This window comes from Zingiber officinale, chromosome 5B (genome assembly GCF_018446385.1).
Source record: "Zingiber officinale cultivar Zhangliang chromosome 5B, Zo_v1.1, whole genome shotgun sequence".
Lineage (NCBI taxonomy): Eukaryota > Viridiplantae > Streptophyta > Magnoliopsida > Zingiberales > Zingiberaceae > Zingiber > Zingiber officinale.
Window position 1 is genome coordinate 118400144 of NC_055995.1, and position 69705 is coordinate 118469848.

Below are 69705 nucleotides of genomic sequence, written 5' to 3' on the forward strand. Positions count from 1 at the left end.
AGAGAAGTTTTAAATTTGAAATATTCTAATTTTGTAACAGTTAAAAAAAGGAAATTTTAAAAGAGAAGTTTTAAATTTTAAAACTTGGTTTTAATTATTAAAACTTTTCTTTTTTAACAATCACTTTAGGAAATTAAACAAGAGCTTGTAAAATTTTATAAGTATTTTTTTCCTTATAAAATCTTTACAAGGTTATTTATTTCCTTTTATTGTGGTCGGCCACCCTTTCTTGGTGCCCAAGTAAGGGGTCGGCCAATCAATAAATCATCCAATCAATGATTTGATGATTGAATCAATCAAGAGGAAGGAAAAGGAAAAATAAAAGGGGAAAAGGAAAAACAAGAGGAAGATTTTATTTTTTGTAAAAAGTCTTTCCTTATTTGCCTTGAGCAAGTAATATAAAAGAAGGGGAGGAGAGACCTCATGGTACATCAATTCTTATTCTCTTGGTGGAGACTCCTCATTGTGGTCGGTCCTCTCTCCCTCTCTTTTCCCCTTGCTCTCTTTTGCTCCTTTGTGGTAGTGGTGGCCGAATACTAGAAGGAGGAAGAAGGCTTTTGGGTGGTGTTCATCTTGGAGGATCGTCGCCCACACGACGTCCAAGAGGAGGCGAGGAATATGACAGAAGATCTCGAGGTTATTAGCATACAAGGAAAAGGTATAACTAGTAATTGTTTTCCGCATCATGCTAGTTGTTTTTCTTTGTATGAATTCCAAACACAAGAGACATTAGATTCTAGTTTTTCGAATTTGTAATTCGAGTTTGTGTTTTTATTTTTCGAATTTGTGATTCGATTGTTCTTTTTTGTTAAACCTAGAGTTATATAAGGAAATTAAATATTAGCTTTCCTTAAAAGGCTTTGTCTAGGCGGTGGTGGATGATCTCATACCCAAGAAGGACTAGTGCCTCGCCATGCAATCCTGGAAGCCAATTTTGGAAATTAATATTTAATTAAATTTATAACGTAGGTGGATTTGGATCAATAGTGTTAAGTTCCGCTTGCGATCCGAGTCTAAACTATTAAGAACAAATAAGTTAAATTTGGAATCAATAATGTTAAGTTCCGTTTGCGATTCCTAATTTAACTTCTAAATAACACAATAGGTTGTTTAGGAAAGGTTCGACACTTGTACAAAATTTTTGTATAGTGGAACCGGTACGATCTTCCTAGGACCAACCAACAACCCTGTTGCATGCTTTTATCTATTCTGCATTTATATTTTATACCCTCTTGGTTATCACCATGATTAATTTTACTCATAGTGGTAGTGACATACCATGCCTTAGGATACATCGGACTAGACATTTACCATATCTGACCTGTGTACCTAGATCTGTTTGATTTGATCAATTTATTTTTGGTACATATTTTATGGAGGTAGATATTGTCAGGATTTTTATGCTTCATTTCATGCACCATCTCGCATGATTGCATGCTGAGCGATTGTCGTCTCCATTATTATTGAGCACATCGTCAGTTACATGGATCTGCACACACAACCACTCATGGGTTAGTGGTTTTTATTCAGGCAGGGTGTGTTGTAGCAGATTGCTCTGTCAATGCTCCGCTGGTCCGCTCATGGGTAGTGTAACTGCAGCGTGGTAGCACGTCAAGGATCCCTCCTCTGGACTGGCTCAGGGAGATGAGAGCATTGAGCTCCCCCACTTATGATTTGGGGTAGGAGGATAGGTGTACTCCGACAGCATCATGTCCACTCGGTCACTCATCAGGAGCAGTGATGGCAGAGTGCACAGTTATCATAGCCCTACCCACTCGGTCTCACCATCGTGTGTGAGATGGGTGACTGGCGTCAGGGGTGACCAGGACATGTCATTGACATCATATGTATAATTGCATTATTGCTTGTGTTTGCTGTACTTTATTTGTTGCATATTGGATGGATGCATATGTTTGACATGTATACAGGGACTTGTTACTTTTGGTCTGATGACCTTATTATTCTAATAGAAGGTCCTGGTGAGTACAACTTCTCCTTTCCTTACAGTTTTGCATTTTTCACTACTCCAGGAGACTATACACATATTTATTACTATTGGTTATTTCGTATTATGCATGTCAACTTGATATCCGCTGAATGTTGGACTGACTCCGTTGATATTATCTATTTCAGGTTGAGACCGTCAGGAGGTTCCAGTTACTAGTCCCCACTTCGCGTCGCGTCGATTTTCTACTCTTTAGTCTTTTGGTTCCTTGTTACATTTTATATATATGTGATGTGTATGATTTGTACTCAAGGAATTTTCATCGAGTTTTGGTCTACTACACTTATTTTTCGCTGCAATGGTTTCTCTGTTGTGTTTTGCCTTTTTCATTGTAGTAGTGGAGTAGGTGGTTTTCAAATAAACTGTGTGGTTGTGTAGTCAACCGGAGGCTGATTTATTATTAACTGCGTGGATTGTTTAGTTATGTTTATTATTATTGTTCCGACCGTGTTGGTCGAGATTTGTGTGGCCCAGAGGGTCTTGTAGTAAAGTTTTATATTGTCACCAGTACATGGGAGTTGCTTTCGAAATTTCTTCTGACAGGGACTATCTGAGGCGTGACAGTTACAATAGACCTTAGTCTATTCCTAGTGAGTACAGAATACCCAGGTGGTTGCCTCAACCTCTCCTTGCATGCGCTATTATTGTTAGCGATGCCCTCAGTAATTTACCTCTCTTCTAGACATTGGGTGGTCATCTTGGATGGGCCACCAAAGTGACAATTTCACCTTTTGCTGCTAATAGTAGTCATCTTCATTTCCTAATGTATGTGAAATGTATCACGGATCACTTGACCCTAATGCAAATGCCCATTAGTGAAACTCCTCGTGATTTACTTCCCTCTCAAATTGTATGAGGCAGTGCTGCAATAGTAGTCAGTTTCATAATCCTTGCTCCCAAAAACCCTTCGGCACTAGAAATGCAACAAAAACATCATAGCCACCACCCACCCCTACTACAATGTCCCGCCCTAGTGTGAAGATGTGACTGTCAACCAACCCCACCCACCGTAGAATTGTGCACTATAGTCAATACTCGCCAAAATGTGGTGTGAATTGGGGGATTGACATAGATATATGTTTGTCATGCACACAAGGGCGAAGCCACGTTGCAACTTACCTGAGTTTTAGCCCGAGGGGCCGGATGACAGTGAGAACGATCTGTTCATAGATTTGCTGTAGGAGAAAGGAAGCCAATTCGAGGCCTTTTATTTTTGATCAGGATCATCTCGAGTAGATCAACCATTCGGGTTCCATCAATGCCTATACAACATCATGGTCAGAATCATTTTGGATCCTTGAGTTGAAGTATCATTTTGTTAGTAACAAAGATGATGTTCATTCTACAACAAAATTAGTGTCGATATTCATATCAACAGGCTGAGGGACATAAAGTAACATCTATGGACATAGAAAAAATGTATACTTACAGAAATGATAGTGGAACTTATTGCTAAGGAAAGAATACAGATCTAATATCTAAGTCTGAAATGAGTAAATGAATTCTTAGTTACTGATAACGAGGAAACAATGATCTTTGCCAAATGGTATGCAAACAATGGACAACAGGCAATCAAAAAAAAATAATTAGAATTAGACAAAGTTTTTTAACAGTAAGAGTAAGTTCTTGACTCAAAACTTCTGTTCCAGATACTTTTCAGCCAAAAAATTCAACCAACTTTCAATAGGCAATCAAAAAATTAAAAAAAAAAACCATGGATCTACATAAGGCAGCAAATACTAGTGCCAAGAAAGAATGGAGGTCTAATGGCTTCTTTGCTAGGGTAGATCTTGCATCTAAGAACTTCCGTTAGTAATAACACATCTAAAATTGTGTTTGTCTTTTAAAGATTTCTTATGACATATTCCACTTTCACTCCAAATCCCTTAACCAACATCCAGAGAGCAGACTCCAAAACAAGGACTACTGTTTGACCACATTATTCAAAAATGATGCTTTTCTATTAAGCAGCAATGGTAGTTTCAAGTAGGAATGCTCTGTCGAGTCAGAGACGACGAGAATGATGACAAAAGTGCTTAATTGGTTGTGATTGATATTATATTGCGCAGTATACTCTTCAAGAATAGGCAAATCTACTTACAGCAGAAATCTTTGAACCGCCGAACCTCAAACATTATCAGTTTCATAAAAGAAGAAGAAGACTAGGATTAGCTTCAAACTGGAAGGAAACTTTGAAATCTTACAGCAGCAATGGTAGTTCAAGTCAGAAATGCTCTGAAAAGTCAGAGACAACGAAAAAGATGACAAAAGTGCCTATGTGGCTCCGATTGATATGATTTGCACAGTATGCTCTTCAATAGGCAAATCTACTTACAGCAGAAATCTGGAAATGAAAATCTTACACCAACCCACGAACCTCAAACATTATCAGTTTACGAGGATTAGCTTCAAACTGGAAGTAAACTTTGAAGGTCATTACTATTACTGATTCCTCCACTCAAATGATTATCAGGCACGTCTGAAACATACAAGCCAGTGAAAGGATTCGGCGGTGTCTCGATCTCAATCTCTCCCTCCAGCATCTGCAGCACCTTGCTCATCGACGGCCTCGCCTCCGCGCTGTACTGGACGCACCACAGCGCCACCTTGCAAATCCTCACCGCTCTCTCCCTCTCCGCCTTCTGCTCAATCCCACAAGCCGCCATGACCTCCCCCAGCATTCCACTGTCCCATTGCTTGTACACCAGCTTGGGAAACCATTTCTTCTCGCTCTCCGCCGCGCGACAATCGAAGTTCTTCCTCCTCCCCACCATCTCAAACAGTAGCATCCCGAAGCTGTAGACGTCGCACTTGTAGGTGACCGGAGAATAAGGCAACCACATCTCCGGCGCCGCGTACCCCGGCGTGCCCCTCATTCCGGTCATGCTCATGTGGGTGTACTCCCTGCCCATCAGCTTGGCCAACCCGAAGTCCGCCACTTTCGGGTTGAAGTTGGCGTCGAGGAGGATGTTACCCGGCTTGATGTCGTAGTGGATGATCCGCCGCTGGCACTCCTCGTGCAGGTACCGGATTCCTTTCGCCGCGCCGATGGCGATCTCATTCAGCCTTCCGAACTCTATCACCTTGCGATCACTGCAATATCATAAAAGGGAAAATGGTTGATAAAATTATTAATAGTAATTATACATTTAATGATAAAATTTTACCATTAAAACTCACTTTTCTTGTAACGTGTCGACGTCATCCTCGTTGAACAAGAACTTGTCGAGGGAGCCGTTCTCCATGAACTCATACACCTGCGCGATCAGGGTGTCGTCGTAGCAGAAGCCGTATAGACGGACAAGGTTAATGTGTTGGGTGCCGGCGATGGTGCCCACTTCCGCCATGAACTGCTCCTCCATTCTCTTGTCCATGATTCCGACGAGGACTTTGACGGCGATGGGTTTCTGGTCGGGGAGTTCGCCTTTATAGACTGATCCGAACGCGCCAGAACCCAATTTGACTGTGAAATTTTGCGTGAACTCTGCGAGCTGCTGAGGCAAAAACCGGATGGGACTTTCTTCGGCTAACTTGTTAAGAAAATTCTCTATCGTCGTCGTACTAATCGGCTCATCGGGGAGTGCTCTTCTAGCAACTGTTCGTGGTATTATGTTCGTCCTCGTCGGCTTGTTGAGGAGTGCTCTTCTAGCAACTGATCGTGGTATTTTGCCCAAATTGGTTGGATACTGAAACTTTCTTATGGGGAACCACCTGAGGACGGCAGTACCCACAGTAAACACCACGAACAGAACCACTGCTACTGCAGAATAATCAACCCAGGCATAGACGTGAGATAATTAGAATCGATTTAGTCTGCTTAAACATTTTTATTAATTAGTAGGATCGTGATAATAGAATTCTTTTATCGTATTGATACAAATAAAATATTTTGCGTTTAACAAGCAAATATTAAGGGGTGGATTGATATTGTTTACCGACAGTGGGGATGGCGAGAGGGATCCTCCATATTACCACGCTAAGGATTAGCCCAGAGAAAATTACAGCCACTGCAAGAACAAGCACAATATAATTTGATTCGTCAGTATTGCTTTTATATATATAAAGCAAACAGCACAATTCTTACTGGCGATGATTACGGCAGTCATGTGGGGCCGAAGTTGTTTGCTCGACTGTCTGTAGAGCCATATTAATTTAACGAATAACACACAGAGAACTATGGCAACTGCAGGTAACAAACGTGAGTATTAGCATGGAAGGAGTGAGAGATTAAAGGAAGGAGAGGCACTGTTTCTTACAGGTGGTTATGTTAAAGGCTGGGACCTGATACGTCGTGAGTGCGATGATTGGCAAGCAGATGGCTGTAGCTCCTGGGCAAGATCAAGCGTGGGATTCTATCAGCGGAACAAGTGAACTAAGTGAAGAGAAGGCCCGAGATCGATGTTTCTTACCGGTGACGATTGCTACAAAGATTTGGAAGGGCGTAGGCGGTTTCATGACTCTGATCGAACTGATCTGCCAGGGATGAGAAGACAAATGGAGAGGCTACGAGTATCGGGATCAAAACGGAAACGCAAGTCAAAGTAAACGATAGATAAATATTCAACACGGAAACGTAAGTCAAAGTAAAGGATAGCACAGAAGTCCGTGTTGTTGGGCTTGATCTGAGTAAATCAGGTCCCACGTGGCCTGATACTTTGATGATAACCAATGTTTCCACGTCATATATATATGCTTTTCTCTCACTCAATCATTAGATGGGTGTAAATTTTCAAAAATCTAAATAATGTCGGTCCTATGGATTTATGAGATTACAAAAAATTTTAAAATATTCTCTATTACTTATTTCAGGTTTTACATGTGTATCCCGGATTAAACTTTCATAGGATATGTAAAGGAGAAAAGAATAAAAAATTTAATGGGAGGAAAGAAAATAGAGAGAAAAGTTATATGTAAATGAGAGAGGAAAGAGAGTAACAAGTAAGATTTGGCAGAAAGCATATGATATGAGTGAGTGAGTGTGTCCTTTGATAATTATCAAAGTACGATGTATCTTTTAATTAATTCCTAACTCTGTGTGTTTTTTGGGTAATTCCTGTTAAAATAAAGATTATACTACAAGATTTATCAGGTTTATCGACGAAATATTATTCTGTCAGTGTATTTTTTGATATTATAGATAAAATTTAACTTCCATCAATAATTATATTAATTTACAGAAAAAATGAGCTACCTTCCGTCGGGAATTCCGAAATTATTAGGACATGCGTGCCCTTCCTTTCTCGCGCACACGTTTCTTCTTTTTGTCAGCGATTTTCTCTAGCTAATCTCCTTCCCTAATTGTTTTTCCTCTTTTCCTTGATCTCCGGTGGTTGGTGATGTATTCGCCCGCCAGCAAGTGGCTGGCAGTGTTTCCGGCCACTAGCACGTGGCTGGAAGCATTTCCAGTCGCCAATCGTGCGCTGATAACTTTGCCGGCCGCTAGCATGAGGCCGGCGGCTACTGGCAGCGTGGTCACCTGTCAGCTCACCCTGTCGCAAGCTCACGACTACAAGCTCGATTCGCCGCATATATACTCTGGCAACTGCAAGTAATAAACGTGAGTATTAGTATGGAAGGAGTGAGAGATTAAAGGAAGGAGAGGCACTGTTTCTTACAGGCGGTTATGTTAAAGGCTAGGACCTGTTCCGTCGTGAGTGCGATAATTGACAAGCAGCCAACTGTTGTTGCTGGGCAAGATCAAACGTGGGATTCTGTCGGAGAATTAAGTCAACTAAGGGAAGAGAAGGCCAGAGATCGATGCTTCTTACGGGAGACGATTCCCATACAGATTTGGAAGGGCGGAAGTGGTTTCATGACTGATCGAACTGATCTGCCAGACCAGGGATGAGAAAAGCAAAATGGAAACGTAAGTCAAGGTAAACGATAATTATTCAAACAAGTGGACCACGGAAGTCGGTGTTATTGAAATACTTGCAATGGGATGGAACGGATTTATCATCTCATCTCTCTCCTCAAATTATATCCCCATCTTAATTTTCAGAACTATAGAGCATCTATATCAATTTTCTTATCAATATCTCTAAAATTTAAAGTAAATCATCGAACATAAACTTTCTTTGTATATGACAGAAAAATTTATCCATGAAGACTTATATAATTATTGGGTTTCTACGAATGAGCAAAAAAAAAGTACTTAATAAGTAGAATAGAAATTATAGAAAAAGAAAAAGTATCTTTTACTCTAGATATATTAGAAAAAAGGATCCGATTATGCAATGATGAGAATAAACAAGAATACTTGTAACTTTATTAAATTTAAAAAATCTTTTTTCTTTTCAATGCATGGTGTTATTGAAATACTTGCAATGGGATGGAATGGATTTATCATCTCATCTCTCTCAAATTATATCCCCATCTTAATTTTCAAAACTATAGAACATCTATATCAATTTTCCTATCAATATCTCTAAAATTTAAAGTAAATCATCAACTTTATTAAATTTAAAAAATCTTTTTTCTTTTCAATGCATGTACACCACCTACTCTATAATTTACCATATCTTTATTTATTTATTATTATTTCTCTCTTCTCTATACTTTTTTATTATTCATTTAACATTTAAGGTAGTATTTTCATTCCCTAAATTTAGGGAATTACTGTTCATAGAATCTAAAATTAGAGGACTAGTAGGGTATCTGATACAAGAAATTTTTTTAGGTAAAATGTAAAATTTAAAGTAAAATGTATATTTAGAGTATCTGATGTGGATGCTCTATCACGATAAGATATCTATATTATCGTTTAGATATTCATAATTTAATCTCAAATATGACGTATTTATAAAAAAAATTCTCCAAATAAAACGCGCAATCGAAAGATGTTGGACGTCTGGACTGCCCACCGTGCGCCCTTTTCAATTTACTCAAGTGTCCGATAAATTTTTTTTATAAAACCGAACCAATCACCCTAGAGAACCTCAATCCGAATCCTTAAAAAAATACCCCAATTCGAATTAAAAAAAAAATCCCCGCACCGTCCCCTTTCAACTTTTCCCATAGAAATCCGAACTTGGGAAATTTATCATCGCTAGGAAAAATGAGTAAAAATAAGAAGAAACGACAAAGACAAAAACAAGTTCGAAAAAAAAAAATCAATCCCTTGTGTTTCAAAGGGATGACAAAAATTGAGAAAGTAAATTTTCAAAATCATTTGTTGTAGAATTCCCGTGCATATCAATATAAAGATTGCATGGGCTTATTGCTTACATCACAAGAAGTTACTCAATATAAAGATCTGCTATACAACAATTACATTCCCCAAAATTATGGCACCATTAAAGCAATTTTTTTTCCTTGCATATATTTACTAACACCAGTTGGAAGATACATCAATAGTCATCATCTTCATAATCCTTGCTCCCAAAAACCCTTCGGATCACAGTTGCAATGGCACCAAGCACTAGAAATGTAACAAAAACATCAAAGCCACCACCCACGCCTACTGCGATGCCCGGCCCTGGCGCGAAGAATGTGAATGGTGACCAACCCCATCCACCGTAGAACGGTGCACCATAGCCATACCCGCCAAAAAGTGGCGGGGCGATTGGGGGATTGACGTAGATGTTTGTCCTGCACGACATCATCATGGTCAGAATCATTTCGGATCCTTGAATTGAAATATCATTTTGTTGGTACCAAAGATGATGTCCATTCTACAACAAAATTTGTGCCGACATTTGTATCAACAGACTGAGGCACATGCTACTTAGAGAAATGATCGCGTATTAAAACTTTTTGATAGGAAAAGAATACAGATCTGCTATCTAACTAAGTTTGAAACGAGCAAATGAATTCTTATTGATAATGAGGAAATAATGATCTTGCCAAATGGTATGCAAACAATGGACAACCTACGGGGACATTTGTCTTTGTTTCCACTCTAATTCTCAAAAAAAAAAAACATCAATTTCTGATCTGAACCACTTGACCAGGAAATAACGAGCATGGATCCCCCTAGTTATTGTCGTTGTGATTGTTCTGGAGTGGCAAGGAGAAAATTCAAGCAGTTGCCAATTCATCGAATAAAGCTTATCTACAGGGCTTGTCAGAATCAGTGGAGAATCTCAGGATCTTTGATGCTACTTAACATCCTACCTCTTCTAGATAGCTCTTCATGAACCACATCTAGTTGCTCTTCTAAAACTAGCTTTAGCAGTCACTTTCACCGGGTCTTTTATAATTCTCCTTTTTCACTCATTTCATATGTAAACAAGTTCATCTCCCTAGCTCCATGCAAACGCAGTTCGCTGTAAACCAATTTAGTATAGAAATAAAATTGTTGGAAGCCCTCAATCTGCCTTCAAAAAGGAGCTAATTACACATTGATCATTGATGTTAGAACAGCCGAACATGAACTGGAGATGCAAGTAGTTCATGGCCTAAATTTAGCAAACTGGAACATAGAGAACACACCCAATCGACCACCCAAAACTACAATTCCAGACACTTTTCAGCCAAACAATTCAAACAACTTTCAATAGGCGATATAAAAAAAATAGCCATGGATCTACTTAAGGCAGCAAATACTAGTGCCAAGAAAGAATGGAGGTCTAATGGCTTCTTTGCTAGGGTACAGATTGCAATTTCGTCAAAGCAAATAAACAATTAAACCGAGGGGTCCCCAATGAGAAAGCAATTATTTATTTGATTTACTAATCAGTTGCTTCGATTACCTTGAGTTGTTAATCCGAGGGCCGGAAACCCTAGGAGCCGCAGATCGGAAGGCCTGGCCGCCAACTCTGCCGCCGGACTTCGCAGCCGCCGCCGGATCCACACTACCAAGAGCCAGCATCCCAGCTGCCAATGTGACCATCGCCAGTTTGGCCAATCTCGCCTCACTTTTCCCACTGCCCAATAAGTAGAAAAAGGTAGAGTAACATTCACAACCAATCTGGAAAACAACGACGAGGACGAACCATAAAATCTGTCACTAAAAACGAACCTTGATGAGACATCGTCGACGGAGCACCTGCAGGCCACCAGAGGCGCCCTGTGTAGCGCCTTCTTGTGCTTGGGGAAGGGCGAAAGAGGGCTTCCGGTGAGGAAAGAACGCGTCGAGGAGATCAAAGCCATGCTGCTTATTATCGCTTGCTTCGCTTGGGGGCTCTGTATGCTACACTGATAACGCAAGAGGCTTTGTTATCATTGTAAAGATGGAGAAGCAGCCACTTGGCACAAGCGCAGTGGCTACTAGAAGTTTCATGAGGCAGGATTCTCCATTATTCTAACCCTTCATATTTTTTGTGAGCACAAATAATACTTCCTTGGAAATATCTAAAATTTTAGCTGAATACAACAAAATTCTCCTCCTCTTTTGTTGTTAGGAACAAAAGATTGACTTGCTTTTTCTTCACTGTTGGATCATTTTAAAAGTGATTGTCATTGCTTCTTGAGATGGGTTTGTTTATTACAGGGAAAGAGAGCTGCTTCATATGAAATGTTCCACACAAGCTTAACAATTCCAGTGCACATTTAAGAATATAAGAGCCACTAAAGAGGAAATCTGGATTTATTACAGGGAAAAGTCTGTTTTCACGAAAGATTGGCAAATGATTTCAGCCAGTTTTATGTTCTGGAAAGGCAGATGATTTGCAGACAGGGCACCAGTTCTTCTGCCGAAGCCATTGCTCGATGCATGCAGCATGGTAGCGGTGGTCGCATGGCAACTCGCCTACTTCATCTTCGCCGACATACTCTTCCTGAATGGAAAATAACAAATCGTCATCAATGGAAACAAAACAAGTACTGATGCAAATGAGTTTGGTGTAGAGAATTGTGAATGGACTTTGACTCGCAACATAGAAAATATTAACTCTAACAACAGTCATTTCAAGTTGCAAGTATCAGGGATGACTGAAACACTGGTCCATAGAATCACTGACTTTCCAATGACTTATCGATAATGCATCAAGAACATGCAAGGTTATTATTACAACTGAACAAACTAAATTGATAATTGTACCCGTAGATGGTACATCTTCCCCACGTCGTCCTTTGCACTTTAAAATGTATGAGGGGGCAATAAAACATTTAAAACTTATCCCATGAGAAGCATAATCTATTGACAATAAGTTACCAGACTACATTATTTCCTGGAGAGAGTTCACCAGCAGAGTACCTGGCATATGCTGCATCTCATATCTTCATTCCCACAGAAGGTGATTCCACAGGCCACATGGTTGGTTGTGTATATGCTTCTCTTGAGGCATCTTAACAATTGCTCTTCCGATAGGGCGGTGCTTACCGTGCCCATTCTTTCCTCCAGCGCCAGCAATTCCTGATTTTTTTTTTTAAAAAAAAAAGAAGGAAAATGAAGCCTCTGAGCTAAATAAACAAGAGAACTCAGATTGGAAATCGTTTTGAAATTTTCACAATCAAAATGATCAATTTCTTTGTTTGACAAGTACAATATAGAGAGCAGTTTTTCCTTTTTACTATCAACCCATCTCAAACAGCTGCCTTGCTTTGACCTCATAAAAAAATATATTGTCCTTTCAAACATGTAGGAGAACATTGACTGGCATATCGAAGTACTGAAGGTCAACTATGTGGCATAATTTCTATCCCAAACCAAAAGGGAAAAAAATCCCTAGAAATCAACAACCTAAAGAACATCATGGAAAGGTGATACCTCATAGGACATATTATCAATATCCATCCTCATGTCTCTATGCCTATCACTGAAGTTAAGCCCACTAAAGAGCAAGCTCGTCTCCAACAACAATAATTGCTGCAGAGACACAGAGAACCTCATTCAGATAGTGAAATTAGAATGCAAGGTTATGAGAACACAGATTTGCAACCTCATATGTCAATGCATCATCTTGTTCAGCTCGTTCGAGTGCCAAAAGAACCTGAAGAGAAAAATTATCCTTTAGTTTGAGTGCTTAGTTCAAATGTCCAGTCATGAACAATTGAATGAAATAGTAAGACTTAAAGTAATCCAATTGTCTGTTTATGTTTAAATAAATTATGGAGACTACTATTATGCAATTAGTATGACAACTTTTAGGTTTTTAGTCAAATGGTATGAAGAGAACCTCAGCAACAGCACCCATGCCTAAGCGTCTGTAGTCATCTCTATCCCCCAAACTCAAAGAACTGACGAGCATTCCACCAGTGTTATCTTCTAGATGAGGCATGAATCTAATTTGAGAAGCCTGATTGCTTAAATCTGGCCGCCTATAAGGACTATGCAAAGAGCGTGATGATCTTGATGAACTTTCAGGTTGTACTTCAGGTACTGAAAATTGAGACCACGTGTAATGGGGGTAGACAAAGGACTCACGCAATGGGAAAGCACTTTCATCACCATGCACAGGTAACCTCATTTGACTTTCTTCGCTATAACCCCTCTGAATTCTAACTGGAAATGAATCATCCCTGGCTGTCGGTATGTTTCTAGCAATTCTTGATGTTCGGTTATGTGTTAAATGATCCCGTCGATATGAACTTGAGCCAGCACCATTATCATTGGAAACTACATATGTTCCACTGGAAGATGCGGTTGTGCCCTTGCTTCTTGCAGCTGAAATTTCTGCATCAGATGGTCTCTTTCTTACTGTATCAACCCTCCTATTTTGTGGGACATGAGAGGAGGTACAAGCTGAAGGAAGAACATCAGATATCGATGTGCAACTTATACCTTTAAGGCCCCATCTCTCTGTCCCAGAGCCCAATCTTTCAGAATTGTTTCTAGTTGCCGGGTTAAAGTTCCTATATTCAGTAGCTGTATCTTTGATGCTGGAACTTGAAGAAGAATCTCGATTTATGAAGTAAAATTGATTATGTGGTTGAACTGATGTGTCAATTCTTGACTCATTTATATCTGTATAAATATTCTGTAAGATTGAAGGTTCAGTGTGCTCTGTGATTGTGAGAGTGTCTTCTGAATTGTCCATCCTCCTTTCTGTTCTAGAATCTAGATTCTCCAGAGAAACCTGCCTGTCAACCTTGATCAAATCTTCAATCTTCCCCTGCCTGCCATTTTGTTCAACAGTTGATCCCCTTGGAATTGTTTGATTCTGCTGTTCCAGGAAGAACTTAGAGCATCTAGTAGATGTAGAAGATGAACTGGAAGAGCTTCCAGCAATTGCTTTACTCCCACCATAATTCGCAGGAGCTCTTGCATATGTATATCTTCCTTGGAAGCCGACTTGAGAACCTCTATTGCTGTTATATCTGACATTGCAACTATGATTAATATTTTGATCATCATTTTGATCCCCATTTGAAAAGATCTGTTCTCTGGCAGCTTTCTTGCCAAAATTCTCGCCCATTTGAAATCAAAATTGTAGCGATCAACAAATATGAAGACCTGTTCTACATATATTTCAAACGTGTTAGAATGACTACGTCCAAATCCAATATAATTTAAGAGAGGAAGTGCATTTTGTTTGACAAAAAAAAAAAGAAACGAAAAGCATGCCGACTCCTAAAGGAACCTAAGATCAGCAACTAAATGCTTCTGCTAGAAGTTAGAAAAATCCCTCACTCTGCAATATGAATTGCAAGGAACCAATGTCGATACAGTATGCATCTGAAATACAATTGTATGGTATAGGGAAATAAAAATTGGATAGGGCACATGATAAACAAGAAAAACACAAGTCCCAATGCAACATCTTTAATCTGCAATCAAAAATTGAACACCGAAACCTAAGAGTCAAAGTTCATACAGTGGAAGATCTAAGCATTTAGGGAAAAGCCGAACTGTTCGGCAAAGGCCAAAAGATCAAAGGAACAAAAATTTTCAACTTTTTTTTTTTCTAATCTGCAATCAAACTTTGACATGAATATGCGCAAAGAATGGATCTTTCAGCCCCCCAAAAAAAAGGAAAATGAAATTATGAAGCCAAACAGATCCCAAGCCCCATTGGTATCAACAAAAACATTGAAGCTCTTCCCTTTCTCCCATTCCATACCTTAGCCGCGAAGCCCGCGCTAAAATTCCGCAGTGGAATGAAGAGAGAGAGAGAGAGAGAGAGAGAGAGAGAACAAGGATTGAAGATAGAGGCGATGAAAGAGGCGCCTTCTGAATGGTACCAGAGCCGCGCGGATTTAATGCCCCATCACTCCATCAGCGAAGGTCCATGGAGGAGAAGGACGAGGCGACAACAGCGAAAGCGGAGCGGACGACGAAGGTGAGATGGCAGTGGTTGGATCACGCAACCGAGGAGCGGCTAAAGAAGGAAAGGCGTCCGCAGACAAAACCACAGCCCAGAATGATCCGCTACATTTAATACCATCTCACCCAATTCATCGCTCACGAATCACGAGGAAAGATTGCATTGTTTTAGTAACATTTCCAAGAACAAATGCCAATAAAAATAAATATAAATAATTTTTCCTATTTTTTATACAAATTTTAAAGAACATGCATTCTAAAATTTCATTTTTCATTTTTAAACCAATTGCAGTTTTTTTTGAACCTTATCTTCCCTCTGGCCCCAACCACCACCTCCACGGTCGACCTAATCTCTTGATTATGCCGCACATTGCTGCAACGTGTAGACTTGAAGGAAATCCTTATCGCATAAGAGTACAAAAAAAAATGCTCCTGAGGACCATTTTGCATTTATTTGCATTGTTTTTTAACTTTTAAAGCCACGCCAAACATCCAACAACATTATTTCAGTGCACAAATTTGGGTGGATCATTATCAAATTTCTAATGGGGATCATTAAAAGATAAGGATGGTTGAATATTGAGTTAGAGTTTTCAATCATTGAAGGAAAGAAGATGATTATAGGCATATTTGTTTCAGAAAGATCGAGTTCTCTGTACACGATTAATCAGGATTTACACGAACTAATTATTCTCACATAATGAGATCTTATTCTTGTTTAACTGGGAATTGGATATACAATTACAGTACTGCGATCGCCACCGGTTTGATCTCTCGATCGGTTTACGCCCGCCGGCGATGCCCGGCGCAACCACCAACCACGGCACGACGACGATGCGGAGCACCGGGTGCTCCTCGGAGCTCCGGCCGCGAGCTCCGCCTCCGACCGCTGCAGTATCTCCCACATCACTTTCACGTCATCGTACCCGCAGGTCCGCACCTCGTCGTTGAGCTTGATCAGCATGTCTCTTCCTGCATGCTTTCGGGGTTTGATTCGGGCGGCGACGGCGACGAGCGCTCTCTTGACGGGCGCCACCACGCGGCGGCGCCACCACGCCATGCGCGAGGCGGGCGATGGAGCAGTGACGAGCCCGACGAGGAAGGTGCTTAAGGGGAGGAAACGGCGCGCTGGTGGCAGCCCGAGAAGGCAACACGTCGCCTCGCGCCGCGCGTCCCAGTGGGCATAAGTGCATTTTATACCGCGGTTTCGGAGAGGGCAAATGCGATGTCACAGGCGCTGCGTGCCTGGCGCTCTCGCGCGTCTTTCCGATCTGTGTTTTTTTAATGATGACGTGCCGGTCGCGGATGTCTTGGGCTCCCGGAGTCATGGATGGCCACATCGAGGGGTTCGTGACCACCGGCGCGGACGCGTGGGAGGAGATTTATTTTATGCTTTCCCACGTCTTTTGCGCTTGTCTTCTCGCCTGCGCCGCGAGATGCTGAGCAGGTGACGCTATGGATGGAGTCAGCGAGAATCGTTCGAATCGCTACGAAAACAGATTCCCGGATGAGCTAAGGCTGGGCCAGGCGGCTGGCCGGCAGGCCGGCCGGCCATTCTGTCCGTGCTCAACGCCTAGAAGCATATCTCAAGCCACACACTACGCACATTTATAGTCCAATCGGCAAACAAACTCCATCGATTGTGCAGCACACGAAACTGCTCGTCAATCACATTTTAAAAAGTGAAGAAGGAAGGAAGGAGGAAGAAAAAACAAGGAAATACGCACGGAAAAGATGAAAAGCTCAATCCCTGACCTCTAAGTCAACTCGGTTGATTCTTTGCTGGAGTTGGTCGCCTGGTTTTTAGTTTTTACCAGGTTGACTCTCGTCCTGCAACGATATGACCGTCTCGAATGCTCCCACCAAAGCCCTCACCTTGCTCTTCTTCTTCTCCAACAGCTTGCTCCTCGTCTCCTCGATCACGTCGTTGCTCACTTTCTCCTCCTTCTTCGCCAACAACAGAGTCGGCTTCTTAAACACCCTCACCATCGGCGACGTCTCCCCTCCGTTCTCAACTAACGTCGCCGTCCAAGGTTCAGCCGGCGCCGGTGCTGGAGCTTTACTCTCCCGAGCTTCCCTGACGCAAATCTTCTCCACCGTTGACTCTGCCGCCGGAGACTTGTCGATACTATTCTCCTGATCTGCATCATCTTCTCTGTTCTCTGGCATGGCATCGCCTGCACATGGGTCAGGCATCACTAAATTCGCGCCCTCTGTTTCAGCTTCTACCTTTGCAACCTCGCATGGTTCTTCACGAGGTGATTCGATGATCCCAACAGACGGCGGCTCCTCAGAGAGGTGCCCGTTGGCAATCTCAGGCAGTCTGTTTCCATCGTGATCGATATTCCCATCGAGCTCGTGCTCTGGTGAATCGTGCTGATCTTCTGGTTGAGATTCTAGGTTAGTATCGTCTTCCTCGGCGGCTTTATTAGTCTCAGCGAGTGTTTCTTCCTTGGCTTCAATTGATTCCGCTTCCGTTCCTGCGATGTGATTGTTCTCGCCGGAAACATGGCCTTCCAGGGAAGTAACAACAAAATAATCTTTGTCAGTTGTAACTGATGGATCCTCACTTAATGCCCTTCGGTCGGCGTCGACCTCCGAAGTACTGAGCTTCTTTTTGTTGGAGACGACGCTACCCGCCGGATTCCGAGCCTTGGCAGATGATAGAGCCCCTCCGACGCCGGCTTTTAGAGCTCTCGTTGTTTTCTCCGATACGCTCGCCGGCTTTGAAGACGCTGCAATCCGCGAAACACTGGAGGAAGAAGGCCTCGGCGTCTTTTCTCTGGCAGTAGCGCTCGCCGTCGAAGATGATTTCAAAGGAGAGCTGGACGGCGATGAAGGTTTCTCCGCCGACTTTCTTGCGATTCCTGGCGAACGCGATTTATTGGCGGTGGCGCTGTGTGTTTGCAGTGGCGTGGATCCGCTAACTTTTGCGGCGCTGTCGCTGGTGGATCGAACTATAGGCTTGTGCTGCAACGGATTAGTCTCCCGCTGAGGCGAACCCGAGACCGAGGTTTTGGCGGCCCTCCGCCGGCGAAGCTCATCGGAACTGGTATAGGATGAAGAGATTGACGTGGTCTTGTCGTTCAGGAGAGTGCTTGATCTGGAGGAAGCCATGCCAGCCAACTTAACTGCTAAAGGATCGGAAATCAATTACAAACTTAGTTGGATTTGCAAGGAAGGATTAGATAATCCAAAACTTTCCGTAAGAAATAAGTCACTTAAAATAATTTTAAAAACGACTAAAAAGCAACGAAAACGACGACAATTAAAAAAAAAAAAAAAACTCTCTCCAACCTGACGAAGTTAGGATCCATGACTTCAATCTACTGATTTGCCTCTGCAACTAAATCTCCTTTTTTTTTGTCACAAAATCCATTAACCTAACGTTGTTCATAACACAAAGGAATATGCAATAAAGAGAAGTATGATTGGAACCATCAGAGGAAATAAAGATCTAGCGAATAAATCTTCGGTAAGAAACGTTGCACCTGGAGAAAAGCAATCAATGCATGATCCTCGAAGCAAAAGTGAGCGTGACGCCTACTCTCGCTGAGGCGAGAATTGAAGCGGAAGGTAGGAAGACGAAGGCCAGCAGTCGTTGCCCATTTTAAATTGAGGGAGGCAGAGAGAAAGTCGGGTGTCCAACGATCGACGAGCTCAGACCAGGTCAACTTTAGAGTTATTAATTTGATGAGTTTGTCAACTACGAAATCTTGATCAAGGTGTAATTTTGCTCACGATGCATACGCTTCAACTCATTAAAACAAAAATAAACTAATCGTTCCTTTCTGTTCCTTTGAACAACAAAGAAACTCAACTTGATGCATTATCACCTTGTCAGTTAATAATGGCGTGGACCCAACACTTCAATGAGTTCATGAGTGAGAAGCGAGCCAGAGCTGAACCAAGCCACTTCCTTTGTCGGTGTCGAAAGCAGAGTGATGATGATGCATGCATCGATCTGTTATAAGCAAAGCCATCATTGACAGCTCTCGAGATGAAAGTGTGGCGGAGCAGATGATTCTTTGATTCCTTTTGTTAGAGCTGCAGAATAATTTTCTTGGTCGATGTTTGTCAATGAATTGTATTCCGTCTCATCCTCTTCCCATAAGCTATTACATAATTGAATAATAGTTGTGATTATTTCAAGGAGAGTTGCAGGTTTGCAGCGCCGCCCAACTCTGATCCAAAGTCAGAAATTTATAATCTCTGTACAGGTTAACTTCAATCGATGAGAACAAGCTGTTTTTAGCTCGATACTCATACACAGTTGATGTCAGAAAGTGGGAAAGATGACCCGCTAGTTAGATAACCTCAAGGTTGACCGCAAGAACAGTATGCGCAGAATTAAGAAACCTGGTGTCGCTGCATGTCAAAAAGAATTAGAAGAGAAAAACGTCAATAACCGAGTTATGAAGGGATCAGACAACGGACGGAGGAAGAAATGAACAACGAGAATGACAAACAGTGAACTCTGATAGTAGATTAGGTGGAGACCCAAAAAGAAATTAGAATTTTCTTTTAACCATATGAATTTTAAGAACGGATAACAAAGAAAAACATCTAGAAAATGATCTAGTTTCATCCGTAAACTTTGCATAATAATTAAATATGAAATATTATAATTACGAAGAACTTGAATGCAGCATAATTATCATTGTTCTTTGTATAGAGCTCGTTGATCCGACTATCTTGTGGAAGAAGAAGTAGAAGGAGAAGAAAGTTGACTTTCCAGAGGAATTAGGGTTGACAACGTCGAATCCTCTTCGTCAATAGGAAACGAAGAAACATCTCAAAAGATGTCCTAATCCTTTGGGAACAAACATATTATATAATGTGCATTATATATTAGCCTATAAACGATAATAGATACAAGTAATGGGTTATGCACATATGAGATTCATATCCAATAATCCGAAAATCCAATAACTTTAAGATAGATCACTTAGAGAGTGTTTGGTAAAACTTCTACTAAGCGTTTCATAGATTCTAGCTACATAAAAGCACTTTTGAGTATTTGTAAATGTCAAATTATGCTTCAGCGTTAACTTTTACTTAAAAACTGGAAATAAGAATTTGATGTTATGGTCTAAAATTAAAAATTAATATTTATATCCTTATTAAATTTATTATTTTATATAATTATCGCCATATTTTTTACAATAATAAATTTATTATATTTATAGTTTTTAAATAATATTTTATATTTTTATATAATTTGTATTTTTAGAATTTTGTATACATAGTATGTATTTATATAAAGTTTGTCATTTTTTGTTTATATTCTTATTCATTTTATATAACTTTTGATTATAAAAAATAATTTTAATATGAAATTTAAAATATAATAATTATTATATAAATAAATAGTATATCAAAATTATATTTGTTAGGACCCTCGGAGGTCGGTTAGAGGAGGGGTGAATAACTCCTACACAAATCAAGCAAAACAAATCTTCCTCGGACTTATAACTTAATTAAACTAAACACCTGCATAAATAAAATAAGAGATAAACTAAAAAGACGAGGCTCACAGATTTACTTGGTTACAATCAGGGAGGTTGTTAATCTAAGTAAGTTAAAGTGTACTAAAATTCTCTTTCAGGAGAAGAAGCCTCTTTACAATAATGGAAGCGCGGAAATATAAAGTTAAAATAGAACAGTGGATATGTACAAGTGTTGTTTCACAATTTCTTATTCTTCTTTAGCTTTGAGATCAGGGCTGCTTATATAGCCCTGCTCGGGGTGGCTAGAAGGGTTCCAGGCACCTGGAGGGGATAAAACTTTATCCCCTTCGTAATGAATTACGGTCAAACGTGATCCAGATAAAATCCTGTTCCGAGCGCCCGGACTAGGAAAGTCAACCAAGATGACTTTTTCTAGTCCAGACCTTCCGCTCCAGTTTCGCTCGCCTCGTTCTGGGTCTTCTGCTCCAATTCCTCTTGCTTGGGTGATCTTGGCCATTCGGAATAGGCCTCACCCGAACCCAACTTCCGGCATTCTCGAGCAAGCTTCCGCTCTTGGCTTCTCGTCCCTCGGAAACGTCGCACGCCGCCTTCTCGTCCGCTCGCGTACTCTTCTGCAGCACCTCATCCCTTAGACGCACCAAGCCCGTCGGCTCTCTCCCATGCGGTCTTTCTCGCTAGCTGTGTCTTTTGCTCGACATCGTGTGTTCCTAAGTTCCTGCACACTTAGACATAGGATTAAACACAACAGGACCTAACCTAACTGTAGGACCGTTGGGCCGGCTAGAAGGGAGTTGAATAGCCCTAAAAAAAATAAACAAAAATCCTTCCCGACTTCTCAAACTAACACTTGTAAAATAATCAAAGAAGTAAATTAAAAGCAGAAAAGAAAGAGGCACAATTGTTTATTTGGTTACAACCGGGGAGGTTGTTAATCCAAGGAAAGGATGAAGCTAATCTAAACAGTGGAAAGCGCACAAGCGTTGTTACAATTTCTGAACTGATTTTAAGATTCTGGACCAAGGCTATATTTATAGCCTTGGTCGGGGTGCCTGGAAGGGTTCCGGGCACCCTGGGGGGATAAATTTTATCCCCCAATGTTCAGATCGAGATTTGACTCGATCTGGTCAAAATTCAATCTCCGGGCGCCCGGAAGGGTTCATGGCGCCCCGGACCCTAAGTCAACTTCGGTTGACTTTTTCGCCTTGGTCCGAGTCTTCAACTCCGGTTCCGCTCGCTTGGGTGATCTCTGCCATCCGGAAAAGAGCTCACCCGAACCCAACTTCCGGTCTTCTCGAGCGGGTTTCCCTCCAGCTTCTCGTCCCTCAGAATCGCCGCGTGTTTCCTTCTCGCCCGCCGGCGTACCTATCCACAGTCTTCGTACCTCGGACGCATTGCGTGCCGTTCTTCTCGCTAGCTGCGTCTCTTGCTCCCCGAGCAATCTTCCGCTCCGGCTTTCGTCCCTCGGAACCACCGCACGCTTCCTTCTCGTCCACCGGTGTACTCTTCCGCAGCATCTCGTCCCTCGGAATGTCGTCCTTCTCGCTAGCTGCGTCTTCCGCTCGACTACCTATGCTCCTAACCTCCTGCACACTTAGACACAAAGTTAGAAACAAACAGGACCTAACAAACTTGTTGATCACACCAAAACAACCTTGGGGTTCCAACAATCTCCTCATTTTGGTGTGAGCAACCCAAGTTAAGCAAGGGTAAAAATAGACATGAAATAAACTTAACTAAATTAGCATTTAAGTGCAAAAAATAAAACAAGTTAAATTTTGGTCTACCTCCCCCTAGACTTATACTAATCCTTCTCCCCCTTTAATCACAAAAAAAATGGGGTTTCAAGAAAAAAATCTAAGGTTTAAAGACTTAGAAAATTTTAAGATCCTTAAAAATTTTCAATAATTTTCACATAAACAGTCTAAAAAAAAATAATAAATTTTCTTAAATCTTTGAAAATTTTTCTAAATAATTAAATTTCTAAGTCAATTTCAAAAATATTTTTCTAAGTATAAAAATATTTTGAGAGAGAAAAATGTTTGAAAAACTTTGAAAGCATTAATTAATTTTAATTTTAATACTTTGACAGAAAGTTAATTAAACATTTATTTCAATATTTTGGTTTTCAGGTCGTGGCGAGGCACTAGGCCTTCTTGGTTATTAGAGCAACAACCACTTCCTTAGACAAAGTCTCATAGAGAAATTCATTGTTTAATTTTTCTCACTGGAAAGCGCTAATTTTAATTTTAAAATTTAGACTAAGCAAGATTTAGGAACCCAATAAAAGTTCCAGCCTACTGGATTAACTAACAAATTTTTAGGGACATACTTTCTTGAAATGTTCCTAATTTATCCTGGGTGATATCTAGAGTACCAATTTAAATTATTGGATCTTCTAAAATTGGTTTTAGATGAACATGCATAATTTTTTAAGTTATCTATTTGAAGTTTCAAATTTTGATTTTCTAATTTCAATTTCTCACTTTCCAATTTTGATTTGTCTAATTCTTCTAAGGGGCAAGATTTAGCAAAAATTATTTTTAAATTTTGATTTCCTTTTCTAATTTACAGCAGTCTTTAGTTAATAACTTAACGAACTTAAAAAGTTTATCGGGAGGAAGAGAACGTACCTGACTTACATTGTCGAGTTCGTTGTCTGTGTCTCCCCTTGAACTGCTGCTTTCTTCTGATGAAGCTCCCCCTTCAACGATGCTCTCGATGCTCATCTCGGAAGAGCTTGAATCACAGTCGTCGTCTTGATGACTCGCCATCAGTGCGAGTCCGGAGAATGCTTCGACTTCCGATTCGGACGACGTATCGTCCCACGTCGCCTTTAGGGACTTTCACTTTTGGATAGACTTCTTACCCTTCTCCTTGTCCTTGATCTTCAGCTTAGGTTAGTTGTCCTTGACGTGTCCTTCTTCGTCGCAGTAGTAGTAGCGGATTGTCCTTTTCTTCTTCCCCTACGGATGGTTAGTAGATCTAGATTTACAAAGTTTCTTGAATCTTCTTACCATCATTACCATTTCCTCGTCGTCGAGAGAAGATTCCGACTCTGGTTTGTCTCTCGAAGCTTTGAGGGCGACGTTGTTCTTGGGCTGCTTCATTCCCGCACATCTTGACTCATGCACTTCAAATGTTGAAAAAAAATCTTCTAACGAAATTTTTTCTAAATCCTTAGAAATGTAAAAAGCATCTAATAATGATGCCCATTTGATATTTCTAGGAAATAAATTCAATGCGTACCTGAGTGAATCTCGGTTACTTACCTTTTCTCCGAGATTCGAAAGTCCGGTAATGATTTATTTTATTCTCGAGTGCAGATGCGCAACTGTCTCGTCTTCCCCAAGTTGCAGGCTGGTGAGCTGATTGCGAAGCAGATCTCTTCTGGCGAGCTTGGCTTCGGACGTTCCTTCGTGCAGCTCGAGGAACTTCTCCCAAAGTTCCTTTGCCGAGTTGTAGTGTCCGATCCTGTTGACTTCTTGAGGTGGAAGAACGCTTAGCAGATGGTATTCTGCTTTGTCATTCGCCACGTACTCAGCCTGCTCCTTTTTTGTCCATTGACATTTTTCCTTACCTTCTGGAGCTACAAAGCCAGATTCCATTGTTAAAACTAATTCAAAATCTGTTGTAAAAAATACCTGCATCAATTTCTTCCAGGTGGCGAAGTCCCCTTCGTATTTCGGAGGGTGGATGCTTGGTCCGGCCATCTCGTTGCTTCGTTCGACAGTTAGTCCTCCTGAAGCGTCTTGGCTCTGATACCACTTGTAGGACCGTTGGGTCGGCTATAAGGGGAGGGGGTTGAATAGCCCAAAAAAAAAAAAAAACAAAAACTCTTCCCGACTTTTCAAACTAACACTTGTAAAATAATCAAAGCAGTAAATTAAAAGCAGAAAAGAAAGAGGCACAATTGTTTACTTAGTTACAACCAGGGAGGTTGTTAATCCAAGGAAAGGATGAAGCACACTATCAATCTCCTTCAGACGGAGAAGCCTCTTATAGCGTTGAAGCACAAAAAGAAAGAAGCTAATCTAAACAGTGGAAAGTGTACAAGCGTTGTTACAATTTCTGAACTGATTCTAAGCTTCTGGACCAAGGTTATATTTATAGCCTTGGTCGGGGCGCCTGAAAGGGTTCCGGGTGTCCTGGGGGATAAATTTTATCCCCCAACATTCAGATCGAGATTTGACTCGATCTGGTCAAAATTCAATCTTCGGGCGCCCAGAAGGGTTCCGGGCGCCCCGGGCTGCTCCGGGCGCCCCAGGCTGGTCCAGGCGCCCCAGACCCTAAGTCAACTCCGGTTGACTTTTTTCGCCTCGGTCCGGGTCTTCAACTCCGGTTCCGCTCGCTTGGGTGATCTCTGCCATCCGGAAAAGGGTTCACCCGAACCCAACTTCTGGTCTTCTCGAGCGGGCTTCCCTCCGGCTTCTCGTCCCTCGGAATCGCCGCGTGTTTCCTTCTCATCCGCCGGCGTACTCATCCACAGTCTTTGTCCCTCGGACGCACCGCGTGCCGTCCTTCTCACTAGCTGCGTCTCTTGCTCCCCGAGCAATCTTCCGCTCCGGCTTATTCCCCTCGGAACCACCGCACGCTTCCTTCTCGTCCGTCGGTGTACTCTTCCGCAGCACCTCATCCCTCGGACTGCTGTTCTTCTTGCTAGCTGCGTCTTCCACTCGACTACATGTGCTCCTAATCTCCTGCACACTTAGATACAAGGTTAGAAACAAACAGGACCTAACTTAACTTGTTGATCACACCAAAACAACCTTGGGGTTCCAACACTAACTTGTTTGATCACATCAAAACAACCTTGGGGTACCAACAATATCTCCCTTTTTGATGTGAACAACCTAAGTTAAGTTAAGGTAAACTAACATAAAGTAAAATTTTAAAATAGTTTAAACTACATCTCCTAGACTTAATCTTCCCTTCTTCCCCTTTAATCACATAAAAAATGAGGTACCAAAAGAAATCTAAGGGTAAATTTAAAAAAAAAAGACTCTGATTTTTCAATAATTTTAAAAAAAACTTATCAAGTTTTTTTTTAAAAAAAAACTTTGAAAATAATTTGATAGCACTTGAAAAAAGTTTTGCAATACTTTTAGAATATTTAAATTTTTGTGAAAAAAATTGTAAGTAAAAAAATGTTTGAGTAACTATTTTATAGTATTATTTATAATTAAATGCTTTGTCTGTAAAATACCAAAAAAATAGGTGAATATTGAGGAGGGAATTTTCCGAAATTTTTAGAAATTTTTCGAGAATTTTTCGGAGCTCGTACGGACGAGTTAACGGGGATAAAAACGGGGTCTGGAAAAGCCTGTTTAGGCTACCCCATTTTAACGAGGAAAAGTCTTTTCTTCTTTATTTCTTTTTCTCCAGTTTTCCCTTGACGCCGAACCCATGCCCGAGCCCCCGCTGTTCCTTCCCTCGCGCACCCGAGCCGCCGGCGTGCCCTAACCGCCGGCCCGGCGGTTTCTTCCTCGTCGAAGCCTTAAACCCCTCGGCCACTTCATCTTCTCGTTTTTATTTCTCCCGAGCCGCACACCCGAAGCCCTCTTCATCTTCTCCTCCGCCCAGCTGTGCCCTAGCATCTCCACCGGCCGCCTCCTTGGTGTCGAGATCTTCTTCTCCTACCCGAGCCGAAGCCCTCCTCTGCCGTAGCCCTTGTCGTGGAGTTCCCAGCGCCGCCGCCGCAACTCACAGAGCCGACCCACTCTCCTTGGCCGATCCTCTGTGCCGGCAACCGAGCCATAGCGCCGACTCTTCCCCTTTTTCCCTCGCTGTGGAGATTCCGGTGCCACCACAGCCGAGCCTCTCTGCTGACGCCACCGTGAACCCTAGCCCCGGCCGATCAACTGACCCGAGACTTTTTCTTCCTCTCGAGTCACTCCGACCACAGGAGCACGCCGACTTTCCTCCCTTGTGCCTCTACTGACCTTGGTGAGGAGGTCATTCTGTTTCGATTTAATGCTCCTTATTGGTGTTGCTCCTTATGCTGGCTATTATTGGATGTGATTTTTAATGTGATATATACTTGGAGGCACAATTGATGTTCCCTTCTGATATGATTCGCAGGTGTAGGGTTCGGTGGATTAGTGAGCACGAGGGTAGTATTGTGCTGTGTGTTGTTTTTGGTTACCAGCAGCAATAATCCTTGTGTGGATCAACAATCAAGGTCGTGCGTTTGAGGTAATAGACTTAAATTATGTTGGTTTAGGTCTAAGTAGTTGGATGATTATGAGTAGATTGAGGTTGTGAATATGGATTAGGGATTTGCCCTAATTTAGTGTAAAAGATTTTATTTAGCTATTTATATGGTTGTAGCTAAATAAAATATATTTCTATTCGTCACACAGGATTTTGACGCGAGACGAGTATCTCGATTTCCGGATTGGACCTTTTCCTCTTGGAGGCGGGTACTTTTGACTTATTGTCTTTGATATGCATAGTAATGAAATTAACAAGTTGTATTAATTATGTTCCTCATTTGTTTCGGTTAATCACTACCCGATTACCATTTGTTTCGGTTAATCACTACCCGATTACCTGTTACCTGCTTGATTGATTGTTTGTTTTGCATTTTGTGTTGTTATGTACCTGATTACACATGCTCATAGGGGTAGTGATATAACCATGTTTCACCATGTTCAAGACCTAGGTTTGATACCTTATTTGAACAGTGTACTTTGATATGATTTGTTTACTATGGTGCACATCATTATATGTCCATAGATTGGTTTAGTATATTACCATGCTTAGTGTCATGCACCATTCGCATGATTGCATGCTGTGTGATAGATTGTTCCATTATTGTCGAGCACATCGCTAGTTTCATCACTGTTCAGTGCTCCGTTGTTGACGTTCATGGGTAGCGTGACGCAGCGTGGTAGCACGTCAGTTTGCTCTTCCGGTGCTCCGTTGGTCCGCTCATGGGTAGTGTGACGCAGCGTGTAGCACGTTAGGGACCGCTCCCCGTTATCGTGTACCGGGAGATGAGAGCATTGCGCTCCCCCATTTATGATTTGGGGTAGGAGTATGTGTGTACTCCGACAGCATCTCATCCACTCGGTCACTCATCAGGAGTAGTGATGCAGAGTACACGGTCGTCATAGCCCTACCCACTCGGTCCCACTTCTATTGTGAGTTGGCTGACTGGCGTCAGGGGTGACTATGACATTGGCATCATATGCATGATGCATTTATTGCTTGTGTTTGTGTTTGCTGCATTTATATGCTGCATATTGTTTGGATACCTATGTTTAACATGCATACAGGTCTTCTATACCTTACGGACTGTTTGTCCTTATACCCAGGTCCTGGTTAGTACAGTTTCTCTCCTGTTTACTTCGGTTTGCATTTACCTTTATTTTTATCAGGAAACTGTACGCATGATTAGTGCTAGGTGTTATTTCCTTACTTTGCATATCAGTTGTATCTGCTGAGTGTTGGACTCACCCCGCCTCCATTGTTGTTATATTTTCAGGTTGAGGCTGTCCGGAGCAGTTCCAGTTGCTAGTCCCCATCTGCACGTAGTGCTAGTCCTCTGCTGGTCTTGAATTGTTATTTTATCTTAGTTTCGTTATCAAACTTTGTTTTTAGTCTTGTATTATTTTACTTATGGGTACTGTATGGATTCTTATCGTTTAATGGATTTTTGGTATGATTTGGATTTATTCTACTACATGCCTGCCTGGACGGCAGAAGAGGTGAGTTCATCGGATTTGAGCTTTACGAGTGTAGTTGAGTAGGGTTGATTTTGAGTCATGGTATTACTGTTTTGGTTTGCTTATATTTATATAAACTATGTGGTGATGGTTTATTTACATGTTATTATTCCAGCCGCATGTGGCTGAGGTATATGAGGATGTAGAAAAGTTTCAGATTGTCCGCCGTACAGGGGAGATGCTGCCGAAATTTTCTCGGACTGGGACTCCTCCGGGGCGTGACATTGTCAGCTAGTTAATTAAATATTTTATTTCATTAATTGACTTCCAGGCTGTGGCGAGGCACTAGGCCTTCTTAGTGATTGGAGCAACAACCACTTTCTAGACAAAACCTCTTAAGGGAATCAAACATTTAATCTACTCTCTGAAACCCTTAAGTCCATTTAAACTTTTAATTTATAGAAGTTTTTGGAACCCAATATAGATTTCTTCCTAACGGATTAATCATAAATTTTAAGGGTACATAACTTTTGGAAAATTTTCTAATTTGACCCTATGAAATCTAAGATACCAGCTTAGTCTTTTAAAATTTTGAGTTTGAACAGTTAAACATGTATGGTTTTCAAGTTTTCTACTTGTATCTTCAATTTATCATTTTCCAATTTTAATTTTTTAAAATCTTCTAATAAGCAGGATTTAGCTAGAATTAACTTTAATTTTTTATTTTCTTTTTCTAATTTACAACAGTCTTTAGATAATAACTTAACAAATTTAAATAACTTATCGGAAGAAAGAGATCGTACTTGACTTACCTTGTCGATCTCGTTATCCGTAGCTCCCTTGAACTGCTACTTTCTTCCGATGTCGCTCCCCCTTCATCGATGCTCTCGATACTCATTTCAGACGAGCTTGCTTCATTTTCGTCGTCTTGATGACTTGCCATTAACGCAAGTCCGAAGAAAGCATCAATGTCTGGTTCGTACGACGTTTCGTCCCACGTCGCCTTCAGGTTTTTGTGTTTGTTCGTTTGGACGGGCTTATTGTTCTTACCCTTGTCCTTGTTCTTCAATTTAGGGCAGTTGTCTTTAATATGCCCTTCTTCATTGGAGTGGTAACATCTTATTGGTATTTTCTTTCTACCCTACAGATGGTTAGTTTTTCTAGATTTAAATAATTTTTTAAATTGTCTTACCATCATTACCGTTTCGTTGTCGTTGAGAGAAGATTCTGAGTCCTGTTCATCCATCTTTGCTTTAAGGGCAATGTTGTGCTTTGGCTCATTGTTGTATCTGCACACCTCATATCACGGACTTCAAATGTTGAAAACATTTCTTCTAAAGTAACATGTTCTAAATCTTTAGATATATAGTAAGCATCTATTAATAATATCCACTCGGTAATTCTAAGAAATGTATTAAGCGTGTACCTTAGCGAATCTCGGTTTTTTACCTTTTCTCCAAGATTCGTAAGTCCAGTGATTAGTTCCTTCATTCTTGAGTGAAGACGTGCAACAATTTCTTCTGCTTCCAGTTTTATGTTGCTTAACTGATTCCTTAGCAGATCCCGTCTCGCGAGCTTGGCTACGGACGTCCCTTCGTGTAGCTCACGGAACTTCTCCCAAAGCTCCTTTACTGAGTTATAAGCGTCGATCCGATTGACTTCTTGTGGCGGTAAGATGCTCAGCAGTTGGAGCTCTGCTTTACCGTTTGCCACAAAGTCGGCTTACTCCTTCGTTCACTGGTATTCTTCCTTGCCTTCGAGTGCTACAAAACCGAATTTCATTATTAAAAGTAATTCAAATCCAGTTTTAAAAAATACCTCTATTTTATTTTCCATCTCGTGAACTCCCCCTCGAACTTTGGTGGGTAGATGCTCGGTCCGGCCATCTCGTGTGCTTCGTTCGACGGTTAGTCCTCCTGAAGCGTCCTAACTCTGATACCACTTGTTAGGACCCTCGGAGGTCGGCTAGAGGAGGGGGGGGGGGGGGGAATAACCCCTGCATAAATTAAGCAAAACAAATCTTCCTTGGACTTATAACTTAATTAAACTAAACACCTGCATAAACAAAATAAGAGACAAACTAAAAAGACGTAGCTCACAGATTTACTTGGTTATAACCGAGGAGGTCATTAATCCAAGAAAGTTAAAACGTACTAAAATTCTCCTTCGGGACGAAAAGCCTCTTAACAACAATGGAAGCGCAGAAATAAAAAGATAAAATAGAACAATGGATGTGTACAAGTGTTGTTTCACAATTTCTTATTCTTCTTTAGCTTTGGGAGCAGGGCTGCTTATATAGCCTTACTCGGGGCGCCTGCAAGGGTTCTAAGCGCCTGGAAGGGGATAAAACTTTATCCCCTTCACAACGAATCGCGGTCAAACGCGATTCGAATAAAATCCTATTCCGAGCGCTCGAACCAGGAAAGTCAACCAAGTTGACTTTTTCCAGTCCAGGCCTTCCGCTCCGGTTTCGCTTGCCTTAGTCCGGGTACTCTGCTCCATTACCTCTTGTTTGGGTGATCTCGGCTATCCGAAATAGGGCTCACTCGAACCCAATTTCCGCCTTCTCAAGCAAGCTTCCGCTTCTGGCATTTCGTCCCTCGGAAACGCTGTGCGCCTCCTTCCCGTCCGCCCGTGTACTCTTCTGCAACACCTCGTCCCTCAGACGCACCGAGCCCATCGGCTCTCTCCCGTGCGGTCCTTCTCAAGCTACATCTTTTACTCGACATCCTGTGCTCCTAAGTTCCTGCACACTTAGACACAGAATTAAACACAACTGATCCTGTCTGAAAGCTGAATCAACGGACGCTGGGCACGTGGCGCTCTCCAAAAGGCTAACGTAGATCTCTCGACTGTCCGCACGGACCTCCGGTGAACCTGCACAGAAGTCGGGCCGAGAAGGGGTTCCCGGTGACGACCCTCCGACACTCAAGTTAGGTAAGCGAACAACGAAGAAATGGCTCCAAATATCGTAGCATGCGTACCTCCGGCGAAGGGTGAGGGCCTTTATATAGGGTTGTGGAGAAGCGAGTGCACACATTCCGAGGTGTACACGTGTCCTTTCCCATACCATAGTGTGGGCTTGTCAGAGGAGCTTACCTGACACCATACTGCTACAGTTTGAGCACGTCTTTGATAGGACAGCGGATCCTTCTGTCGTAGGATTTTGAGTATGGCTTGAACGTAGAACATGCTCGCTGTCAGAAAAAGATGTCCCTTATCCTTTTCCCTATACTCCCTGCCGGGCGTCCGGCCCTGCCGGGAGTCCGGCCGGCCAGCCTTGGCCTTACGTCCTGCCGGACATATATAGTGGTCTACTTGGGAGATTCTCGGTAATGTGCTTTGTGGAGACTGTTAGCAGTATGCTACCTTATGTCTTCGGCCGAGCTTGCCATCCGCTCGGCCTTACGATCCTGTTCAACGAGCGTCGGAACCCCGACTCCCGCCGGGGCACTTTTTGCCATCAGTTGGACCCGGTCGGCTGGCCAGACGGTTGGCCCACCACTTTCCGATCGGCATATCGATCCAACATTTTCTAAGGCGTCCGGTCGGTCCATCCTTCGTCGATCGGTCACCGGGACCGTTGACTTCCACGTGGCGTCGACTCCCTAGGACGGGGGTCCCCTGTTCTTACCACCGGATCACTTGCCTCTCCTTCAAGTCTAGTCGAAGGAGGCGATTAGCTCGACTGACTGGACAATCGGTTGGGTCGAGCGGCTCCATGCATCCATTACCCGCTCGAGCGCAAAGGAGGTAGCCGAAACGCCAGCCAACGCCCCACATTTTTTAGCGTCTCTTCGAATTTTCCGCCAATCTTCCCCATTAAGGCCGAGCACACGCGCATTAAATGCATCCCAGTGGCTGAATGCCATGTGGCGGTGCTGTCGTAATCATACGACGTCGGCGTGGTCTAACGATGAGATCGAGGCGGTTCGAGATGAACGGCCAGATGCGTGCTTTGGCTTCCGTGACCTGGATCCAACGGTGGAGGTCGCTCGACCTCCGCCCTATAAAATCTTCGTTCTCCTCTATTCACCGCATTTGCTTTCGCGACTTCTACCTCCGTCCCTGGTGTTTCGGTGCTCCGGCGATTTTGCTCCTGCTCTCCGACGATCTCCAGCGCCTCTTCCTTGATCCTTTTCCTCGTAGTAAGGCTCTATTTCTTTCCTTCCTTGTTTCCGGTGCTCTCTTTACATTTCTTTCCCCAGTTCCAATCCGTGGGGTCTCTTTTCGCTTGCTGTCGTCTTTCTTTGTCTTTTTGATTTCTTCCGATCGGACCATGGCTAGTTCTTCTCATCCTGAAGACCAGTCCCTCGGCCCTTGGTACACTACCATGCAGTCACGATTCGATCGGCGTGACTTTGATATTTTGACCGATAATTTTGAAATCCCCGGTGATTTTGAACTTCTTTTAGCCTGTCCCTCCGCTCGGCCACACAAGCCGCCGCGCGGAGCTTTCTGTGTCTTCCGCGACCAGTTTACTGCCGGTCTGCGTTTCCCTGTACATCCCTTCATTATAGATGTTTGTAACTTTTTTGGTGTTCCGCTCGGCAGTCTAGTACCCAACACCTTTCGCCTTCTCTGTGGTGTTGTTGTTTTGTTCAAGATCCACAACATCCCCCTCCGACCGGAGGTCTTTTATTATTTCTATTACCCCAAGCAGTCCGAGCCGGGCACCTTCATGTTCCAAGCTCGGCCCGGCTTAGTCTTCTTTAATAAACTGCCTTCTTCCAATAAACATTGGAAGGAGTATTTTTTCTATATCCGTATGCCCGATCAGGCCAATTTCCGGACCAAGTGGCAGGTCGACCTACCCCCCACTCCTGAGCTGAAGAAGTTCAAGACCCGACCGGACTACCTCCATGCCGCAAATATGCTAGCCGGTCTGCGGCTTGACATCAATAAGCTTCTGCACGAGGGAGTGATGTACATCTTCGGCCTGAGTCCCATACGGACTCCTCTTCCGAGCAGCTTCGGTAAGAATTTTACTTGGGTATATGCTTTGATTGCTAACTGATTTCTCTTCTTTCCTTTGCAGCGGACATCGTCATGGAGTCGGTAATGGCCGGTATTTTGAAGAAAAAGGTGGCAGCGCTCGAAGCCGCGACAGCAAAGGAGATGGAGGCGCTCGGCATCCAGCCGGTCGGCTCGCATGAAGGGGAGAGCGGTACTCATGAAGGGTCGGCCACTCAGGCCTCTCATCAAAACGAGGCGAGAGGAGCCACCCCCAGCGGAGGACCAACTGTCCAGGAGGAAGGTTCCACTCGGGAGGAGGAGCAGTCTCGACAAAAGAGGCGCCGAGCGGAGACTCCCCTTCTATCGGTTGGATCCGCGGTCCAACCGTCTGCCCGAGCTACTGCACGGGCTCGTGGCAAGGCTTCAGAGGTTGAAGCTATTTCTTCCGACCGGACGCCCTCTTAATGGGACGAGCCGGCAGCCCCTATTGAGGCTACTCCGGTCAGCACCCTTCCGCCCGCTCCTCAACCAGTTCAACGTTCAACCATCCGATCTCAGTTTTCAGCGCCGGCCTCTGATCCTCTTTCGACCGCCGGTCGGATGCCCCTCGGTCATGGCCGCACTGTACGGGTCACTCTTCATCTCCCGACTGAAGAGCTGCTGCCAGAAGCTGACCGCCCAACCGCGCCCGAGCACACCATCACCTTGAAGGGGCCCCTAGCTGAAATGTGGGCCGACGCTCGGGCGCGCGTCGCGCTGATCCCCCTCCGAAATTTGGCCAATAGCCACATGCAGGAGGCCACGGGGGTAAGTTTGTTTTCTTTGAAGTTTGGTATGCATTATCTCCGCTCGACCACTGACAACTTCTAATTTTCTCTTGCCAGAGATGGGTGGAGGAGATAGTTGTCTCCAACCGCCTGGCGATGGTGGACGAGGAATTAAGACAACTAAAGGCGGTTGGCGGTCCGTCCGGCTCTCAAGGCCCTTCGTATGCCGAGCTGCAAAAGGAGCTGAAGAAAGCTCAAGATTTGTTGGCGGCCGAGCAGAAGAAGACGGTCGATCAGGCCCACGCCTTGGCCGAGTCCGAGCGGCAGGTCAGATCGCTCGACACAAAAATAACCCTGGCCACTACCCGCAAAAACACGGCTATCTCCGACCTGGAGAAAAAGAATGTGGAGGCTCGGGGTCTAGAGCAGAAAGTAAAGGATCTGATGGACCAGCTTGATGGCGAGAAGGCAGGCCGCTCGGCTGATGCAGTCAAGCATACAGACGAGCTGAAAACTCTGCAGGAGTCCCTCGCTGCGTCTCAATTGGCCTTCAAAGAATACCAAGAGGCCGAGCCGAGCTGGGTCGCTACTCTGAGACAAAATTATATCCGCTCGCCCGAATTTTCAGAGAAGGTTTGCGAGCAGATGTACACTGCCTTTGACCTCGCCATGACCGCCACCACCACATATCTGAAGTCTAAGGGTCTTCTTCCGGACTCCACTACTATTTCGACCGGCGATCAAGTGGCGCTCCTGAACAGCATTCCCAAGGACCTTTACGATTATATTGAGTAGACGTTTTTATATGTAATTAGGCCGCTTGGACAAAAAATGATCCTTTTTTGTACTTAGGCCGCTCGGCTTAAAGTTTTATTTTTAATGCAATGCTTTCCTTTCGCGTACTTTGCCCTTTTGCTAGCCAATGTGTGTTGTCCGCTTATCTATTATCACACCTCTAGTATCCGAAAGGGATTTTTACGAAGTATTTGGCGTGACCCTTCCGCTCGGCTAAATATGTAATATTTCGCTTTGATAGCAAAGATCGCTTGCTAGATGCCGATGAAGTACCTTTGGGTACAGAGCCGAGCGGATCAGATACAGGAGCGGTCGAACGATATTGACGCTTTGATAGCAGAATTCCTTGGACACTTGCCGTCCTTATTGCCCTCTTCCGCTCGGAAGATTTATAGACGCCGGCTCGTCTCTCGATTTTTAAGGTCGGAGCTAGACGATCTTCCGCTCGGAGGGTTTATAGACGCCGGCTCGTCTCTCGATTTTTAACGTCGGAGCTCGACGGCCTTCCGCTCGGAGGGTTTATAGACGCCGGCTCGTCTCTCGATTTTTAACGTCGGAGCTCGACGGTCTTCCGCTCGGAGGGTTTATAGACGCCAGCTCGTCTCTCGATTTTTAACGTCGGAGCTCGACGGCCTTCCGCTCGGAGGGTTTATAGACGGCTCATCTCTCGATTTTAACGTCGGAGCTCGACGGCCTTCCTTCGGAGGGTTTATAGACGCCTCGTCTCTCGATTTTAACGTCGGAGCTCGACGGCCTTCCGCCGGAGGGTTTATAGACGGCTCGTCTCTCGATTTTAACGTCGGAGCTCGGCGGTCTTCCTTCGGAGGGTTTATAGACGCCATCTCGATTTTAACGCCGGAGCTCGGCGGCCTTCCGCTCGGAGGGTTTATAGGCCGGCTCGTCTCTCGATTTTAACGTCGGAGCTTGGCGGCCTTCCGCTCGGAGGGTTTATAGGCACCGGCTCGTCTCTCGAGCTCGACGGTCTTCCGCCGGAGGGTTTATAGGCGTCGGCTCGTCTCGATTTTTAACGTCGGGCTCGACGGTCTTCCGCCGGAGGGTTTATAGACCGGCTCGTCTCTCGATTTTAACGTCGGAGCTCGGCGGCCTTCCGCCGGAGGGTTTATAGACGCCGGCTCGTCTCTCGATTTTAACGCCGGAGCTCGACGGTCTTCCTTCGGAGGGTTTATAGGCGTCGGCTCGTCTCTCGATTTTAACGTCGGAGCTCGGCGGCCTTACCGCTCGGAGGGTTTATAGGCCCCGGCTCGTCTCTTTTTAACGTCGGAGCTCGGCGGCCTTCCGCTCGGAGGGTTTATAGGCGCCGGCTCGATTTTAACACCGGAGCTCGGCGGTCTTCGCTCGGAGGGTTTATAGGCGCCGGCTCGTCTCTCGATTTTAACGTCGGAGCTCGACGGTCTTCCGTTCGGAGGGTTTATAGACGGCTCATCTCGATTTTTAACGTCGAACCTCGACGGTCTTTAGCTACTGCCGTTCGACGAAGTTATTTTTCATCCTTTATCATTTTAGCTGCCTGCATTACAAGTACATAGGCGACCGAAGCATATGCAAAATTACATCAGCGCACCTCTTACCCAGCTCGGTATGGCTGGAGATGATTTGCGCTCCATGGTCGATCTAACTGCCACCCGTCTTCATCCTTCAAATAATAAGCGCCCGAGCGGAGCTTTTCGATGATTTTGAAGGGGCCCGTCCAAGGAGCTTCCAGCTTGCCGACGTCGCCGACCGGCTATACTTTCTTCCATACAAGGTCACCAACCTGGAACGATCGAGGAATTACGCGCCGGTTGTAATTTTGCTTCATCCGTTGTCGGTACGCCACCAGCCGGACGGACGTCTTGGCTCGCTCTTCTTCGACCAGATCCAGCTCCATGTTCCTCCGTTCGGCGTTATCATCATCATAATTCTGGATCCGGACGGACTCTACACCGACTTCGACAGGAATAACTGCTTCGCCGCCATACACCAAGTGAAATGGTGTCACGCCCGTGCCCTCCTTCGGGGTCGTTCGGATGGCCCATAGGACGCCTGGCACTTCATCCACCCAGCTTCCTCCCAAATGGTCGAGCCGAGCGCGCAAAATGCGAAGAATTTTCCGATTGGCTAATTAGGCTTGACCGTTACTTTGGGGATATGCCACGGACGTGAAGTGTTGCTCGATGTAATAGCTTTTGCACCAATCTTCGAGCAACTTTCCCGCGAATTGCCGCCCATTGTCGGAGACGAGTCGGCGGGGGATGCCGAACCTGCAAATGATATGTTGTCAAATGAACTTCTTGATCATCTGCTCGGTGATCCTGGCCAGTGGCTCGGCCTCCACCCATTTGGAAAAATAATCGACCGCCACTAGTAGAAATTTCCTCTGCCCGGTCACCATAGGAAACGGACCAACAATATCCATTCCCCATTGGTCGAACGGACAGGACACTGTAGCTGCCTTCATTTCCTCCGTCGGTCGGTGGGAGAAGTTATGGTACTTTTGGCAAGAAAGGCACGTCGTCACGGTCCGAGCGGCGTCTGCTTGCAGGGTTGGCCAAAAGTATCCGGCCAGCAAGATCTTCTTAGCCAGCGATCGTCCGCCCGGATGCCCCCCGCACGATCCTTGATGCACTTCTTGGAGGATGTACGCCGCGTCTTCCGAGCTCACGCATTTCAACAGCGGGCGGGAGAAAGCCTTCTTGTAAAGTTGGTCTCCAATAAGCGTGAACCGACCGGCTCTCCTCCTTAATTGCTAAGCTGCTTCCCGATCGGATGGTGTTGCCCCCGATCGAATAAACTCCATGATGGTTGTTCTCCGGTCGCTCGGAAACTCGAGGCCCTCCATCCGATCGACGTGCGCCACCAAAGATACTTGCTCAATAGGCTGCTGGATGACGACCGACGTTATTGAACTTGCGAGTTTGGCTAACTCATCTGCAGCCTGGTTTTCCGCTTGGGGTATCTTCTGGATAATGACCTCTCTGAAATTGGTCTTGAGCTTTTCGAAGGCTTCCGCGTAGAGTTTGAGCCGAGCGTTGTTAATTTCAAAAGTACCTGAGAGCTGTTGCGCGGCCAACTGTGAATCTGAATGCAGCGTCACCCGACCGGCACCCACATGTCGGGCGGCCTGCAAGCCTGCTATAAGGGCCTCATACTCTGCTTCATTATTTGTAGCTCTATAATCCAGCCGAACGGATAAGTGCATCTTTTCTTCTTGTGGAGAGAGCAACAACACGCCAATCCCGCTACCGAGCCGGGTGGACGATCCGTCCACAAATAATTTCCACATTGCTTCGGGCTCTGGCCTTTGTACTTCAGTGATAAAATCTGCCAAGGCCTGCGCCTTTATCGCCGAGCGGGGTTGATATTGAATGTCGAATTCGCTCAACTCCGTAGTCCATTTGATGAGCCGTCCGGACGCTTCGGGATTCAACAGCACTCTTCCCAATGGGCTATTCGTCCGGACGATGATAGTATGAGCCAAGAAATAGGGCCAGAGGCGCCGAGCGGCGAGGACCAGAGCGAAAGCCAGCTTCTCGAGCCCAGTGTAGCGGGATTCAGCATCTTTTAAAATATGGCTCAGAAAATATACAGGCTCTTCTCCGCTTGCCCTTACTAGTGCCGAGCCGACTGCTTGCTCAGTTGAAGATAAATAGATACAAAGTGGCTCACCCACAGTCGGCTTGGCTAGCACAGGTAGAGAGTTCAGGTACGTCTTCAGATCTTCGAACGCCCGATCGCACTCTTCGTCCCAGTGAAACTTAGTGGCTTTGTGCAAGATTTTGAAAAAAGGTAAGCTCCGATCGGCAGTCTTGGAGATGAATTTGGACAAAGCAGTTATCCGACCGGTCAAGCGCTGCACTTCCCTCAGATTTCTTGGGGCGGCATATCTCGTAGGGCTTTCACTTTGCTGGGATTTGCCTCGATGCCCCGCTCGGTCACTATGTAGCCCAAGAAACGCCCGCCCTTGGCTCCGAACAGACATTTCTGGGGGTTGAGCTTAACTCCATACTTCCTCAGCGTTCTGAAAGTCTCTTCCATGTCTTCAAAGAGATCGGCCGCTCGAACGGACTTGATGAGAATGTCGTCCACGTATACTTCCAGATTTCGCCCGATCTGCTCTTTGAACACTTTGTTCATCAATCGCTGATAAGTGACTCCCGCGTTCTTTAGTCCGAACGACATCACATTATAGCAATAGGTGCCATCGGCTGTAACGAAGCTGACTTTTTCTTGATCTTCTCGGGCGAGCGGCACTTGATGATAGCCTTGATATGCGTCGAGCATGCATATCAACTCGCAGCCGGCCGTAGAATCCACCAGTTGATCGATCCGGGGCAGAGGATAAAAATCTTTTGGGCACGCCTTGTTAAGGTCCCGGAAATCGATGCACACTCTCCATTTATTGCCCGGCTTAGAGACTAGTACCACATTCGCCAGCCAACTAGGGAACTGGACCTCGCGTATGTGGCCGGCCTCCAAGAGTTTCTCGACCTCCGATCGGATGATTGCATTCTGTTCGGCGCTGAAGTCCCTCTTTCTCTGCTTCACCTGCCGAGCGTCCGGTCGGACGTGGAGCTCATGCCGCGCTATACTCGGTGAAATTCCGGGCAGCTCATGCGTCGACCAAACGAAGACATCACGGTTTCTCTGGAGGCATTTGATCACTTCCTCTTTCTGGTTGGCCTCCAGATCGGCCGCAATGAACGTTGTGGCCTCCGATCGGGTCGGGTGAATCTGCACTTCCTCTTTTTTTTCATAAACCAAAGAGGGAGGTTTTTCAGTTATAGCGTTCACCTCGATTCGTGGCGCCTTCCGCGCGGCATTGGCTTCAGCTCGGACCATCTTGACGTAGCATCGCCGAGCTGCCAGTTGATCTCCTCGTACTTCTCCCACCTTGTCTTCTACTGGAACTTGATTTTCTGGTGGAAGGTGGAGACGGCCGCTCGAAATTCACTTAGAGCCGGTCGTCCCAATATGACATTGTACGCCGACGGAGAGTCCACGATGACGAAGTTTGCAGTCCGCGTCCTTCTGAGCGGCTCTTCTCCCAGCGATATGGCCAGCCGGATCTGTCCGACCGGCTGAACTTCATTGCCCGTAAACCCGTAAAGGGGGGTTGTCATGGGCAGCAACTCGGCTCGGTCAATTTGTAGTTGATCGAAGGCCTTTTTAAACATGATGTTGACCGAGCTTCCTGTGTCAATAAAAACACGGTGTATTGTGTAATTGGCTATTACCGCTTTGATGAGAAGAGCGTCGTCGTGGGGAACTTCAACTCCTTCCAAGTCCCTGGGCCCGAAACTGATTTCGGGTCCACTTGCCCGTTCCTGGCTGCAGCCGACCGCATGGATCTGAAGCTGCCGGACGCTCGCCTTCCTTGCTCGGTTAGAGTCGCCTCCGGTCGGCCCGCCCGCAATAATGTTGATCTCGCCTCGGGAAGTATTACTTCTATTTTCTTCTTCCCGAGCGGACGGTCGGGGCCGTTCCCTAGACATCCGGAGATTCTCCCGCCTCGGAGAGCGATGTCGCTCGGGAGTCTGTTGTTGTCGCCTATCAGCTATAGTCCGATCGGCTTCACGAGGCCTCTGTCGCCTGTCGGCTGATGGCGATCGACGACCGCCACTCCTGGGAACGGGGTGGGCGATTAGAGGAAGACTCCGGTAATCCCTGGTGTTATGTGTGTCCGTCCGGTGGAAGGAGCAGAATATTGGGGTCCATTTCTTCTTTGGCTTGGGTCGCGCGGCAGCTACCTCTTACACGTGGGACCTAGCATGGGAGCGGATTGCTTCGGCCCTCGGTCCTCTGGGTGGCTGATGAGCAGCGTGCAGCTTCCACTCGGTAGGAGGGGCCCGCTCGGTTGGAGTTTCTTTTTTTCGGGCCGCTTGGGCTTCCTCCACGTTGATGTATTCGTTGGCCCGGTGTAGCATGTGGTCGTAGTCTCGGGGCGACTTCCGAATGAGTGATCGGAAGAAATCCCCATCCACGAGGCCTTGTGTGAAGGCATTCATCATGGTCTCCGAGGTGGCCATTGGAATATCCATGGCCACTCTGTTGAACCGCTGGATGTAGGCTCGGAGCGATTCGCGGGCTTCCTGTTTGATGGCAAACAGACTAACACTAGTTTTTTTATAGCGCCGACTACTTACGAAGTGGTGGAGGAAGGCCGTTCGGAAGTCTTTGAAACTTGAGATAGATCCGTCCGGCAGTCTCCGAAACCACCGTTGGGCCGATCCCGAGAGGGTGGTAAGAAAAACCCGACACTTCACTCCATCTGTATATTGGTGAAGAGTAGCCGTGTTATCGAACTTACCCAAATGATCGTCCGGGTCGGTAGTTCCATTGTATTCACCGATCGCCGGGGGCACATAGTGCTTCGGCAAAGGGTCTCGTAGAATAGCCTCTGAAAATTGACGGTTGATCCGCTCGGGAGAGGCGTCCGCTCGGGGGGCTTTCCCTTTTTTGTTGTCTCGTCTTGGCATTTCATCCGAAGAAGATCCTCGATCACGATTAGTTGCTGCGACTTCAGGAGTGCGGAATAGGGCCCGATGGAATGCAACTATGGCCTGCGGTGCTTTCGCTCGGTCACCTGATGCTGATGTTGTTTGCTGCTCCGCCCGCTCGGCTTGTGACTTTTGTCTCTGTTCCATAAGCTTGGCGGCTCTTGTCTCGATCAAAGCATCGAGCTCCTCTGTGGAGAGCATCACCGAGTGCTGTCGTCCAGCTTCGTCCATTGCTTCAGATCGGATGCAGGAGCGTTCCCACAGACGGCGCCAAATTGATCCTATCCGAAAGCTGAATCAACGGACGCTGGGCACATGGCGCTCTCCAAAAGGCTGACGTAGATCTCCCGACTGTCCGCACGGACCTCCGGTGAACCTGCACAGAAGTCGGGCCGGGAAGGGGTTCCCGGTGACGACCCTCCGACGCTCAAGTCAGGTAAGCGAACAACGAAGAAATGGCTCCAAATATCGTAGCATGCATACCTCCGACGAAGGGTGAGGGCCTTTATATAGGGCTGTGGGGAAGCGAGTGCACACATTCCGATGTGTACACGTGTCCTTTCCCATACCATAGTGTGAGCTTGTCAGAGGAGCTTACCTGACACCATACTGCTACAGTTTGAGCACGTCTTTGATAGGACAGCGGATCCTTCTGTCGTAGGATTTTGAGTATGGCTTGAACGTAGAACATGCCCGCTGTCAGAAAAAGATGTCCCTTGTCCTTTTCCCCTTACTCCTTGCCTTACGTCCAGCCGGACATATATAGTGGTCTACTTGGGAGATTCTCGGTAATGTGCTTTGTGGAGACTGTTATCAGTATGCTACCTTATGTCTTCGGCCGAGCTTGCCATCCGCTCGGCCTTACGATCCTGTTCAACGAGCGTCGGAACCCCGACTCCCGCCGGGGCGCTTTTTGCCATCACTTGGACCCGGTCGGCTAGCCAGACGGTTGGCCCACCACTTTCCGATCGGCATATCGATCCAACATTTTCTAAGGCGTCCGGTCGGTCCATCCTTCGCCGATCGGTCACCGGGACCGTTGACTTCCACGTGGCGTCGACTCCCTAGGACGGGGGTCCCCTGTTCTTACCACCGGATCAACAACAAAACCTAACCTAACTTGTTTGATCACATCAAAACAACCTTGGGATACCAACAATCTCCCCCTTTTTGATGTGAACAACCCAATCTAAGTTAGGGTAAACTAACATAAAGTAACAGTTTAAACTACCTCCCCCTAGACTTAATCTTCCCTTCTCCCCCTTTGATCACATAAAAAATAGGGTACCAAAAGAAATCTAAGGGTACTTTTTTTAAAAAAAATAAAAGACCCTGATTTTCTAATATTTTTTTAAAAAATTTATCAAGTTTTTTTTTAAAACAATTTGACAACACTTTAAAAAATTACAATAATTTTAGAAAATTTTATTTAAAAAAAAAAATCTAAGTACAAAAACTTTTTAAATAAAAAAATGTTTGAGTAACTATTCTAAAGTATTAATTATAATTAAATGTTTTGTCAGTTAGTCAATTAAATATTTTATTTTATTAATTGACTTCCAGGTTGTGGCAAGGTACTAGGCATTTTTGGTTATTGGAGTAACAACCACTTTCTAGACAAAACCTCTTAAGGAAATCGAACATTTAATTTACTTTCTGAAAACCCTAAGTCCAATAAAACTTTTAATTTATACAAGTTTTTGGAATCCAATATAGGTTCCTTACTACATGATTAATTAAAAATTTTGGGGGCACATATCTTTTAGAAAATTTTCTAATTTAACCCCTGTGAAATCTGAGATACCAGCTTAGTCTTTTAAAATTTTGAATTTGAATAGTTAAACATGTATAATTTTTCAAGTATTCTACTTATATCTTTAATTTATTATTTTCTAATTTTAATTTTTCAAAATCTTCTAATAAGTAGGATTTGGATAGAATTAAATTTAATTTTTTATTTTCTTTTTCTAATTTGCAACGGTCTTTAGATAATAACTTAACAAATTTAAATAACTTATCGGGAGGAAGATATCGTACCTGACTTACCTTGTCGATCCCGTTATCCGTAACTCCCCCTGAACTGTTGCTTTCTTTCGATGTCGCTCCTCCTTCATCGAGCTCTCGATGCTCATTTCGGATGAGCTTGCTTTGTTTTCGTCGTCTTGATGACTTGCCATTAACGTAACTCCGGAGAAAGCTTCAATCTTTGATTCGGACAATGTTTCATCCCATGTCGCCTTCAGGTTTTTGTGTTTGTTCGTTTGGACGAGCTTCTTGTTTTTACCCTTATCCTTGTTCTTCAATTTAGGGTAGTTGTCTTTAACGTGTCCTTCTTCATTGCAGTGGTAACATCTTATTGTCTTTTCTTTCTATCCGCAGATGGTTAGTTTTTCTAGATTTAAATAATTTTTAAAATTGTCTTACCATCATTTTCATTTCGTTGTTGTCGAGAGAAGATTCTGAATCCTGTTCATCCATCTTTGCTTTAAGGGCAATGTTGTGCTTTGGCTCCTTCTTCATATCTGCACATCTCATTTCACGGACTTCAAATGTTGAAAATATTTCTTCCAAGGTAACAGGTTCTAAATCTTTAGATATATAGTAAGCATCTATTAATGATGTCCACTTGGTAGTTCTAGGAAATGCATTACGTGTGTACCTTAGCGAATCTCGGTTGCTTACCTTTTCTTCGAGATTCGTGAGTCCGGTGATTAGTTCCTTCATTCTTGAGTGAAGATGTGCAACGATTTCTTCTGCTTCCAGTTTTATGTTGCTTAACTGATTCCTTAGCAAATCTCGTCTCGCGAGCTTGGTTTCGGACGTCCCTTCATGTAGCTCGAGGAACTTCTCCCAAAGCTCCTTTACTGAGTCGTAAGCGTCGATCCGGTTGACTTCTTGTGGTGGTAGGACACTCAGCAGATTGAACTCTACTTTGTCGTTTGCCACAAAGTCGGCCTGCTCCTTCTTCGTCCACTGGTATTCCTCCTTACCTTCGAGTGCTACAAAATTGAATTTCATTATTAAAAGTAATTCAAAGTCGGTTTTAAATAATACCTCCATTTTCTTTTTCCAGCTCGCGAACTCCCCCTCGAACTTTGGTGGGCAGATGCTTGGTCCGGCCATCTCGTGCGCTTCGTTCGACGGTTAGTCATTCCGAAACGTCCTAGCTCTAATACCACTTGTTAGGACCCTCGGAGGTCGGCTAAAGGGGGTGAATAGCCCCTGCACAAATTAAGCAAAATAAACCTTCCTTGGACTTATAACTTAATTAAACTAAACACTTGCATAAACAAAATAAGAGATAAACTAAAAAGACGAGACTCACAGATTTACTTGATTACAATCGGGGAGGTTGTTAATCCAAGGAAGTTAAAGCGCACTAAAATTCTCCTTCAAGCGAAGAAATCTCTTTACAGCAATGGAGGCGCGGAAATAGAAAGCTAAAATAGAACAGTGGATGCATACAAGTATTGTTTCACAATTTCTTATTCTTCTTTAGCTTTGGGAGCAGAGTTGCTTATATAGCTCTACTCGGGGCACCTGAAAGGGTTCCAGGTGCATGGAGGGGGATAAAATGTTATCCCCTTCGCAACGGATCGCAGGCAAACGCGATCCAGATAAAATCCTGTTCCAAGCGCCCGGACCATGGAAGTCAACCAAGTTGACTTTGTCCTGTCCGGACCTTCCACTCCGATTTTGCTCGCCTTGGTCCGAGTCTTCCGCTCCGGTTCCTCTTTCTTGGGTGATCTCGGCCATCTGGAATATGGCTCACCCAAACCCAACTTCCGGCCTTCTCGAGCAAGCTTCCGCTCCTGGCTTCTCATCCCTCGGAAGTGTCGCGCGCCTCCTTCTCGTTTGCTAACGTACTCTTCCGGAACACCTCATCCCTCAGACGCACCTAACCCGTCGGCTCTCTCCTGTGTTGTCCTTCTTGCTAGTTGCATCTTTTGCTCTATATCCTATTTGGCTATGCTCCTAAGTTCCTGCACACTTAGAAACAGGATTAAACACAACATGACCTAACCTAACTTGTTTGATCACATCAAAACAACCTTAGGGTATCAGCAATATTTAGATAATTTTAAAAATTAATTTATCTTACTATTTTATTAAAAATCTTCCCCTTTTACCAACTAACTTTGGTGAAGCCTAAAATAAATTTACGTTAATATCCTTTTTTCTATTCACACTAAAAATAATTACAAGGTTTATTAGTAATTCCACAAGTGAAACAATTAGTGATCTAGAGTTCAAGACTCAGTTGCGGCATATTATTATGAATTTTTCTCATCATTAATTTTATCTGGTTGTTTTATTTAAAAAAATATAGTTTTCTTTAGTCCCATATCTTAGAATTGACAACACAATGATCAAAGAAACTTCTATAAATATTTTAGATCAACAATGTTAAAAAAATATACTTTTCTTAGTTTTTTTTACTAAGATAAGTATAATATTAAATTTAATTAATTTTTTACATAGGGAAGCCCGTTATAGTAGTTTGTTGTTGGGATTCTCTAGCGCCGCCCTTGTATTATTGCACTATTGCATGAGTCTGACGAATCTTACCCAAATAATTAATTCTTGGTTCTGAACATAAGGGTGATACTCGAAAATCCAAACAATTCGGATTTTCAAAGACCCAAATAATTTAGATTTTCAAAAAGCAGGTACTTTATCCTAATGACTCTACTTTAGTATTTTAATGTTAAAATGTTTTAATTAATATAATTTCATTATAAAGGTTCAATGTGGTTTCAATGTATGTTGCACTTTCAAGAGGAATTTCTGAACAAACTACGAAAATTCTGGTAACAGATGGAAAGATAGAGCGTCTACCAGAAATGTCGTTTACAAAGATGTACTATTACCAGATGATGAAAGATAGAAAGGTTAGTATTATGTTTTCGTTCGGTACATTAGATATAGAATGAACATTGGATATTTTTTTTAGTCGTTAGAGATGTTTACACGCAACGCGTGTGCATGATCACTAGTATAATTTAAAGATATTGCTACCATTTTACTAAAAATAAAATTTGAAACAATTATTCATCAAATACTCCAACTTTACCTTGTATTAGTCTTTAATTTTTATTTCCAAACACTTCATACTTTAGCTTCTCACTAACTTCAAAATAATTTCTATAAGAATCACTTTTAAATAAGCAAAAACTCTCTAAACACTCTCTTAAATGGATTCAATTCGTATTAGCATATATAAATTATAATTAAGCCCACATAATAGAGATAAATTCCAACAATCCCCCACTTGAGCTATTTGTGATTTGGATAAGATATACGAGTAAATTTTAGTTGATATCAAACTTTATAGATACAAAATACCTTTGTAAATAATCCGGTCCATTAACTTTATTGGTATAATACTAAAAAGGTCATAGCTACTATATATAATTGTAACAAGCCCCAATAGTAATCATAATACAAATATTATTAACGACATATATCAAGATATGGATGTGTAGATGAAAATTACGTGAAATATGATCAACACATGTCAATTTCTAACTGGTCTTAAGTGACCCAAAAGGGTATGATTATATTTGCAAATACTATATGCTAAACTGCAATAGCAAATTATGATCAAAACCTTATGATTCCTAAATAAAATCTATATCATATTTACAAATATCAAATGTAAAACAGCAGCAGTAAATCATGATATTATATTTCAGAGTGTCCAACAAACAAATAAAATCTCATGAATATTTTAAACTTTAAGTACGTACAATAATTAAAACAAAATATTTTGTCTTTATTATCAAATATAGAACAATAAATACAGACTCCCACTAGATAAATTCTTCTTCTATAAGAAAGACTCTCATATCCACAACATGCGCATAAAACACCTTAAGCACCAAGGCTTGGGTGAGTGGATTGGCCAATATAGAATCTGTGCTGATATGTTCTACCATGATATGACAACTATGAATTTTTTCTTTAATCACTAGAAATTTGATGTCGATGTGCTTGGACTTTGACGAACTACGATTGTTCTTGGCATAAAGTTCTACGACTTTATTATCACAGTAGATCCTCAGTGGTCTGTCAGTGTCATTAATGATCTGCAACGCTGTGATGAAATTCCACAGCCAAATTCTATGATTGAATGCTTCATAGTATGTTATCAACTCTGCCTCCATAGTAGAAGTAGCTATTAGCGTTTGCTTGATGCTCTTCTAAGGTATAGCTCCTCTAGCCAGCATGAAAACATTGCTTGAAGTGGACCTCCTACTATCCAAGCATCTAGAAAAATCGAAGTCTGAATATCAATCACCTCCAGATGATCTGATCTCCGATACGTGAGCATATGCCCTTTAGTTCTTTACAAATACCGCATCACTCTCTTAAACACTTTCCAGTGTAATTGTCTTGAGTTACTAACATATCTGCCTAACATCCCCATTATAAATATTATATCTGGTCAAGTACAAACTTGTGTATACATGAGACTTTTCATTGCTAATGCATATGAGAATTGTTTCATCTCCTTTATTTCAAGTTCAAGACGTAGACACAACTACATGCTGACCTTGTCACCTCTTGACACAGGTATATCACCAGGTGTACAATTTTGGATATCATACCTTATAAGCACCTTTTCAATATAAGTCTATTGTGAAAGTCCAAGAATCCCTCTTGAACGATAACGACAGATCTGTATGCCTAAAACAAATGATGTTTTATCAATATCTTTCATTTCAAAACTATCAGATAGAAATGACTTGATTTCATGCAGCAAACCCTTATTATTGTTTGCAAGTAATATATCGTCCATGTACAAAATAATTATAACAAACATGCTTCCACTGAACTTAACATATATACACTAATCAACGGGGTTATCCTTAAATCCAAATGAGCTAACCACTTGATCAAATTTTCGATACCACTGAAGGGATGCCTGTTTTAAACCATAAATGACTTCTTTAATCTACATACTAGATGCTTTGAGTCCTTAAACTTAAAGTTCTCTCGTTGCACTATATATATAAACTCCTCTATGTCTCCATTAAGGAATGTAGTCTTTACATCTATTTGATGTATCTCCAAATCATAATGAGCTACAAGTGTCATAATTACCCTAAGAGAGTCTTTCGTCGACACAGGTGAGAAAGTTTCCTTGTAATCAATGTTTTCTTTTTGAGTGAATCCCTTGACAACAAGACAAACCTTATACTTTTCGACATTGCACATTGAATCCTGCTTGGTTTTAAATATCCATTTACAACCAACGAGCTTCTTACCTTCAGGTAATTTGATAAATTCTCAAACGTCATTGTTTATCATAGACTTCAACTCTTTTTGCATGACATTAATCCACCTTTCAGGATTAGAGTATTATTTGACTTTTCGGAAAGATATAAGATAACTTTCCAACCCTATGTTAAAATCATGCTCTTGAATATAAACATAATCACGAAAATTTGTGGTTCTCCGTTCTATTATGGATCGTCTTAAGGACACTTGCATTTGAGGTGTTTGAAGTATTTGCTCATCAATAGGAGACAATACTTCAATTTCAATAGTAGACTCCTCCAATTGCATTAGAGATGTCATAGAAATATCTTGATTCACTACACTGTGTAATCCTCATAATGTGTAAGTAACCTGTTGTAGTTTTGATGTGATCAACCGAATCAAATTAAGTCATGTTGTCTTTTGATGCCTTGTGTCTAAGTATGTAGGAACTTAGGAGCACATGAAGTCGAGCGAAAGAAGCAACTAGCCAGAAGAACGACATAGGAAAGAGCTGACGGACTTGGTGCGTCCAAAGGATAAGGTGCTACGAAAGAGTACGTTGACTGCCGAGAAGGGAGTGCGCGGCATTTCCGAGGAACGAGAAACCGGAGTGGAAGACTGCTTGAGAAGGCAAAAAAATGAGTTCGGGTGAACTCAATTCCGGATGACCGAAATCACCCAGGCGAGCGGAGCCGGAGCAGAAGACCCGGACTAAAAGTTAACTGAAAGTTGACTGCAGTTCGGGCGCCCGGACCGTCTAGGTGCCTGGACATGGTCTGTGCAATCGGATCCCCTCGGGGGTGTCTCGACCTGCTTGGTGATGCAGATAAGATTCATAAGTGTCCAAGCACCCGAAGTTGATCCAAGCGCCCAGACCAAAGAGTTTATCCAGACCCGTTGCGACGTGGATAAAGTTTTATCCACGCCCAGGTGCCCGAAACCCTTCTAGGCGCCTGGATTAGGGCTATAAATACAGTCCTGATCCCAGTAGTTATGGACAACACATGTAAACGATTTTCTTTCTATTCTATTACTTTGTTTGTGAGTTGTCAACGTTGTAAAATGATACTCCACCCAAAGTAGATTTTTTAGTGAATTTTAATTGCCTTAGATTAACAATCCTCTGATTGTAAACCAAGTAAATCTTTCAGTGCCTCTCTATTTAATTAATTAGTTTTTAAATTCTTTTATACAAGTGTTTGTCTTAATCAAACTATAAGATCGAGAATTTTTTTTTGTGCAGGACAATTCACCCCCTCTTATCAGTCGCAAGGGACCAACATAATATACAATATAGTAACCACACTGCTACTGATCGCACTAGTAGCGACACAGGAGGATTGCCAGCACATTCCACAAAAGATACTTCCCTGACTTTATCACTCCCACTGTCCTCAATAAACTTCCCGTTTCGAAGAAAGATCTACTAGAGGGATTACAAAATTTATACCTTCTTAACTTCTTAGAGCAACTTACAAAATTACAACTAACTGTTCTTGAGTCCAGTTTCCTTTCATTAGGTTTGTAAGACCTAGAGTCAGCTGGACAATCTTAGACGTGTAAATATCTAATGCTAGACTTTCTTCTGGTCCATATTTTGAATGGAGTTTTAGTTACTGCCTTACTAGAAACTTTATTGAGTAGGTAAAGTGCAGTTTTAAGTACTTCACCTCACAAAGACTCTAGTAGATAAGTGAAAGTCATCATACTTCATACTATGTCTTTTAGGGTACAATTGCGACGTTCAGCTACACCATTCTAACTGGAGTGTCAGGCATGGTATACTGAGGTATATGTTGGTGTTGCAAGGTTGCAAACATAGTCCCACATTGAAAACACATGGGAAAGACCATGAGTTTATAAAGAGAAAAATATCTCTATTGGCATGAGGCCTTTTGGGGAGAGCCCAAGAACAAAGCCATGAGAGTCTAGGCCCAAAGTGGGCAATATCATGCTATTGTGGAGATATCTAAATTCTTCTCGAACCTACAATTGGTATCAGAGTCCGGACTGCCAGAAGGTTTAACCGCCGACTGTGCACAAGAGCTATGGTCTGATTGAGTCATGTGAGTACAATATTAACCTCGAACAAAGAAATTGGGGGCTCCTATGTTCGAATCAAGAGGACCAGACACCAGGCAGAAAGTCCTAGTTGCGGCTAGGCAAGGAAGTCCTAGTAGGTCGGGTGAACCGAGAGGCAGGAAGACCTGGTGGGTCGAGGATCAGACATGGGAAACTTGTGGTCCTTTGTTTGAGGGGGGGGATTGTTGGTGTTACAAGGTTGCAAACATAGTCCCACATTGAAAACACATGGAAAAGACCATGGGTTTATAAAGAGAAAGATATCTCCATTGGTATGAGGCCTTTTGGGGAGAGCCCAAGAGCAAAGTCATGAGGGTCTAGGCTCAAAGTGGACAATATCATGCTATTGTAGAGATATCTAAATTCTTTTCGATCCTACAGTATAATCCCACATCAGTAAGGTAATTCACAAAAGGTCCTAGACATTATTCACCTGATCTATCATATCGACCGTAATATTCACCTCTACGATCAGATTGGATGACTTTAATTTTTTTACCTAGTTGAAGTTCAATTTCGGCTTTAAAAGTTTTGAACATGTCTAAAGATTGTAACATTTTATGAATAAGGTAGAGATAGTCAAATCTGCAATAATCGTCTATGAAACTAATAAAATTTGTGTGTCTATTCCAAGATGCCTTATGCAATGGTTCAAAATGTCCGTATGTATTAGCTCCAAAACTTCACTACAACGGCTAGCCCCTTTATTTCTTTTGTTCGTGATCTTCCCCTTAATACACTCTATCTAGACATCAAAGCCTGACATGCCAAGGGAATCGAGAATTCTATGTGACATTAACTTTTCTAGACGTTGTTTAGATATATGTCCTAAACGCTTATGTCACAACATGGAAGAATTCTCGTCGAACAATTTATGTTTTATACATATACTATGCATTATTATATTATCAATCGTATGTTGAACCCCGTGGTGGTTTTGATGTGATCAACCAAGTTGATTAGGTCCTATTTTGTGTTTGACCCCTATGTCTAAGTGTGCAGGAACTTAGGAGCACAGGAAGTCGAGCGGAAGACGCAGCTAGCGAGAAGAACGATACGGGAAAGGAGCCGACGGGCTCGGTGCGTCCGAAGGACGAGAGAGCTGCGGAAGAGTACACCGGTGGGCGAGAAGAACGTGCGCGGCGTTCGAGGGACGTTAAGCCGGGGAGGAAGACTGCTCGAGGAGAAGGCCGAGAATTGGGTTCGGGTGAGTCCTATTCCGGTTGGTCGTAATCACCCAAAAGATTGGAGCGTCGGAAGTCAAAGCAAAGGAGAAAGTGGGCTGAAAATAAAGCTCAAGACACCTTAAACCAATGCTGGAGGCGCCTCCACCTTGGAGGCGCTTCAAACAGCATTGGAGGCGCCTTCAATCTGGTTTGAGGCGCCTCCGACTGGTCAAAATTACCGTTTGCGCTGCAGATAAAGTTTTATCCGCTGACCGAGCTGGAGGCGCCTTGAACCTTGTTGGAGGCGCCATGGACCCTCGGGATAGACTTTCCAGGAGCTATATAAAGGCCCCCGGAGCTAGGAAATACAAAACAACTCAAGCAATCAACTGTGTAGTCTTTCCTAGCAATAGTTATAAGCTTCCAAAGTGTAAAAGACTTCTCCGCCTTCAGAGAAGGAGATTTTTTATAGTGCGCTCTTCATCGCCCTGGATTAATAACCTCCTTGGTTGTAACCAGGTTAACTCCCGGTCTTCTCTGTCTTTCTGTTTAGCTTTATTGTTTTAAGTTATTCTATTTTATTATTGCTATTGCTCTTTTGAGTTGAAAATTCCGAGGAGGGTAGTTTTAAAATTTTTTCCAGGCAATTCATCCCCCTCTTGTCGGCCTCCGCTGCACCTACATCGTAGAGTAAAAGTGTTCAATTTATAAAATTTATCAACTAAGTAATCATTGTCAACTAACACTGAATTAAATAAAATACTAAAAATTTCATTTCTAAATCAACAAAAATAACCTAATTTGTCTAAATAAGAAATTAAAATTAAATTCTATCGAAAAAACAGTACAATAAATCTATTTTTTAAATCTAAAAAGACATTGGTTCCTAAATAAAGATTAAAAACACCAATCAACTCAACTTTAGTCTTCTTTTCATTTCTTGTATAGATGTATCTTTTGTATGTGATCGGTGATCGATTAGAAGGGGGATTGGATAGCTAGGTCACCCCCAATTCGATATCTTCTCTACACGGTTAGTTTGTGCAAGCGGAAATGAAACTAAAACAATGAAAACAATAAGTAAGAACACAAATACTAATACGATTCCTTTACATGGTTTGGAGATTGCTTGCTCCTACTCCACGGCGTGTCCTTGAGGTGGATGAACCCTTAATCCTTTGATAGATTAGTCTCCGGCAATCTCCGGCTAGATCTTACTCCTCGGTCGAGCAAACCTCTCACAAAGGTCTCTTCCTCTTTACAAGATGAAACTTATGTTTGGAGAGGAAGAGAAGACTTGGAAGCTTTGGCCAAAGACTTAGGAGTTATTCAACAAGCATGAGTAACCTCCTTCATGTCCTAAAGCTACCTATCAATAAGAGGAGAGAGTTGATTATCATATCAACTCAACTCGACATCAATCGACTGGTGCATACACCAGTCGACTGATTTAGCCATTAGACACAACCAACGACTCTTTGCAGAACTCATTTTCTGTCAATGGTCATATACCAGTCGACTGGTCCACGTAGCCGACGAGCACAGAACCTTTCTATGCTTTATGTGAAATTGGATCAGTCGGCTGGTCCATTACATTCACACACACTCATCTTTTCCAGAGTCGCCTTTGAAACCCTCTTCCTCAGTCTTCGTCCCTCAGATGCATCCGAGCCTGCGGCTCCTTTCCATGCACCTTTACGTTGCCTTGAAGTCCGCTTCCTTCAGCTTCACTCTGTTTCTCCTCGTCCGGCGGTCCCTCGGATATCTTCCACCATCCTTCACCAACTCAAGGATCCGAGCTCTAGGATGAGCTTCCCAAACTTGGCCGCACCAAGCTCCTCATGTGTTTCACCAAGTCCTGCAAGACTTAAACACATATAAAAGCTTAATTTAAACTCTTTGACACACACATCAAAATCATGATCATACGATCAAACCTAGGTTGATTGCACCAACATCTTTCGCCATCAAACGGAAGTCAGTTTCTAAGACAATCACATAGTGACACTTCTGTGAGTAGTATCATCGGTATCTATCCACCAAGTGTTAGTGGGTACAATAACTAAATTGACTTCTAAACTAACAAAGTTGAAAATTTTACTTTTCTTTACACACCAGTTGACGTACTTGAGGCAGTATTTCTTCATATAACATTTCTTCTTGCAAAAGAAATAAACTGATTCCTTATCCTACTTCTTGTGATCCTTATAGACATTGCCTCCAGAATCTATAATTTGTTTTCCTTTTCCTTTGTTATGGATTTCTTTTGCTTTTTGCTCGCACTTTAAGAATCATATGCTAAGTGAGCACTCTCAGATGTTTCAATCTTTAGTCTCCCCTCCTCTTACACGCATTAAACAATGAGCTCATTCAATGTTCACTTTTCCTTTTGAGTATTATATGATATCTTAAAAGGAGTGAACAGTACAAGCAGAGACATCAAGACGAAATGCACTAACATACCCTCAGACATATCAAATTTTAGTGCTTTCAGACTTGTCGCTATATTGGACATCTCCATAATGTACTCCCTTATATTTCTTTTACCACTGTACCGCATGTTTACCAACTTCGTGAGAAGTATGATAGTCTTGACCTTATCATTTAAGGTGAATCAGTTTGCCAATTTGTCTAGGAAACTCCTAGCATCTCTTCCCTCTATTAATGAACTCTTTATTGATGCCGATATAGAAAGTCTTATGATACTTAGACCCATGCAATTTAATTTCTCTCACAACTAAAATTCAGCTCATTGTTCTATAGTGCTAGCACTGGTCAGAGGTGCAGGACGATCATTCCTTAATGCATAGTCTAAGTTAATACAGTCTAAGACTATGATCATGTATTTTTTTCATTCAGTAAAATTTGAATTAGTTAAAGTTGGAATGTTATTAATACTTGCAGTTACATATTGTACTGAAATTTAAAGAGAAAAATGTATTTAAACTCACGATTTAATTAAAGCCAAAAACGTCTAAATAACATAAAATTATGCAAATAAAATAAAATTTTAAATACATATAAATGAGCTATTTATGATATACCAAGTAAAACATAATGTGTCTTGCTTTGGGTCGATACATTAGTTGTTAGCAATACATTATGATATAACTCAAATTTTAATTGATCACACAATGTATCTTTGGACCGACGCATTATGCGCATAATATGATACTTTATATGAGTTATATATTGGTCCATAATTTACAACAACTTTAATTTTCCACGTAATATGCCTTTCTTTAGGCCAATATATTTTGTGCATATCTAATCAAAATAAAATTTTGTTCTCTAGTTGTAAGCTATCCTGAGCATATATCTAGTATAAAAGTAATATTTTTTGAGCTAATTACTCTTAGCATAGATATACATCTACCAACATAAAATATATTAAATCTACCTATAGTGTCTTTCTTTAAGTAGATACGATAGTTCAACTTACTAGCACGTTGTATACATAAATTCAAGAAAACACTAAAAATTTTAACCGAACAAATTACTTAATCAACTTCGATAACTTTAAATTAAACTTATTAATCAATTGATATCATATAACAATCAATTGCTTAAATTATCATCGTCAATTTAAAAATTTACTCTATGCAATTATATATATTTAAATTATCATCGTCAATTTAAAAATTTACTCTATGCAATTATATATATATATATATATATATATATATATATATAACTTCTCCTAAAAGTTTTAATTATATAATTAAATAGTCTTATTTAATACTATTTAATCTATGAATTATTACATTAAAAAAATAATTTAATGTAATTTTTTTCACTGTTTCACGTTGAAACAGTTTGTTTTTTTTTTTTTTTATTGTTTTTACGGTTTCAACCACGTTGAAACAGTCCTGTTTTTTATACATTGTTTCAACGTTTTCACGTTCGAACAGTGTTTTTGGTTTCTGCAGTTTTAAAAACAACAAAAAAAAAAAATCCTGAAAAACCTTAATTTTCTCTTATACTATTTTCAATGATAAAAAGTATATTATACTAAAAAAAAAATTTTATGTATTATACAAACAATAAATCAAAAAAAAAAATCTATACTATATTACCATAAAAACATACCTTTACTCTGATACCAACGGACATACCTTTGACTCTGATACATGGGATAGAAATTAGAATTGTTTTTCTCCTAACAATACGAATTGCAAGAACGAATTAAAACTCAAAGAAAACATCGATCTAGTTTCATCCATAAACTTAGCGTAATCATTAAATATAAAATATTATAATTATGAAAAATCTGAATACAACACAATTATCATTATTCTTCGTATATAAATTATTGATATGATAATCCAACAGAAAAAGAAGGAGAAAAAGATTGATCTTTCGGAGAAATTAGAGTTGAAGGCACCAAATCCTCTTCGTCAATGGTGAACGAAGAGATGTCTTAAAAAATATCCTAATCCTCTAAGACCAATCCATTATAATACACATCCATTATCAGTCCATAAATGATAATGAATGTGGATAATAAATTCTACACATATAAGATATGTGAATATCCAATTTTGGACATGATGATGGACACTAGTGGAAATACCTTTGAAGGTTAAGTTAGGTTCGACTCCTAGAAATCTTAATACCATAAAATTTAACCTAAGTTTACGATTACTTTGTGTCATGTGTAGGTTTGAATTTAAGGGATTTCGAATGTTGGGTCTAATTACTCATATGTTTCTTCTATGTTCTTCATCATAATAATTTAATGAGCCACATGTTAATTTTATGCGTTTTAAATTTTTATTCTAATTATATCTATGTTTTTCTTGCTTTCTAACAAGATAACTTAGTGAGTCATATGCTAAAATTTTATGTCTACGTTTCTTTTAATTTTATAATGATAACATAATGAGTCATGTGTCAGTCTTTTTATATAATTTGGACTTGTTCTAGCTATGTCTATGTTTCATGTGCTAAGTTGTAATGGTATGGTGACCTTTCACCTAGCCTTTTAATGAATAACTTCCATCTAGCCATCTCTTCATATGCCCTGGCCACCCATTCATCTAGCCATGACCTTTCATCTAGCCATGACATTTTGTCTAGCCTTTTTAATGAATGAACCTTCATCTAGCCATGACCCTTTACCTAGCCTTTTAATGAATGACCCTCCATCTAGCCATCTCTTCATATGCCTTGGCCACCCCTTCATCTAGCCATGATTGGCATATAAATAGCCAAGACATTGTCTTCCAAAGGCACACTTGAATCCTTTGAAAAACTTCTTGTTCAAGTGCTGCAGAAATTCGTCCAAACCTCATTCATATTTCGTGCAAGTGTCTTCCCAAGTTTCGATCAACAAGTGCAAGTTCAAATCTCATAAAATTTTTGTCTAAAATCGAAGAAGTTTCTGACCAGGTAAGTGGGCTTTTCATTTCGAGTATAGTTGCGAATATATTTACATTTCATCATTTTATATTACAAATTCACTTCTTTTTATTCCAAGATGCACTATTATGACTCAAGTTAGATATGGTAAAGGGAATTCCCGAAAATATGATAAAATATGACAAGTTATGACCATGATGCGGTGTTAATAATAATCGATATATGGTCTCACCTCTTAGAGAAATTATATATATGGGACCGATCAGTAAAGAGAATTTCCGAAAACATGATAAGATATGACAAGTTAGGACCCTGATGCGGTGGGTAATAATAACTGATATATGACCTCACCCCTTAGAGAAATTACATACATGAGACTGATCAGTAATAACATGGAAAATAAGATAATTAACATTGCTATGTTTTTGATTAAGTTATGTTTCTGTCATGAATTCTGAATGTCTTGTTATGTTTTCGATTAAGTTATGTTTCTATCTTGAATTCCGAATATATTGCTATATTTTCAATTAAGTTATGTTTTTGTCATGAATTCTGAATGTCTTGTTAAAAGTATATGTTCAATTAAGTTATGTTTTTGTCATGAATTCTGAATGTCTTGCTAAAAGTATATGTTTTCAATTAAGTTATGTTTCATCATATTTCATGAAATATGTTTTTATCATGAATTTCGAATGTCTTACTATGTTTTGTATTATGTCGTGCTATGTTTGATCAATCTCACTTACTGAGTGTTTTCCCAAGCACTCACCCCCTTACTCCCATCCCAAGATAAAGACAAGGAACAAGTCGAGAAGGAGGAGCAAGAGATGTTTTGGAGCTGGTAATCAAGGCATGTCCAAGTGATTCATCCTTTTAGTTTATCTTATCTTTATTTATATGCTTTTCACTTTTGGATTGTAAAGACAATATTTTCGTTATATTATTACTGATTTGGTATGCACTTTATGAGCCTTGTTGTTTTCGAGTATTTATATTCGCGAGCAACGCCGATGTCACGCGCCTAGGTCACGAGGCATGACAAGATCTGCATCCAATAACTCAAAAATCCAATAATTTTAAGTTAGATCACTTAAACGGATTCAATTTGTATTAACATATACAAATTATAATTAAACCCACATAATAGAAATAAAATCCAACACCCCCTTATATACTGTTGTTTTCTTTCTACACGAATATCAATGCATTTCCAAAATAAGACCAACCAATCTAACACAATGCAATCTTTCTTAAAATAAACCCACCATTTCTATGTTTTGAAAGAAACTTTCATAGTACAGATTGCTCAGGACATATTCCCTTAATTCTCTGACAACAATTACACAAAATATCAAAAAGAAATATTAGGTCGTTGAGCTGATAGACCACTAATATGCTTTGATAGTAGGCTGATCAAGTCCCCTCTAACGCCCGATCAGATCTCGTTCTCGATTAGATCGGCTAAGGACTATTGTCATCTTAAGTACTCAGCCTCTTTGAGGACTCGACGTCCACTCGGACAAGGAGTCCAGGTCGGCTAAGGAAGGCTGACCATATGAAGGACTCGGCCTCTTTAAAACCTCAACATTCGCTCAAACAAGAAGTCCGAGTCAACTAAAGAATATTGACCATATGAAGGACTCTACCTATTTGAGAACTCAACATCCGCTCAGCCGTATGTCTAGTATATTCAATGAAAGGACTCAGTTCTGAATTGAACTAAGACGACTTGGGATTTCATTGAGCCGGGGGATTCAGGATCCGATCGGACAGAAGGTCCGATTGGCTGACCTATTCAACCGAACCACGTGACCATGTTAGCCCTGCCAACTTGTTTGACTTCGACCCTATTTTCGGGGACCCTACCTTATTCGCCATATCAACAATGATTCTTTTGAGAGTTTCAATCAACATGAATCCATGCAAACCTAAATGGTGTAAACAAATGCCACAGTAATATCAATGGTTGATGCAGGAAACCGCTTTGGGAGCACAAATGCCACACAGAAAAATGGCATCAGAGAGGCACCTGATACCAAAGCATCCAAGTGTAAAAACCTAAAATTTCATGACGATATTCAATGCAACAGTAACTTTCTACCGTCGATGTAATGACACCTGATAGAGAGCTCCTTTTTCCCTCATTGAAGAGAGGATGCAATTATGAATAGAAAATGTACTTGAACAAGAAGAAGAAGAAGAAGACAGGATAGTACCGAATTTTTAACCAGTCCTCTCCCAGAAGTAGCAGAGAAGGGAAGACCCAAAAATCTTACCTTTTTCATCTAAGAAAGAGCGGATCAACGACCTCAACCTTCAGCTTTGCCTCCCTTGCCATCTCCCAGCCTGGATGACTCGGGAGCTGAGCTCTGATCCTGGTGATGGTTGACCTTAGCCTGCCCCCGATATCCTCCCTTGCTTGCCTCAGTCGCCCTAGGTCGAGTCTCAATATACGTTGCCGAACTCATCTCCATCTGCGCCACCCTAACGGCCCCGAGAAGCCGCTCCGGAAGCTCCTCTTCCGCCTGCGCCTCGACCAGGAATCCCATGTCGATGGTGACCGCCGTCACGTAACCGAGGGCAAGGTGGAGGATGGCGTGAGCGATGGCGGAGCTCCCTATGTCGACGTCAATCTCCAAGTAGTTCTCCCCGCGATGATAGTTGCAGGTGAGCGCCTTCCCCAGGAGGCAGGCGGCGTAGTTCCCCACAGCAGCCTTCACGATCCACGGCCCCTTCACGATCCGGTTCACGATCTTGAACCTCGCGTTCCGGAAGGCGTCGTCGCCGTGGACAAAGCGGTAGAAGAGGGAGCCAGGCGGGATCGGATCCTCAGCAACGAAATAAAAAACAGCGGAGTGACACTCCCGGCCGGGAACCTGGAGATTGACTGCAAATAGAAAGGCCTTGCCTGAGTATCCGAGGGAACGAGCGCGGCAAAGGGAGGAGGCTACCCGATTGTCCGGGCGACCGAGGACGTCATCGAGGCGAGAGGCGGAGCGGAGCCAATCGACGCCAGCAGGTTTGAGGAGCCACTCGCCGGAAGGTACTTTCTGGCGGCGGCTAAAATAGTTAGGACCGCGGAGGTGGAACAGATCTCCGGGAGGAGAGGCCCACCCATTGGAGCCGGTGTGGAGATCAACGTGGCGAAGGGAACCGCCTTCGATGGCCTCCCGCCGCCAATCGTAAGGGAGTCCATCCGAGTCAGCCGGAGAAGCCCGAGGGGATTCTCCTCCGTCATCGAAGGAGGGATCAGAGGCCGGGCCGGAGCTGTTCTTCGTGGTGGGGCACATCTCCGGCAGCGACGCCTCCCGATGAGCTCTGCGCATAACTGACAAAGGAAAGTAAATCGAGGGATCAAAGCCGTGGGCTCTTTACGGATGAAAACTTCTAGGGAACCACCATTGATACTTGCTTACCAAAACGTGGCAGATTTCTGGTCGTCGAAATTAAAAATGGACCCTGTCCGAGTAAGGACAGAGGAGCCGTCGATTTCTGTACTGGCATCCATAAAGGGAAAGGGATAAACGAACTAAAGGGGGCTGTCTGAAATCAGTTGTGGAGTAGGAAACAGGAATCAACGAGAGCAGATGATAAAATTTTGTTATCAATAGGAAAATAATTCATTGCATTTGGATGAAATTAAATACGTTGAATTTTGTTGGAACTCGAGTAAACGACGCCAATGTCGAAAGTTAGTGCGGTAAATTGAAAGGAAGTTTTTTTAAGGATTAAAGAAAGCAAAAGTGAGAGATCATACGGCCACTCTGATGTAACATTTATTAGATTATCGGATCATTACTTGATTTTCATAAGAAGTGAGTTGATGATGACTAGACATTAAAAGACTACTTGTGATACGCGTCAGCCTTGGGTATTTCTGTCGTTGAAAAATGCTAGATTGGTGGGCGACAAACAGTCATTGCTTTGAAATTTGACATCAAGCTATCGTCGTCATTCTTAGTCAAACACTTCACTCTAACATCATATTGCCGTCTTGTATCACCCTTACAAGCCAGCAATTACTTCATTTTTTTTATCTTATTGTCATCTTCCAAAATTGATGTGAATGCACATGTTCGCAATAGATTGAATCAGATTGCAACATATCATCAACTATTTTATGACTATCATAATGGCATTTATTGTTTTTGTTACCAAACAAACAAAAAAATTGCATATCCGACTGGAATTATTTTATCCGAAAATAGGAGAAAATCTTATAAAACAATAAGAAACTCAGTAAAAAAAACATATATCTGATAAGATTTGTTTCCTTTTTCATCCCTATGATAATCGAAGCCATAAATGCTTCCTCTTGTCCCTGTGTTAGTTTTATCCAGTGAGTCAAGATTTCCATAACCGATACAAGATGGAATAAAATGAATATGCCAGGTTTTAATTCATTCATTTGTGACCATATACTTAAAAGCTCAAAGGGAAGGGGACTTCAATCAACAAAAGAAACAAAAAATGGATCCCACATGCTTCTTATTGTCTACATCTCTAAGTTCTCTCATTCAATTGACTAGTTTATACACTTGTAAAAATCCAATCTCTTGGAGCAATCAGGTGAAACATTCAATGACAATAAAATGAGAGAAAAATAGACTAAGATAGCATATTCAAAGGTGCTGAACAAATCTAATTGTTGGACGAATTAATTCAATTAGAGTTGGAAGTGTGCATGTGGTTAATGAAGACCAAAGAAACTCTAATTAATGAAATAAAACATAAATTAATTGATCAGATATTCCTAGCTACATAGCTTTGGCATATTCCAATGGACCATGATATATGATATTGCAGAGTGAAATCGTTTATATCTTGTAGTCATGCAGATGCACTCGTCAACATAATGACCAGACCAACTGTAAATTTTCTCCCATTCTTATGTAGATTATTGTGTTACTTTTTTTCTCCCATTCTTATTTAAAACAGTGTAATTAATATATTTACATAATAGACACATCATGGAGTATATAAATAAGCTCCGCCTCACCATGAAGAAATAACAGTAGAAGAGTTTTCACCAACATAGAAGATGCATCATACTTAGGGTTGGAGGTAAATTCTTCCAGTCTTTGGAGCACATCTTGTTCTGTTGATTGTGATCAAACCCAAAAAGCTGATTGGCCGTAGATGGCATGATTGTTCTTGTGTGACAATAGCAAAATTCTATATAGAGTTTTGTGAGTGTAGATTTAAGGATATTACCATGGCTTAAATTCTAATTGGATGATATTGTTGACCTTAAGAAAGGTAATTGTCATCAACCTTCATGGTGTTGTTGATGATCTAGAGATCAGATATGGCTAGTTTTGTTTACAGCTGACATAATAAAGAACCAGTACGACTACAAATCATATTATATACTTAAAGATGGATGGAACATTTTATTAAATGAAAGACTAAATACCTTCTCATTTAATCTACGCTTGTATACAATTGAGAACTTTGTTATCTGCTCATAAGATGGCCTTATGCAACCTTTGATTTATGCATTTAAGAAAATTTTCTGAAATCTTAAAATTATGTAATTTGTGATACCTCCATTTATAGCTATGATATGAATCATGATTGTTATTTTGAGTTATCTTAATTATCATTGTTTATGATTTATTAATTGATAGTGAAAATAAGTTTTTTTTTCATTCAATAGTATTAGACTAGATAATGGCCATTCTGTGGATTTCTCAGATTTCAATCAAATTGTTGGAGACACTATCAAGGACAGGATACTGAATGCTTACTATTTATGACCTCATAGGTTCAAAGTTTTAGATAGGATTTATTCTCGTTCTAGGCCTCAACACAGTTTGTTTGATTTATAGGGATGACCTAAATTGTGGTGTATTGAGGTGCAAATACTAACAACTTGGATTGGATGGTCCGAAGAGACCCATCCGATCAACTGACAAAATATTCACATGCCAATCCCATTCTATGGGGAAGAATATAATGTTGAAATAAGAGAAGCTTCTGTACATGCTCTATGTGTAGTTAAACCCATGAATTAATAGCATCGTGTTGAAGCTACATTGCTTCATGCTCATCACACATAGACGAGTTCATCAGGCAAATATGTACATATGTTAAGGATTGTCCTCCTGAATGACAAGTCGTTTTAGGGATAGAATGAGACCCATCCAAAGTCAACATGATACTGGAGCTAGGCATGTACTAATAAGTTATAACTGGCATGAAGGCAATTGCGCTTGCCCCCAACGACCCCATTAGCCCTCCTTGGACCATAAATCATGCTGACTAAGAAGATGGATGGGAGGATGAGTTATGCCGGGTACAGGGATTTACGTCCCACCAATCTCGAGATTTTACTCTTCGCTCATTGGACAAATATGTCATCCACTTACCATCTCAGCTAAGCATGTAGGGGTGTTATGACCGGCATGAAGGAACATATTGAAGGTGGAATGCTCTGCGCTCATCAATGCTACATGGACATTTAGGGATGGAAGGTTCCGCCCCAATTAAATACATAAATAGAATGGGAAAAGTATTAAGCAGTATGTGTGATAATTTGAGCATTTCATTATGCACTAGAGAATAATTTAAATTAACCATTAAGCCACAACTGGTAAAACTTAATTAGATAGCGATGAGAGTAAAAAATTAACAAGAAACTTCGATTTTTATTAATCATGAGGAAATGAACAATATAGTTACTCAAAGAATTAACGACGACGAAGTAATTAACAAAGAAAGAGAAATCATTATCCAGGAATGAGTAGTGATTTGTACAGAAGATAAAACATCCGTAGTAGCACATGGAGAAAGAACAAAGTTACCCTCATACTGCAGGAATGTTAGCAAATGAGAAACCTTTGTATCCCTTGTAAGCGTAGTAGGCGATCCGCGAGTAGTAGAACCCCGGTATGAACAGCACCGACCCGAGGAGCGCAAAGAAAACACCTGAATCGACAGCGTTTCGCCGGGTGAGTGAAATCCGAACTAGGGTTTATGGGAGGGAATGAGTTCAGCCGGATTACCGTGAGTTCGGTCTCCGCCGACTCGATCGGCAGCCATGAGAATGCCGAAGGCGATGCCTAGAACGCCTGAAACAAGGAGGCCAACGGAGAGGGCGACCTCTTTTATGGGCGGGCGGTGGTGGACGACGTAGGCGCCCTCCATCATGACGTCCTCATCCGAGATCGAGAATGTTCGATCGACGTACGACATTGGCGACCACGAGCGAACTCGAAGGAACGATCGTCCTGGGAAGAGGTAAGCAGAGAAGCGGAGCACGACGGCGCAGATCTTCTCGGATGGCTCAAGAAGCGGATAAGGAAACAAAGCAGCAACGGATCAGAGATAGCTCACAAAGGCAAAGGAAACCAGGCAAACAGCTGCGATCGGAATAACAAGATTGAAGGCGGGCATTTGGTAATTATGACAAATTAAATGGGCAAAAGCTGGGCTCAAAATCAATGTTATGCCTCCGGAATCGGACGGTGATCCCCAACCTCCAGTATGATAGATTGGACGGATGCGATGTAAGCACGTATCAAAAGTACAGCAACTAGAAACACTAACTCTATTCACATGTCCGACACTCCCTCGTATCACGTGGTATGTTAGAACAGCCAACTTTAGCCATCGACCGTCAGATTAAGTCAGCTCTGATCCAACGACCGGCGGCAACATCTACAGAGTCAACAACACTGACAGCTGCCAAAGCCAGCGCTTTCGTCTTTTATGAAAACTCGAGCACCCTCGAAAGTTACCCACTCGCTACCCAGTCAAGGGCCTCCACAATTTTAGCAGGATTTTGTTGGGTAGGAAAAGTTTTTGATTTCTGGAGCGTCCTCGGGCTCGTGATGGGTGGGCAACCACCGGCAAACACCCACTGAGTCACTGACTAGCTGCTCCAGCCCTTTACTTTGCCCACAAAAGTCCACCCTCCTCCAACACCCACTGCGACATGCGATGTCACCTCCACCGAATCCAATTAATATTGGCGCTGCCGCATTAATAATCTAATGAAAAGCCAATCTCGCCACTAAACCGTAGTCAACGCTACAGCTGCTCTCTGTCCACTTTAAATTTTTTTTCCCTTTTTGTTACTTTCGACGATGATCCACGACGCTGACTCGTTTTGTGACCTTCGCACTTTTGCAGTTTAGCATCGAATCACAATCGTGGTGAAGCAGAAGGTGGTCGACAATCGCGTCGAAAAAGAACTTAGCTCAGGACGAGAGAGATCTGGCCGTTTAGATTCGAGCCATGCGGCGTTTAGATTCGAGCTGAAATCCGATCACGAGAAAAAGTGGAGAGATCAGGACCGTTTGATTTAAAGGTTGCTTTGACTCGTATTCAACGGGTCTTCGTCTTTCTCCTGCTAAGGTGGGGAAGCTGCTATAAAGGAGCCCTTTGCTTGCCCTCCTTACTCTCTTCACTTGGATGCTTGGCTTGGTTGGAGAATCATGGGCGTTGATCTGATGGGCTACGACAAGATGGACGATCAGATGGCGATCCAGGAGGCGGCCACGGCGGGGCTGCGCTCCATGGAGCACCTCATCCGGCAACTCTCCGGTCAGCAGACGCAGCAAAAGCAGCCGCAGGTCGACTGCAGGGAAATCACTGAGGTGGCCGTTTCCAAGTTTAAGAAAGTCATCTCCATGCTCAACCGCACCGGCCACGCGCGCTTCCGCCGCGGCCCAACCGCGGCAGCGCCGACGCCGCCACCGGCAGAGCAGTCGTCCCTCCTCTCAGCGGTGGGGAAGACGCTCTCCCTCGCCCCCGTGCCGCTTCGAGCAGTCAAGCCGCTGCAGCACGCAGTCCCTCGCCAGAGGTCGACTCTCGACTTCACAGAGCAAGCGACCGCAAACCAAGCCGCGCCGTGCTTCAGCATCCCGACGCCGTTGTCCTCGGCGACGTCCTCTTTTGTGTCATCCGTTACCGGCGACGGCAGTGTGTCCAAAGGCCGGGGCCGGCTCGATGGCGCTTCCCTCATCCTCCCTCTGCCAGCCGCCTCTCTTTCTACTGGGAAGCCGCCGCTCTCTTCTTCGCTCAAGCGGCTCTGCCACGAGCACGGTAACGGACACTCTCATTCAGAGCAAGTCGATGGAAAGTACGCCATTTCCGGCGGCCGCTGCCATTGCTCCAAGCGAAGGTAAAAAAACGTACAACAATTTGAGCAATTCCTTGCGCCTCGATCTCCAATCTAATTAAATTTTAATCGTGTGTTTATTGAGCAGGAAATCGCGGGTGAAGAGAACGATACGCGTGCCGGCGATAAGCTCGAAGGTAGCGGACATCCCGCCGGACGAGTTCTCGTGGCGCAAGTACGGGCAGAAGCCGATCAAGGGCTCACCTTACCCACGGTAAGCTCCTCCGCAACCCCTAACAAACCTCCGATCTCCGTCGAATGGCTGTGATCCGATCTAACTCTGCTCACGATTCTTATTCAGAGGCTACTACAAGTGCAGCACGCTGCGCGGCTGCCCGGCCCGGAAGCACGTGGAGCGGGCACCCGACGATCCCTCGATGCTAATCGTCACCTACGAAGGCGAGCACCGTCACACTCCTATCGCCTCAGCAGCCGTCTCCGTGCCGGAAACCGTGCCCGCCGCCGTCGCCGCTTGACTCCGTCGTCCATCACTGGTCCTACCGTTAATTTTCCTTTTTTTCCCCCTTTTTTTACTCAATCAGAAAGCAAGGGAGGAGTTGAATTGTGATCCGTCAAGAATGTATACCGAAAAAAAAAAACCTGAGAAAATCGGAGGAAATGTTGACCCTATCGAGTCTGGTGGGGCGAGCGTGAGCTGGCTATGAGATAGATTTGAGATCGCCGTCAGTAAAGTCAAAAGATGCGGCCCCGACTGCTGCTGTCGTTGACTTGTATCAACCGAGAGCATTTGTTTACCATGGATGGATGTGATGGCAGTGCGTTAAAAATAGGAAGAGGGCATCTCTTCTTCTCTTCCAATATCTTGAGTAATGGAAAAGAAATCTTTGCATCTTTGTAATTGATAACAACGAATCATCGATGTTGAATTTTTCTTAAATTAATCGATGGCAAGAGATGGGTGATGAACTAAAATCCAAGAGAAATTAGTATTATAAAGATGCTGTTGGATCTTTATCAAATGGTGCATGATCTCCTGAAAGATTCAAAGCGTAATCTTTGGGACCATTTGACAGTGGATGTCTTGCCTATCCACTGCTGCAGTGCAGAACGATGGGCAAAAGCCAAGGAACACGGATCTTGAGCAGGAGTGTCTGTGGAAGAGTCTGAGCTCGAACAGGATTCAGATCGATATCGATTCAACTTTGTCAAGTTTGAAGCCTAACTTTGAACAATCAGCAGCAAGCAGGCAGTGGAAAAACGATCAGCAAAACAATTCAGTTTCAAAGCACAAATCTGTCAGAGCCCTCTCTGTCTATGTTCTTGAGCCTGTCACTAAATCCCTTGTGACCTTCCACCAACCAAATTGATGATCCCTTTGGAAATTGACCCGTGTGTAGCGTGCACTAATGATCCGAAATCAATGCTGCAATGTTGATGTTTTTTATCGGAGAATATATAAACAATATTTTAATCATGCATTTTGTTTTAATAATATAAAATTTAAAATTTTTGTTGTGGACATAAACTTTTAGGTAGCGTTCCATTCCTGTGATAGGATTATTGGTGAATTATAAATTTGAGTGATAATAATGTTTTAATGAGGATATTTAATAAAGCATAATAAAATTGTTTTTGTTTGGTATGATTTTTACAGGATAAAAGTATGAGTTATATATTAAAATATCCTTGGTCTTTCCAAATAATTTTAAAATGTACAAAAATTAATCAAATCAAATGAAAATAATAGATTTCTTTGATTCTGATTAAATAAATAAAGTGGAAATAAAAAAAAATCGATCACATAAAAAGGTCGAGCAAAGTGATAAAAAGAGATGCAAATAAAAATCCTAATTTCCTCCAATAACACTTTGATCGTCGGTGAAACATTTCAAGTGGTGACTTCAGACCACCTGGGTTAATCAAAGAGGTGTGAAAGTATTTCAGGCGATGGCTCTCGACCTCCTTGAGTCAATCAAAGAGGTATTAAAGCATTTTAGACGGTGACTCCCGACCACCTTGGGTCAATCGAAGAGGTGTGACTCAATATCCTCATATGTAGATAGCGCACAGTCTTTACATGTATTCTTTGTAGCTTGCAAGTTTCATCGCAGAAGCCATCTACAACGTAACGGTGATAATGTTTTATCCTAAGTTTTTCATTATTGTTCAATGTATTCAGTTGACCGAAAAAGCTCGAAATAATTATAGGATCAAATTTTTTTTTACTAGTTATTCACACAAGAAAACCTACATTTTATTCATAAATCTATCTGTAGATAAGAACAAACTTTCTTTTATTATGTTTGATTTCTCAAATTTTAACTTGAATTTTTTTTCATAAGTATTAATAGCAGATGTCTAATTAGTAAACATGTTTTTACACCATTCTTTTGTGTAAATGATGTCAGTTTTAACTTTCTCACATTATGTTTCATAAGTATTTATGATATCCTTTTCACACCATTATTTTGTGCAAATGATATCTGATTAATATTTTTTTAGGTTTTAATGATAAGATAAATGGCTAATTTGTACATATTTATGCAAATGATCTTTTACCGGAGAATAATGTTAATCATGGCATAATAATTTGTAACTGATTTGTCAATTGCCAATAATGTTTGTGTAGGTATTATAGAGTTAAAGACACCACCTATGTGCGTATAGGAATGGGGTCATGATCTTACGCGAAACTGGTGATTTCTCAATCCGTCCTGAGAAGTATTACTATCTATGCCGAGCAGGACTTCAACATTGAAAGTGTTTCTTTTGGTAAGATGAATACCATGCAAATAATGTAGCTAATAATGTACATCAGTCAATTGAAATTGATAGCAACTCAACTACCTCCCAAATTCAGGCATCCTATAGTCACAACAGGATGCATTATTACACACACATCACAAGCAACCTTTAGCTCTCAAGCTTGTCCTCTAAATAACCATACTCATGCGCTCGAATAATACATAGCAATGGATCAGGTGATGGAATCAAATACATGTGGGTTACAGAGCAAGACCATCAAACGCACATCGTTGATCGAAGACCAATTAGTTTGTTGTTGTTTTAGTTTTATATGTGCATTACTTTTTGTTTCAATTTTTCTTTTGATTCTTCTCCTTGTGTCAATGTAATATATTGTATATGATGTGTGTAATATAATGGTTAGCACGTAATATGATAATTAGGTTGTTATTTCGAGATTATATGGTATATACAAATGGGAAAAATTATTATGTGTACTCTTCTACTATGCTTATTTTGCTACTAAGTATTTGGGAGTTTGGTGGTTATGTGTTTAAGTTACAATATTAGTAATAATGAAGCAGACATTTTTGCATATCATTAGCAATCTTTTGTTTTGGGGAATGAAGTTGATAAGATTCCTTCACTATACATCTATACGTTATGTGAAGAAACCATAAGCAAGTTCATAA

At 42.2% G+C, this 69705-nt stretch overlaps 6 protein-coding genes across 16 annotated transcripts; 1 reads left to right on the plus strand and 5 right to left on the minus strand.

Annotated features, from left to right (window-relative positions):
* Window positions 1-4173: 4173 nt before the first annotated feature.
* Window positions 4174-7870, minus strand: LOC121985550 (G-type lectin S-receptor-like serine/threonine-protein kinase SD2-5). Of its 4 annotated transcripts, XM_042539075.1 has the most exons (8): window positions 7621-7870; window positions 7197-7547; window positions 6415-6478; window positions 6262-6333; window positions 6090-6188; window positions 5941-6012; window positions 5186-5765; window positions 4174-5098 (listed from the first exon to the last, which is right to left on the minus strand). In XM_042539075.1, exons 3-8 carry the CDS (start codon window positions 6458-6460, stop codon window positions 4414-4416), a joined length of 1554 nt encoding a protein of 517 aa, XP_042395009.1. In that variant the 5' UTR covers window positions 6461-6478; window positions 7197-7547; window positions 7621-7870; the 3' UTR covers window positions 4174-4413. The 4 variants fall into 4 exon arrangements, with proteins under 4 accessions (XP_042395009.1, XP_042395010.1, XP_042395008.1 ...); XM_042539076.1 differs by having other exon boundaries at window positions 6415-7547; window positions 7646-7869; XM_042539074.1 differs by having other exon boundaries at window positions 6415-7547; window positions 7621-7869.
* A 1293-nt stretch (window positions 7871-9163) lies between these two features.
* LOC121985553 lies at window positions 9164-11168 on the minus strand. The gene is made up of 3 exons (XM_042539082.1): window positions 10968-11168; window positions 10699-10872; window positions 9164-9595 (listed from the first exon to the last, which is right to left on the minus strand). Exons 1-3 carry the CDS (start codon window positions 11096-11098, stop codon window positions 9355-9357), a joined length of 546 nt encoding a protein of 181 aa, XP_042395016.1. The 5' UTR covers window positions 11099-11168; the 3' UTR covers window positions 9164-9354.
* A 264-nt stretch (window positions 11169-11432) lies between these two features.
* Window positions 11433-15295, minus strand: LOC121985551 (E3 ubiquitin ligase BIG BROTHER-related-like). Of its 4 annotated transcripts, none has more exons than XM_042539078.1 (6): window positions 15071-15295; window positions 13066-14342; window positions 12829-12879; window positions 12657-12755; window positions 12144-12302; window positions 11433-11724 (listed from the first exon to the last, which is right to left on the minus strand). In XM_042539078.1, exons 2-6 carry the CDS (start codon window positions 14302-14304, stop codon window positions 11581-11583), a joined length of 1692 nt encoding a protein of 563 aa, XP_042395012.1. In that variant the 5' UTR covers window positions 14305-14342; window positions 15071-15295; the 3' UTR covers window positions 11433-11580. The 4 variants fall into 4 exon arrangements, with proteins under 4 accessions (XP_042395012.1, XP_042395015.1, XP_042395013.1 ...); XM_042539081.1 differs by having other exon boundaries at window positions 13066-14347; window positions 15071-15294; XM_042539079.1 differs by having other exon boundaries at window positions 14950-15294.
* A 1213-nt stretch (window positions 15296-16508) lies between these two features.
* LOC121985554 lies at window positions 16509-18789 on the minus strand. 3 transcript variants are annotated; one of them, XM_042539083.1, is made up of 2 exons: window positions 18450-18789; window positions 16509-18283 (listed from the first exon to the last, which is right to left on the minus strand). In XM_042539083.1, the coding sequence occupies exon 2, from the start codon at window positions 18267-18269 to the stop codon at window positions 16956-16958; it is 1314 nt and encodes a 437-aa protein (XP_042395017.1). In that variant the 5' UTR covers window positions 18270-18283; window positions 18450-18789; the 3' UTR covers window positions 16509-16955. The 3 variants fall into 3 exon arrangements, with proteins under 3 accessions (XP_042395017.1, XP_042395019.1, XP_042395020.1); XM_042539085.1 differs by having other exon boundaries at window positions 16509-18286; XM_042539086.1 differs by lacking the exon at window positions 18450-18789 and having other exon boundaries at window positions 16509-16809; window positions 16908-18390.
* Window positions 18790-59302: 40513 nt separating this feature from the next.
* Window positions 59303-64111, minus strand: LOC121985555 (protein ENHANCED DISEASE RESISTANCE 2-like). 3 transcript variants are annotated; one of them, XM_042539087.1, is made up of 3 exons: window positions 63987-64111; window positions 60597-60723; window positions 59303-60508 (listed from the first exon to the last, which is right to left on the minus strand). In XM_042539087.1, exons 1-3 carry the CDS (start codon window positions 63990-63992, stop codon window positions 59490-59492), a joined length of 1152 nt encoding a protein of 383 aa, XP_042395021.1. In that variant the 5' UTR covers window positions 63993-64111; the 3' UTR covers window positions 59303-59489. The 3 variants fall into 3 exon arrangements, with proteins under 3 accessions (XP_042395021.1, XP_042395022.1, XP_042395023.1); XM_042539088.1 differs by having other exon boundaries at window positions 60597-60672; window positions 63987-64072; XM_042539089.1 differs by having other exon boundaries at window positions 60597-60677; window positions 63987-64034.
* A 1478-nt stretch (window positions 64112-65589) lies between these two features.
* LOC121985556 (WRKY transcription factor WRKY51-like) lies at window positions 65590-67166 on the plus strand. The gene is made up of 3 exons (XM_042539090.1): window positions 65590-66310; window positions 66396-66521; window positions 66609-67166. The coding sequence occupies exons 1-3, from the start codon at window positions 65622-65624 to the stop codon at window positions 66781-66783; spliced, it is 990 nt and encodes a 329-aa protein (XP_042395024.1). The 5' UTR covers window positions 65590-65621; the 3' UTR covers window positions 66784-67166.
* The last annotated feature ends 2539 nt before the right edge of the window (window positions 67167-69705 follow it).

What these genes read in the sequence shown, in the direction of transcription:
- LOC121985550 (XM_042539075.1), bottom strand. Translation starts at nt 6,460, where the DNA reads ATGAAACCGCCTACGCCCTTCCAAATCTTTGTAGCAATCGTCACCG. An exon ending in TCTCGCCATCCCCACTGTCG is followed by an intron (nt 5,766 to 5,940) that starts GTAAACAATATC and finishes ATTATTCTGCAG; the next exon opens with TAGCAGTGGTTCTGTTCGTG. An exon ending in GTCGACACGTTACAAGAAAA is followed by an intron (nt 5,099 to 5,185) that starts GTGAGTTTTAAT and finishes ATGATATTGCAG; the next exon opens with TGATCGCAAGGTGATAGAGT.
- LOC121985553 (XM_042539082.1), bottom strand. Translation starts at nt 11,098, where the DNA reads ATGGCTTTGATCTCCTCGACGCGTTCTTTCCTCACCGGAAGCCCTCTT. An exon ending in GTCGACGATGTCTCATCAAG is followed by an intron (nt 10,873 to 10,967) that starts GTTCGTTTTTAG and finishes CTTATTGGGCAG; the next exon opens with TGGGAAAAGTGAGGCGAGAT. An exon ending in CCTCGGATTAACAACTCAAG is followed by an intron (nt 9,596 to 10,698) that starts GTAATCGAAGCA and finishes GATGTCGTGCAG; the next exon opens with GACAAACATCTACGTCAATC.
- LOC121985551 (XM_042539078.1), bottom strand. Translation starts at nt 14,304, where the DNA reads ATGGGCGAGAATTTTGGCAAGAAAGCTGCCAGAGAACAGATCTTTTCA. An exon ending in GCATGGGTGCTGTTGCTGAG is followed by an intron (nt 12,880 to 13,065) that starts GTTCTCTTCATA and finishes TTTTCTCTTCAG; the next exon opens with GTTCTTTTGGCACTCGAACG. An exon ending in TTGATAATATGTCCTATGAG is followed by an intron (nt 12,303 to 12,656) that starts GTATCACCTTTC and finishes AAAAAAAATCAG; the next exon opens with GAATTGCTGGCGCTGGAGGA.
- LOC121985554 (XM_042539083.1), bottom strand. Translation starts at nt 18,269, where the DNA reads ATGGCTTCCTCCAGATCAAGCACTCTCCTGAACGACAAGACCACGTCA.
- LOC121985555 (XM_042539087.1), bottom strand. An exon ending in CAGAAATCTGCCACGTTTTG is followed by an intron (nt 60,509 to 60,596) that starts GTAAGCAAGTAT and finishes TTCCTTTGTCAG; the next exon opens with TTATGCGCAGAGCTCATCGG.
- LOC121985556 (XM_042539090.1), top strand. Translation starts at nt 65,622, where the DNA reads ATGGGCGTTGATCTGATGGGCTACGACAAGATGGACGATCAGATGGCG. An exon ending in TGCCATTGCTCCAAGCGAAG is followed by an intron (nt 66,311 to 66,395) that starts GTAAAAAAACGT and finishes TTTATTGAGCAG; the next exon opens with GAAATCGCGGGTGAAGAGAA. An exon ending in AAGGGCTCACCTTACCCACG is followed by an intron (nt 66,522 to 66,608) that starts GTAAGCTCCTCC and finishes ATTCTTATTCAG; the next exon opens with AGGCTACTACAAGTGCAGCA.